The following is a 72,089-nucleotide window of genomic DNA, read 5'->3' on the forward strand; positions in this document are numbered from 1 at the left end:
GGAGGGTGGGTGGAAAAGAGGGCAAAGAGAGTAAAACCTCCTCCATCTCTTTGGCACAATGTCCATACTGAGTAGCTCTTACTGATGGACACAGCACATTAACTGGCTCATTATCAGCCTCCCACCATATGGACTCAGGCCGGGGTGGGTCAGAGCCGCAGCCGCCCCGATCCGCGCCCCTCTAATTAGGACAATCATAGCATCTCCATCATGAGGGCCAGTTACAAAAAATGGTGTCGCGCCCTCAGCGAGATTGGTGTCACCAAGCCCAGACTATGAGAGGCAGGGAGAGGAAACCGCAGTGTGATTCAGCAGGCACCGCCGAACTCACAGAGCAATTACCCCGGATGAGAGTTGGCAGAGTCAGAGGGGAGGAGGGGGAAGAGAGAGAGAGACAAGAGCAAGAGAGGTAGAGGGCAAGTGAATAGCGAGAAGACAACAGAGAGGAAGTGGTAGAGAGATGGAAGGTGGCGAGGGTTAAAATCTGGGCCACAGCGAGAGGTTACAGTATCAATGAAGTTAACATCGGTGACTTTTGGATCAATTGGGTGTGAGGCTGCACAGCTGTATCCTGCTGGACAAGGACAAAGACTTAATTCAGCGCATTTAACTTGTGTTGGTCCCACTGTAGTGAAGAGTCTCTTTCAGTTGAAAATTAGTTAAAGGAGTAGCTCAACATTTTTTTGCAGGAGGATGCAGCTACAAACTTCAAAAAATACACCCACTAACACCTCTAAAGCTCACCAATTAACCATGTAAAATGTAACAACAACTATTTTTGGTTTTAGGAGTTGTATGTTAATTTTCTCTTCAGGTTTGTCCAGCCATATCCAGCTGTTGCATGGATTACCACCACAGACTGTAAATAAAGATGGATGTAGCCTCTGTGATATCACCCATAGGTTCTGAAGCTCAGAGTGAGCTGCTCCACAATCGGCATCTTGGCGGTGCCTGACCCCTAACTCCTGGCTAATCCATAAATGGGCAAAGAGGTGCAACTTTGGTTGCTGGTTTATGGCAAGGATACACTCACCCACCTGTCACTCAAAACAGCACACCCTCAATTATACAGAACTTTAAACCTTAATAAAATGTAAACAGGTGAGTTATATAAACAGTTGTCATGAAGGAAGAAATTAGCATTAAAGACCAAAACTCTTTTTTGTATCAGGCTGTAAACTGACTGTAAACTTACTGCTGTTAAGTTTGACATTTTAACATGGGAGTCTATGGGGATTGACTCACTGTGGGAGCCAAACTCTAGTGGTCATTTGAGGAACTGTAGTCTTTAGCACTTCCGTGTGGGCTTCATTTTTCAGAGTTTACCACTTGGTTACCACATATTTTTAGTGAGCCGCTTTTAGTATAGTGCACAGGCACAATGACACCAAACCCATGTCCAATGTAAACTGCACTTTTGTGTACACCCTTACTCACCTAATGAGCACTGTGGAATGGCATATACATAGAGTTTCCATGTTGTGTTGTTCGGCACTTACATACAACAAAAGTGCCATAATTTTTAAACAGTCCAAGCTAACATTTATAGAACATGTCCTTATGACTCCCTGACGTTCATCCAGTGATGTTTTATTTTCTTCCTTTCACAGCAGAATCCTTGAGTCTTAAATTAGGCCCTAAGGGTGCCTGTAGATCGACAGGCAGGTGCACGCCGGCAGGAGCAACAAGAGGATACATTTTCCCTCTCCTTTCATTGGAATAAGACAAGCTTGATTGGGAGCGATGAGTGGAGAGAAATGTGTGGGTTTGTGTCCACCACCGGTTACAGCCTGAGTTCATTAGCCAGGCATGGTATTGACCATGTTGTAGAGCAAAGCGGAGATCAAACTGGGTTACAACAGGGAAGCCTGAATTCCTGAAAACAAACTGTTATTGATTGTGTGAGTAAGTTGAATAAAATGCATACAAGAGGATACTTTGAAGTCTGATTCCCATGTCAGAGTCCAGCACCACCTCTGGCTCCATTTTACTGCACATTGCTGCTAACACTGGCTGCCTCAGGTACTATTTGGAGTACTTATGCAGGCACTTTACTAAGTAGTAACAAGGGTGTACCAGGCTCTCTGTGAAACTGGCATTTATGGATGACACCCTCAGAACCCATAATACGTGATATTTACAATACATATATTGAATTTCCTTACATGAAATATATGTAGGCTACATATAAAATAAAAGCATGTACAAATTATATATGAAGCCTATTAGAAGTTGGAAGATCAATACCATATAATGATAAATTAATACATAACATATAAGCACATAGAATTTTTATATGTAGATATATGTTGTTTTAATAAACTTGCATATATGAATTAAATATATATTGTTAACATATGTGGTTGCAACATTTTATACCATTAAAAATATTTTTGATATACAATGGGTATTTTAGTTATATTGTAAATGTATATCTTCATGTATCCAGAGGATATACTGTACATTGAGGACATATATTGCAACATCACTCTTTATATGACACATATGGAGGCTGACGGATTTTTACACAGGAGGATATCTTCTCTAACTGAACTTACCTATAACCTCAATATCAACACAACTGAACCACTTTCATGCCAAAACATGAGAATTTTACCCTCATAAGGGTGGAAAGTCCTCTTAAATTTCATTTTAGGTACAACATTAGATGCTTAAACTTAGACTAATGAATTTATTTTATGGGAATCATCTGCACTGTAAAGCAGGGCGACCCACAGCTATTCAGTGGCAGGGAAGTCTCTGCCATAATTAGGACTTCGGATGAAGAATTAATTTTGTATCTTACTAAATAATTAGATAAATTAATAAAATGTTTCACAGACTCTTCTTGTGAAGGGGTAAACTTGCATCATATTGAAAACGAAGGGCACAGCCTTGCTATGAACTGTATTTATTGTATTCAGAAAATAACGTGACACTGATTTGGTAAGATGATATGTAAATGGATTCATACGATATGTTTGAATGATTTTTTATAATTGGTTGATATCTATTTAAAATTTAATTTATTTCATTGTAATAGGTTAAATGAGTGCAACTTCTTTTCAGAGCTGCCTTTATGCTTTATAAAGATGGCATCTCTTCTCATACACTGTGACAACTTAAAAAAGACAATATACTGTATATATGAAAATAATGTTTTATTTATTTATTTAATTGTGTATATACATTTAATAGTTAGGGATACATCAACATAAGCAAAAAATACAGAAGTTTAAAAACACATATGAAAACATTAATCTTATTCGGACGTATAATCATCTAAACAGTGCTTACTAGGTGGGGTTAATGCTGCTTATTCATAGATTATCTAGTCTGTAAAATAAGAGTGTTCTACCACTCAAGACTTTCTGTCTAATCTGGGGATAACGTCCTAAAACGATAAATTACACAAACAGCATGTTGATTTGTCAGTATGGGTGCTTATTACTGCAAACGGTCGCCTCTCCCTTCTCTCTATTGGCCATTGGTTATTAAGAAACTTTTTCTTGCAGCCCATTGGCTGTCCGGTGTAGCGGGAGGGACGACTTCCAGGAAGTGATTGGATTTTGTTTCTCTTTCATACCGAGCCATGGAGGAACTGGTTGTAGAACAAGTAAACATTTCAGGAAGACATTTACTTTAAAGTATTTATTCCGACAGCTTACCGACACGTTTCTGCTCAGAAAGCCCAACTGACGACTCCCTCGGAGGTCGGTTTGAGTGTGTGAGTTATATTTAAATGCTTATTACTAGCAAAGTGAGCTGCCGGTTAGGTGCTACTTGACGTTAGTTTTGAAAAAATATTTAGCCCAACCGTTAATTGTTGTATGCCAGGTAACGTTATTGTGTTCAACGGTTTTCAGTTGATTTAACCGTTGCAGTCAACAGTCGTCAACTGTCGTTCTTTTCCGACTTGTTGAAATATCAGCATTTAAGATTACAACAGTGTTATGGGTTTGAACTCACTAAAAAGCAATAGTGTCTTTCAAAATGCTCAGGAACCAGACTGTAATTCCTTAAATTAACTACCAGCTCAAGCTTCAGTAGGTACTGTTAGTTTGCTAACAGGAAGTATTAAGCCAGAATTTCCATGATGCCAAAGTGTAAATTAAGTTTATGGACATTGTTCTTTAACTTGTATAATGGGGAACTGACAGTATAATGGCACATGGAAGCCAGGCCAGATTTCATAGTGTTGTTTCACTTTTGTTTTCATAGTTTGTATCATAATAATTATCTCCTTTCAATTTTATCTCCGAAGTTCATATCGAAGATTTTTTCTGAAACTTGTTCAGTTTCCATGGCACCACCAAGAAAGAACGCCTTACCGAAAGAGCTCCCAGAAGGATTCATACTGACAGACACTGAGAAAAAGAATTGGAGGCTGGGGAGAAAGATTGGTGAAGGTGGCTTTGGACTGATCTATCTTGGTACTGTAATGAGCACACTGTGTCTGATGACACACCTACACAATGCACGCACCCGCTACATCCACACTCTGTCACATAAGTATGTATATGCAGATTTGTAGAATAACTCCTTTTCTGCCAGATACTTACATTGTTTCAAGGGAGACATTCCTCTGATTGATCTCTTTTTCTCTTGGTTGTGAAAGCTGTTTGAACAAATCAGATTGCTACAAGAATTCCAATACATGTCATGTGCTCTGAAAGACTTCTCTACTCCGCTAAAGTGTGAGGACCCTTGTTTTCCAATCAGCTACACAGCACAGCATTTTGTAAAATTCCCCTGGTCTTGGATAAGTTTTGAAAATCCCAAGGATTTGATCCGATGCAAGAGTTTAGACTTAACATAATGTATCATAACATTTTAGTCCTCATTATGTCTGATCTTTCCTCACTGTCTCCTGTTGTCTTCAAGCCTCCCGGGATGTGGACAGACGTGTTGCAGAAGACGCTGATTTTGTTATAAAGCTGGTGAGTACGTTTGTGCAGAACAAAGACAGCCTATCCATCTTTAGGGACACCTTAATGCTTTTTGACATTATAGTATATACTTCAAGACGCCCTTACTGGAAGAAGAAAAGAGACATTGCCATAACTTCATCAAACATCATGTGATTTAGTTTGGAGCCATTGTGAGAAAGCATATGAGAAAGTTGCAACAAATGATGGCCAAAAATAATATTTGACTGTCTAGCAAAATTAAACTTTAGTCAGTTTGATGATTTTTCCAACAACTTGCACATGCACTGCTGTTTAGGGGTAGTAGAGTATCCTGAGGTGGCACACATGCATTGCAAAGTTACTTGCTGCTGTTCCACTTCCAATTCCCATTAACTGGTTTGGGATAGCCTTCAGTATGTGAAGCTTTCATGCAAATTGGAAAATGGTTGCTGAGTGAATAGAGTAAGACTGCAGATGCAGGTTTTAGTTCAGATTTTGAACTGTATTCAATATCAAACTGGTAAATTGACATACCCCTTCTTGTTTAAGGGCCTGAACTAGAGAAGGCACTGGCAGAACTGTCAGGACAGCATCTCCTCCGTTTATCGTAGTAACTAAGGTCACAAAAACAGCGTGCAGACCACAGTCCACATCTCTTTGTTCTTTGATTGTTTACTTGTAAACAATAATCGTTTTTGCTTTAAACAATGTCACAAAGATGCTTTCAAAATGGACTATAAATTTCAGCTGAATTCAACCAAAAACCAAAGTGTAAAAATGACATATTTTAGTTTTACAAAGGCTGTAGCCGTTTCTCAGTACAGACTTTGCCAAATTTGCACTCCTGTATTTGGGAGTTTGAACTAGATAATTTCAACTCAGAAGTCCAGATTCCAGAGGAGGGGAGGACTATTCGCAATTGGAACAGCCGTGTTCTTCTTAAAATCAGCAGCTCAGCTCTGCATTGGTGATTACACTTCAAAACAACTGTGCCTGACTGCACTGTGACCGAATACACTGAAACAAAAGGTCCACAAGCAGACTTTTTCAGGGAAAAAATGGAAATGGGCAGAATGAGAATATATTCGGGTATTTAGACTGTACTTGTGGATAAATGCTGTACAGTTAAATGTAGACTTTGAATTATAACAGTGTTTGGGCTGTGAATGCTGACGTTTCACAAGTCCTTAAGAACACATGTACAGAGAAGAACGTTGAAGGAGCAGGAGTATCCACTACCTCACGGTGACTTAGATTTTAGGAAATTACTGGCTTCAGCCGGGAAATATTCGGAAATATGATTATGTAAAACCACAAATGATAGCTTTTACCCTTTTTTTTTTTATATTACTCATTTTGTAAGAATCAAAGAAAAAAGTAAAAGGTGTTAATAATGAGATTTAAAGGTTTTAAAACTTTGGACTGAGACAGGCCAGCTGTCTCCCCCTGTTCCCACCCTTTAGCCTAGATGAAGTGGCTGCTTCCTGTAGCTCTACATTTTATTTTTAGCTTTACATTACATTTAAGAGACCAACATGAGAGTAGTTACCCCTGTAGTATTAACACCCTTGGTTGTAGGGTGGAATAAACAAGGGAATGAGAGAAGACAGATTTTACTTATTGAAATGGAAATTCTCTTTGTTTGGATGCTGTGTTCCATCCAGGTATTTTTGAGATTGCTCTTTCGGTAGAGAGGAAGAAAGAGCAGGAAGAGAGCTATAAAAAGGAACCGCATGCAAAGGCAGTTTTTATTTGGGCGAGAGGAATAAGCATCATTCCTGGGTTGGGTGGGACACTAACCTTTATCACAACTCTACTTTGTGATTTAGTCACAGACAATTAGCCTAGTGTAGCTTTTACCAGTAATAATGAAATAGTTAATACCGTTTGCTTGTATGTGCAGGAATACCAGGAGAATGGTCCCCTGTTCTCGGAGCTCAAGTTCTACCAAAGGGCAGCCAAACCAGAGAACAGTGAGTAACACCACCTGTCCAGCGTCCCAGCAGCTCGCTGGAGCACGAGTGTGTTTGACTGATGAAGTGGTCGCAGACAGAGGCTTTGCTGCGTGCCGCACAGTAATTAATAATAAGCCAAAGCAAACATGCACCTCAGTGGTAGTTAGCCCCCCTCTCCATGCTTGTCTGGGCTCTCCAGTGCCTTCTTTTGGAGAGGAGCAAGAGAGAGGAAGCCACTCACACGTAATGATGCCCGGGCCTCCGCTGAGCCCCTGACCACCTGCCAGCCTGGTTGAGTGCCAGTCAGGCCAGTCGCCATCAAGCCCTGAGCCAGACCCACTGCTTTGTCTGGGGCCTCTGTGTGTATGTGTGTTTGCAGTTGTGTGTTTGTACTCTCAACACTGTAAGATTGATATTTGCATGCATGCATTATTACACTTACAAGGACAAATCTGAATTCTGGACAAAACATTTGCTTTTCATAGAGTTTGGAGGCTTTTGTTCAGACTCCTCTGTGAGAAAGAGAGCAGTTGGACTGGGGTTCAGGTCAGGGTTAGGAAATCATAAGAATCTGAAATTGTTGGAATAAGTACTAGCAAGTTTTCCTAGCTGCCAACCTCCACAGATTCATTAGTACAGCTAGGTGGTCCAAAGCACCAGGAGTGTAAAAATAGTAATTTGTTTCCGCACATTACATATTTATTCCTCTTCTAATATTTCCAGGACAAAAATGGCTGACAAGAAAGAAACTGGACTTCCTGGGCATCCCGACCTACTGGGGATCAGGACTCGCTGAATGTAATGGCCTCAGGTATTGACAAAGGCGGCATGTGGTGGACAACATGTTATTAGATGGTTAGATGATGACTGTGTAACATGTCTGAGTATAAAATCATCATCAGTATTTTCTGTGCATATCACAGTATTGCTGTAGGTTTGCCTAAATATAACCAGCCTTTTATAATATGTTGCACCGTAAGATGACAGAACTGTTCAAATGAAGGATATTATTCTGACCATAGCATTTTATTTCTAAATTGTTTTATCACAGATGAGAGAAATAAGAGCTACTTCACACAGTGTAAAGTATTTGGAAGGTAAAGTAAATTACCTGCCGGGCTTTTATAACACGGCAAAGCTGTCTGTGTTTTACACTTGACCTAGTGGGCATCAGTATTTATGTTTGTTGTGTTGTACATTAGGTAAATTCTGGGTACTGTGGTGAACTGTATCCATCTTGCAACTGAAAAAAATGTTCTGAGTTGTTTGCTTGTGTTCTCCTTCAGAGTGGATTTATCTGCTTTAACGTTTAAAGGCAGTTGCCTTCCAGCCACAGCTGAGCCAAAGAGCAAACTTTCAAGGCTACTTTTCAGTGGCTTGTCTTTGAGTGTTTCTTTTGACAGAATTTAAACCAAAGACCTTTCTTATCCATTGACTCATTCAGTTTCACATGAACTATGTCTTTGCCTTGAAAGGAAGACTTCAGAATGTGTTGAAATGCCAGTGTTAACTTCCAGTATAAAGTATATTTTTAGACATGAAATGTGTTTCCCCTTTTCAATTTTTCGTCATGGACATTTTTCCACATTCTGTTGATAGGAGATATTTTCCCAATTGTCTTAGTTAATGCTAAACTCTTATAACTTTTGTTAAACCTTTGTTTCATTACCCAAGACTTGGTAAATAAACCATCAGCATATTAAAGTCACCATAATATTTATTACAAGGTTGTTTAAAATCTGCAATTTTTGGTTGCAAGGTGTCTGATTCAGATTTTCTAATTTGGTTTATTTGGTTTTTTTAGTACTCCCAGGCTAAAAACCCCAAGGCATATCAGGAATAAGGTTTTGACTGCTGGCCTTTCCCTCTCCCACTCAGTTATCGTTTTATGGTCATGGACCGACTGGGCAGTGACCTTCAGAAAGTCTGGAAGAAAGGTCATCCGAAAAAGACCACTGTGCTCCAGCTTGGTCAAGAACTGGTCAGATCATAATCATGGAATTCTTTTTATGACTTGATTATCGTATAAAAAGGCTGGGTGCAGCTCTCGCAGTTCAGATAGAAAAATTCAAAGTCAAAAGCTACTTTAACAGATAATGACCTCTGTTATTCTTATTTTTGTGTCTACATGCTCTGTCATTGGCTGCTGTGCCAGGTGGATGTACTGGAGTATATTCATGAGAACGAATATGTCCATGCAGACATTAAAGCTGCCAACCTCATGCAGGGACACAGAGACCCTAAAAAGGTTGGTCCACTGTAAATCTCCACTAACTATCATGCATGTGCACATTAGTGAGGATTGTTCTATTGTACAAACTGTACACTTTATGTAGCACAGTTGAGGGCTATGCGTCTGTGTGCAAATTATTTTGATAATGCAAATGGTCAGTTATTAGCTATCTGCTTTAATGAAGATTACACCTCTAAAAAGAAAGGATAGATTTGTTTTTTGTTTTTTATTGGTTGAATGGCTTTGTATTTAGTGATGTGTGTGCACTCTGTTATGTTCTAGGTCTACCTAGTAGACTACGGGCTGTCCTACAGATACTGTCCTGATGGAGTCCACAAAGAATACAAGGAAGACCCTAAGAAGGGCCACAATGGAACCATCGAGTACACCAGCCTTGATGCCCACAAAGGACTTAGTAAGTCTTTCATTTTATAAAAAGATAAACTCTAGAGGAAAAAGCCCTGACTGTGTGCAGTCTAGTTGATCAACAGATGTGCTGTAGCGGTCACAATGTGCAGCAAGCTTCGTAGGCTGTTGAATGAATTCTCCCCACACTGGAGCAGCGGATGCATAACTGCTTCTCTGTGGTAAAATACACTGTCCTCTTACAGATATGTCCAGTGGAAAATACCACCCAGTACAAGTTGTTACTGTGGTTACCTTTACATTTAATTTCACCCTAAACGACAATGCCTGCTGGGTCAGGTCCTGCTTTCCTCCTGGCTGTGAGGTGGGTCAGTATACAGGCTGACAATTGATGAAATGTTTTAAGTTATAGTTGGGGTTATTTGACATGGGGTTGTGTGAAGTACTTACCTATAGTCAGTGTATTACCTGCAGTAGACACAAATACTGGCACAGAAGCTGGGCGATATGCTGCCATGGACGGGGTCAGCAGAAAATACATTTTTTTTTTACGATACAAATTTTTAAAAAATGGCCACTGAAAAAGGCCAATATCAGTTGAAGTGTAAGTTATATTTTGAAAATTTTCACAACTTTATCTTACCGTCAAACAGCCCTTTCCTTTGGGACTACACTCTCTCAACTGTTGAACTTCCGTATTCCTACACACAAGTCTTTTTGACTGAACAGCTGATCTGCGGTGTAATAAAGTGCATGGCATAGGTGACCTTGTGTGCAGAATAAAGTGGGCAACTTTTAAGTGGCTAAAACATGTTCTTTCTGCCGATCCTGTCCACAGCGGTACTCTCACCTTCTGTTCTGGTACTTGTGCCTACTTCTCCAAACTGACAACGTGTCTATCCTAATATAGCGCAGGTAAACCACTGACTGTGTAAAACTGCCTTACATAACCCCATGTGAAATAACCCAAACTATCCCTTTAAGCATATTGGCAACTTTCATGAGTATTTCAGAGTATTTCAAGTGTTACCAAGACAAGCACCTGCAGCTAAAGTCAGATACTGTTGAATGTGTTTCAGTAAAGCAGGACTCAAGATGAGCAAGACATGAAAAGATGTGACATTCTTTTTCTTTATACAGACAATAAGTTTGAGCTGAACATTATATCCTTATGATATCTATCTAGGTGTGAACATAGGCAATATTAATATTGCAAAAGGCAACGATATGGACAATATTACATTTCTCACACTCACTTCACCCCCCTGTCATGGCCACCCTGCATGCACAGGTAAAGCCAGCCCCTTGAGCAGTGCTGGGGAGTAACAGAATACATGTATGCTCACTGACGAAGTGAGCACAATGTCCTGAAGTAAACCTTCACATTTTTGTGAGTGATCGCACTGTACAACAAGACTTATAGTGAATTGATTTGAACTGCAATTTTCTCATCCTCCCACAACCATCTGACAATGTAACAACGTTTGGCTGCTTACCAAAATGTTTGTTCCGTTGCATGTCTGTAAACAACTCACCTGTGGCCACTAGTCAGCTGACTGAGTTACTGCAGTCAGTCAATTCTCTCTCTCTCTCTCTCTCACTTCTCTTGTATAATTTTATTTTCTGACATTAACATTTTTCTGACTTCACTCTGTTTGAGCTCAGCATCTGTGAAAGACGTAATTCTTGGCTGTTTGACAGATTTTCTCTTGTTTTCACTCGTCATGAATTTATTTCCTCTGTGGCAGCCAAACATGTTCAACTCTCACTACAGACTGGTTTGAAATACTCACTAGTGTAGCAACATTAAGGCTGCAAACAACTCAAAATGCAACTCTGTTTTCAGACAGTTGATACAGTAGAAGAAAACAACTTCAAGGTCAATTAAATAGCTTTCAACCATATAACTTGATCTTCATTAGCATAATGTGCTTGCCAGTTTGTAATTCATATTATTGAGGTTAAAATTTCAATTTTTTTAGCACTTTAAGGAATTCTTGTCCATCTTGACTTAGAAGTTGAGCATCATGAATCAGTCTTGACCTTTGAAACAGCAGTTAACTTAAACTTGGGTTATTCTAAGTTAATCAGTTCCTTTTATTATTGTTATTAATGATTTTTTTCTCACATGCAAAAGTTTTAACATTGACATTTTGTTTATAAAGGAATCATAGTAAGAACATATTATGTAAACAACAGTGAATATTAAGAATCAGCAGTTTCAAACACGAGCAGCTCATTGATTAAAAAACAGAACAACCAACCAAGACAAAGGAGAGATTCCTCGAGGGAGAGTTAGTGTGATTTACCTGCAGTACGTGCCAAAAAAGGGGAGGCTTGGATTTTGTAATTTTTGTCTCAAAACAATACACACAAGCCATATTTAAGTTGAAAGAGTCACTGGTCACTGTAAACATTCCTCCTCTCCCCAGTGACTATGAAACGATTGCTTTACAGTGTGACCACCCTGGAAGATATGGGGGGCAAAATCCATAGCGCTTGCTCTGTGCAATAATGCATTCTAAGGTTCAGCTAAAACAAATCTGAAACTTCAGCAGTCTGTGTTAACCCAGTAGAGCGTTTAACTTCCAAAATTTGTATTTTTTATCTACAAATTTCCTCTTTTGTGTTTCCTTGGTGAGCCCTGGTTGATGCATTAGTGGAACAAAACACTGGCACCAAACATACACACAACTAACAGTGCAAAGGTACCCCCTTGATTTCGACTGCTGATGTTACTACTTAGTGTGGGAGGAATGACAGGTATTCACAGTCGCTAGCATTTTGTTATTTTCACAGCATTTATATTAACCCTTCTCTAAGCTTTGTCCTTTGGGTTTGCCGTCTTTGTTTGTCAATACATGTAAAATGGCCTCTCCGCCCTGCCACCCTCCACCTTCCTCAGCTGATATTGGGAACACATTAACTGGCAAATTGCCTACATGCTCTCTCTCTTCATTGACCATCGATTCTCCATCTGCAGCCCCTGCTGAATTCCCCAGCACCGTCCTGTCTCTATTTAACAATTCCCTAATTAGCTGAAGTCATAACCTGCATCATGTATTCATCTCCCATTAATTAAGGGCTTTGGTGTTTGGTTAGAGCGCAGCCCTCGCCACAGGTTACCTCTGTGAGCACCATGCCAACCCCTAAACCCCCCCCCCCCCCCCCCCCCGACACTGTACATCAGCATGGCTCACACTGCCTAATCGCCATGGCAGTGTTTCCTGTCAACGTAATCAATAAATAAAAGAAGAGAGGAAAATGTTCTGTCAGCAATTATCAAATGGAACTCATGTTAATTTTAATATGATTTTGAAAGTGGGAGGGAGGGAGCAGCAGAAAATGGTGATATGTATTTCTACATGAAGCAGCATAATGTAAATGTTGTAAGTGTGCATCCATCTTTCCACCAAGTGCTCTCACTGGAAACACGAGTTTGCTGGAAGCCTGACAGAGATGATGATAATCATTGTTTTAAACATAAGTTTATTGTACTAGTTCCCCAAAGAACCGAACAAACCTCCAGCAATGAAGAAAACATTAAAATATACAGTATATCTCTCTGGATGTTGTGTTAAAGTATTTTCTACTGTGGTGTGGAGATAATGACCGAGGACCAGACCCTTGTCTGCCCCTCTCTGACCTCATGGCACCAGTACCCACAAAGATGTTGACAGGTTGCCATGGTGAGGTTTGGCAAACACAGCTCGCGAGTGGCAGGTCTTTGAACACAGAGCTAAACGGTGTAATTATCGCCATTCGGTGGGCGTTCATCGGACAGAAGACCATCTCCCAAAGACAAGACTGTGAAGCAAAAGGGTTAAGAGTGTGACACTGCAGCACGCTTTAGGGAATCTGAATAACAATAGGAGGTAATTAACAACATCGTTGCTGCCTCACCTCCTTGTCTAAAGCATGTAGAGAATCCGTGTGTATTTATGTGGGTGTTTTGTATTTATGTACTGTGCATGTGTGTTTCAAGCATGTCCAGGATTCCTTTGAGAGCTGTTTAAGTGTATGTGTTTGCACATGCATATCTCTTCACTGTTCTCTGCCATTACTTATATGAGGGCAAAACATGTTAAATACAGAAGAGCAGGCACACAAAACACTAATATGAGTTGTGATAATGTGCCTAGAGCATGCACGGAGGGCAGCAATGCTTAATATACTTGTTGATCTTTTAATTGTTAATCTATTAGGGCGCTCAGGGAGTTGCTGTACTTTTCCAATGTCCGTATCATATGTATTTTTTATCTTTATTGTCCTTCAACAGGCTCTCAGTAGCAATGGAGTACTGTAATTATTTACAACAATAGGAAGCCAAAGAGTAATGCTGACTTAATGCGAAGGCAAACAAACCTAACTTGTGTTGTCAGAGTTGTTGAGATGAAGTGTAACAGACAATGAGCGTTTCATATTTGAATTAAATTAAAGGTGTCAGTCAACACCAGTTTTACTGCTGAAATATCTGTGCTTTGCTCTCTCATCTCATCCAGATGTTCAGTCAAGTTTTATTTATTTACACCCTCTATGTGTCTTTTGAAATAATCACTGGACACGAGTCAGATTAGGCAATCATAACGTGCATTTAAGGTCAATTAATGAGCATTTTCAATTAGTGTATAAAAAAACCTAAGAGGAAGGAAGGAAATGTACAAAACTTTTTGCCCCCAATTCCTAATATTTGCATTACAGTTGTTGGGTGGGCCCAACAATGTTAAATTATTCTATATTTCACACAATTAGAACAAAGATTAGAGAAAAGCTCGAAACTGATTTTATTTTCTTCGTTCCACCTCTGCTAATCATCTCACAAATCCTCACACTTATCTTGTGGCTCACGAGGCCCCGACTGTATTTGAACTAAATTAAATTACTTGAATTGCTACAACAGTGAAATACTGCTTACACACTGATGCGTCAGTATTAACAATCTAAGCATTTACTATACATATTTAATATTGTATCAGTCACAGCGGCCATTTTTGAGAAGATGTAGTACTTTTCCGTCTGATAATTAAAATTGAAATGAGGATTTTGAATGCAGAACTTATACTTGTAATTGAGTACTTCTTCTTAAGTATAATACTTATAGTATTTTCCTTAAATACTTATTGAAGTACTTCTGAGTACTTAGTCCACCACTGAAATAAAATCAAACATAATTCTCTTTTTGCTTTGTGACCTTTAAAGTTCTGTGTTCAAACTTTTCCGGCTGGTTAGGACCTCTCTGTGTGGAGTTTGCATGTTCTCCCCGTTCCTCCCACAGTCCAAAGACTTGCAGGTTAGGTTGACTGGCAACTATAAATGGCATCGGTGTGAATGTGAGTTTGAATTGTTGTTTGTCTCTACATGTCAGCCCTGTGATAGACTGACAACCTGTCCAAAGTGTACACCGCCTCTTGCCCTATGTCAGCTGGGATTGGCTGAAGCTGCCAGCGACTCTCAAGGCGAAGCGGTATAGCTAATGGATAGATGGATCTCTACACTTGTGCACAGAAGAGTGGTCTGAGCTCTAATGATCTCATCATCATATTAGAGAGAGAGAAGACATCAGTTGTCTTCCACTTTGACACACTGCTCAGGATAAAACGTGTTATATTATGTCATCTGATTCTGGCATTAGACCTTAAACACAGAAAGTGTAAAGTCGCTAAAAACGTTAAACGTGGTTAAAAAAAAAAAAAAAAGGTAGGAACCTTTAGAAGGAGCACCAGACAGACATGCAATAGAGATAGATAGTAGACAGAGGTAACGGCAGCAAAGACCTTGATTTACCTGTGTCTGCCAAAATGAATGTAATGTATCAACTAAACCAGCATTTCTCAACCTCTCTTCACCTGTTGCATGTTAAGGTCCAAAAAAAATCTCTTGAAAATTACCCTCAAAGTTGCTGTAGGGTTTTATTAGCAAACATCACTCTTCTCAAGGCCCTTTATATACAGTGATTGTCAACATCCAGTCGTTAATTGGGCTGTTCCCTAAAAGTCCATGAGTCAAATCAGTGCATCACACGTGATGCACTGATTTGCATTTTGTGAGTCGATTGACCACCCTTTTTTTTTGTTGTGTTACTAAATGAAGGAGCAGCATTGTGGCTGGTTGTAAACTTTACAAACTGAGTCTTAAAATGACCAAACCACAACAAACGAACTGTGATGGAGCTAGAGACAGGTGACGGAGGGCAATATACACTGGACAACACCATGCAGGCCATCACGACTTGTTTCTGTTGGCTGTAGTAGGATTTCATAACTGAGCTCAAACCAAGACGAGTTTCTAGGTACAGCTTTAGTCAGTATGGTGTGGCGCCTCTGGAGAAAGCGGCTGAGAAAGATGAAGTGACCCTGCATGAGGGGAGTGAGTGATATATCACCCTAGCTGTAGATGAGGTGTAATTGTGAAAAGACATCAGAGTGTTTATAAAAATTAAAACTATAGATAAGAAAAAGCATGAGCAAAGCATGCATGTTCACATGTAATCAGATTACCACCCTCACACTCCATGTAATCTGGTCCTGTGTGCCATTGACCACGCTTCCTCTTTAGACAAGACGGTTGGCTGGGGAGGATCAATGCTGGCTGTGGCTCAGGGAGGAGATTTCTCCCCTCTGATGGAGCCAGTCAATAGGTAATTTCTCCGGAGACGTGTGGCGGCCGTTACAGTATTGAGCTGCTAAAACTCCCCGGGCTCGACCCCTCTAGATGGACTTGGTTCCCATGTATTGATAGATCTCACACACTAATGTAGCCCCATGCAATCACACACACACACTCACAGTAAGACACAACATACTCTTGACTTGTTGTTAAGGAAGTCTTAATTCACTGGAAATCACACAGGTATCGTACATACAATTTTTCATGTCTTCAAATACTTTCCCCAATATCAAATTCTGTTGTTCTACCTGTCCCCCTGATCAAATGAACAGTGACAACTGGTGACACTAATCTTGGGTGCCCACCTTGAAACTTTGGTAATTGTATAGATCTTCTGTGATGCTGGGGTAAAGATGGGTGTGAAGCATCCATGGTTTAGAATTTGTAGCTTCTTTCCCACAGGAACATCCATTTTTGAAGTATTGTCTACTGTCATGGCTACACGTTTTTGCTCTATCAGAACCAGATTTTTACAAGGAACAAAGCTTAACAAAGTAAAGTCAAATCAGTTTTATTTCACACTACATCACAAATAAAACAAAATTTTACTAGGCGACTGTGGCTCAGGAGGTAGAACAGGTTGTTCACTAATCAGATGGTTGGTCGTTCGATCCCCGGCTCCTCCAGTGCGTTGAAGTGTCGTTGGCCAAGATACTGAACCTCAATTGCCTCTGATGGCTGTTCCATCAGTGTTTGAGTGTGTGTATGAAGAAAGCGCTGTACTAATGTATGTGAATGGGTGAATGTGGCTTGAAGTGTAAAGCACTTTGAGTGCTATATAAGTGCAGTCCATTTACCATTTACTTAATACCTTTTTATTAAATTCCTTCAAAGTCGTCACTACATACATTATGAAACTAGACAGACATGGATATAAACTGGAACCTGACTAGTGGAGGCTTACAACTGCGAGGTGGTAATTTTAGTTTCAAATATGTGGCAGTCTTCCTCAACACCTGTAGACAGACTTGGATGTGTAAAAAAAGGTGGAGTTCAATGGTTCTAGGGTTAGCAATGCTTTTCAATCAATTGTCGATTGTTCCACCTCTATGGTCCAGACTGGAATGTCTCGAACATACAGAACAGACATTCAGACATTCACTTCCTCTAGCGCCACCATGAGGTTAACATTTCTGGATCAGATTGCAGAAATTTGGTGCAGACATTCATGTCTCTCTCAGGATAAGAGCTTTAATGATAAGAGCTTGTATAGCCATCATCAGGTCAAAATTTCATCTGCAATATTGTGTTTGTGTTTTATGCTAATTATGGTGTGAACATGAAAACCATTGTACCTGCTAAACATTAGCATGTTACATTGTCATTGTGAGCATGCTACAATACCAACCACTACTACCTTTATGTTGAGTTTACTACAGCTGATAAAGATCAGAAGTAAACCTTGTATTTCAAATTTAATTTATCTTATCATTTGATTTTTTGTTAATATACATATGGGACTTGTTCTGACTCACACACACAGTGTGTTCCTATGACAGGTGATACAGTGTAAGAGGTGAATTAGCACCTGTGCTGCAGAATTTTAGATTTATTCTTCTTTGTGAATCTTGCATCAGCTCTATCTTGATGATTCTGCAAATGGTACCTGTTTCCAACCTTGACTGTTCTTCTAAAAGAAAATCTAATATCTAATGTTAAAAATGCTAAAAAGGACTCTTTGTGATCACAATAATCCAACTACTGATTTTTGCACTTTTTATTTTTTTTTTACCAACAAATGTAAAAGCTTTCACAAACTGAAACTTGAAATTGAATTATGGATAATTTAATATTTGTTTTATTGTAATTTTTGACCACCTCAAATTTCTGTCTCACTCTAGACCCATCTAGACGCAGTGACCTCCAGATTTTGGGTTTTTGTCTTCTTCACTGGTTGTGTCGGTCTCTGCCTTGGGACGGTGTTCTCAGGAACCCAGCTCAGGTCCAGGAGGCCAAGACCAGGTAGGTAATCCCTTGTACTGTTTCTGCAGCAGAGATGTAACAACCTGTGATGAAACATCTAGGCAGGTGCCCTTGGAATAGAGGTTATAGACAACTAAAAGCCAGTATACAAACAGTACAGCAGAGCATTTCAAATGAAAGCAGGAAACACCTGAAACTTATCTAAACACCTTGAAGAGAGGCGTCCTGGTCTGTAGACAGAATTGAGGCTGAATGAGTTTCAGTTGTTAACTTTATATTAACATCATGTCGTCAACATCTTCATGTCCTGAAATGTTACTGTTGCTGTTTGTGAACTGCGAAAGCCACACACAATGTTGACAAAGGCAAACTAGTTTGTTTATGCTAACTGTCATGTTCTATATACAAAATGTTGTGTTTCTCCCTCTGGTGGGCATTTTGAGCTCCAGCTTCAAGGCTATTGGTTAAGTTTGTCATGTGATGCAGCCAGGTCAGCCAGTTTTTTCCTCTTCTCTTCGGAAAGTGCTAGTTTTGCCATGAGGTCTGCTTTGAGTTTTCAATGTTGAATGTTGTATGTTGAAGCTGTGTCCATCCTTTGGAGTTTATTGCTTGTGAGTATCATTTGTTCATGTAAGAATCACATTCTACAACATTGTGTTTATGTATTTTAAGCTCTGTGTTACACTCAGCTAAAAAGTTCTGTTTAATCTGCTGCTTACTGCTGCTACTCATTTGTTAGCTTCTTTATATTGCTGAGTCATGCTAATCTGTATCAAAGTGTAACATACCATATTTCCGTTTATTTCAGTTTTACAAGTTGTAAATTGAAGAGCTGCAGACAACAGTAAAGAATATAAACTTTACTCCACCTTTGGGATTTCTTTAAGTCTTGTTCGCTACCTGTCGATTTGTGTACAGACACACACTGAGGGCAGGATACTAACATAGCGAGTCTTCACATATTAGCGGGCTACCGTCATTACAGTTCCATCTGTCTAAGAACACTGACTTTTTAAATATTGAATTTAATTTTTGCACACTCCCTATATGGAGGTGTGTGCATGTGCATGATATAGAAATGATAGAGCTTTTGCTATAGATATACCTTTAAGATCCATCAACAAAGTAAGGAAAAGTTCTCCATTTCATATAATACTAGTCTAATCTGACCATCAAAGTAATGGATACAGGGTATCATATGCAGCCACTCTATTATCCAGGATAGGCCAATCTGTAAGCAATGGGACATGCACTGACTTTCACTGTTGCACCAGCGATCTCCTGCCGAGCATATTAGCCATCTGTCTGTCAGAGTGGACGGATCCCCTAGCATGAGTAATGACGGGCAGTAGGGAACATCCTGGTCAGCAATTAGCTGAATTAAATATGTATACTTCATGACCCTTTTGTTAACTGGAGAAAATGAATCTGTTTTCTGTGTAATTGAATCATTTTTGAAGATTGATTTTAACATAGTGTGGGTGTGCACATGGTGCCAGTATTACTGTTTACAGATGAGCTTCTACCTGCAATTTTCTGAAAGACTTTATATCTAGATCACTATTGGAGTCATCCAAGACCAGTAGTTTGTTGTCCAAGCAAGGTCATATATCAGCAAGTTTCTCCTCATTTGATGAGTTTGACAGTTTAATCTGAGCTAAGGCAGTTTTCTGTTCAGCCACCATCTGCTTCAGTATCTGATGAATACTTCGGAGGTGAGACCGTCTGCATCGGAGTTGCCATTGTTATTTCCATCGGCATGTTCCATACTTCTTGTCTTGTTTTTGTTCATTGTTATATATTTTTAAGGATGCACATTTTGGTAGACCATGATTGTCAAATATTTTTAGGTGATTAATAATTAATGGCAATGAGAAGTTCATGTTTGTGGCTAGTGGTAGCCACTTGCAAGGTTTTTATATTTCTCTGTTATCTTCCTAGATACTTGCTGTATGTCTCAGGTTTTCCTCCAGTCTAAATACATTTTATAATGTCATGAAATATAAAATATATAAATATAAAATGAAATCCACAGCTGGATATCATATCCAATATATATACAATCTAATATAGTTATGCAATAAAACACTTTGTGAAGCATATTATTTTAAATGTTAGACTGAATTGCATTGCAGTGCTTGCTGTGTAAGCTGTGAAATAGTACTTTGCTCTGTATATTTTGTATGAACATCCTGTAGGACAGTTTGCCTGGGCTTGGATTCAGCTTGTTCTCCTGCTGTGTTGTTCTAACTCTACTATCCACCTCTGAGTTCCATCGCTCGTAATGCTGATGTTCCCACTTCCTCACTGTCGTACCTTCCTTTACTCCTCCCTCAGACTGATGGAGAATCTGCCAGACTCAGTCCAGCAGCTGTCAGTGAGCACAGCCAGCACAGGTAAGCCAGGGCCGCAGGGCATCTTCTAATTCAGACTAATTCAGGTTGTGGGCTGACAAGCACAGAGCATATGGGTAATGCTGTTGTACAGCAATATTCCTGTATGCATAAGCAAGATGGTTTTTCATTCATAAGAAAACATGTAAAGCATGAAAAATGATCAGATGTGTCCTTGAGAATTATGTTCAGTTTCTTACTTGTCTCATTGTCTCACAACAACTGGCAACTGAAATTAAGAAAATGGACAAAGTTCAATTGCTCCAAAGTGTAGAGAGTTTTTGATAACAAACTAAGTCACAGGCGGTTTGTAGAAAGTTACACTGTGGCCACAACTTCTGCTGTGTGAATGGATGAAATGACTCTGGACTTTTGTTTTGAAATCACATGGAGCTGGGATGATTTTTTCACTGTTTGGTCCTTTAACAAAAGCAGGAAATGCGTCTTCAACACATCACATTTCAGTTCTCAGGGCAGAGTAGTAAAGTGGCAGTCTGCTCTTTTTGGAGTGTTAGTGCACTTTACTGATTCTACCTGAGATTAAATGCTGTTGTTCTGTCCTGCCAAACAAAATGAGGCAGTGAACTCAGGGTTAAAAGTTTTCCTGGAATCTTAAAATGATGACTTATTGGGAATCTGTCAATATTTCTTAGACTTCTCACCATAAAATAATTCAGATTTTAAAATCATAACTGCAAATAATTGATCAGGATATCGCATTTATTCTGACTTTCTGTTTTTTCTCTGTTTTTATATTCATTAGATTATTTTTTAGTACTTCCTCTATCCTATCTATTTGGTCGAAAAAAACACAATGCTTCACATAAAGAATAATTTCATGCGCTGTTTTTCAGTTGTACTTCTGAGTGGTTTTACAGGAGCAATGACCAGAGGTGGACAAAGTACACTGCTCCATTACCTGACTCAAAGTATAGATCCTCTGGTCAAATATGACTCCAATACAAGTGAAATTTGTTTAGTTTTTTTTTTTTTTTTTTAAATTTGAGTTAAAGTACTGGAGTACTTGAATTAAAAGTACTGAAGTATTCAAAAGTACATTTTTTATGTCAACACATTGTTGTATTGTTCCACATTTACAGAACCTAATGATGATCTTTATCTAACATCTCCATGGTTAGGACACTGACAGGTTCACACATGACTGACAGTGGCGGAGCTGGCTGTGATTGGTTTTTCTCCTGTAATGACTACAGTGTATGGTCTATCACATTTTTCAAAATAAAATAAAAATTAATTCACTGACTAAACAATGCTTCAAAGTAAGAGTTCTTCATAGAAATATAGTGGAGTCAAAAGTACAATATTTGTCTTTTAAATCGACTAGTACTCAAGTAAATGTACTCCATTACTGTGCACCTTTGCATATTGCCATCTTCATAGGGTTGTCCTGAGGTTATTACTGCATGTAATGGCAGGGAAACAAAATCAACTGATCATATGGAGCCATTTCAGCTTGTCACTTCTGTCATTTCATTGTACTTGTTAGGGTGGTGATGATGTTTAGCAGAAAGGTATCTTTGTTTCAGTACATACTATATTCTTCATTGTGTGAACACATGGCTGTGCACAGATTCCCACAGGTTGTTTTTTTTCAATGTCAGATTTTGGTAAAAATTCCATGGATTTCAATCACTTGTACTTGAGCCTGTTTTATCCAAGTAACCTAACCATGCCTGATGTGAAGAGAGCCTTTAAAATGCGCAGTCTGTGGAGATGATGATAATGACAATGATATTGGTCTGGACTACAACAGATCCTCATTGTGTCCAAGGTCACAGAAACAAAACTTTTCACCCAGAATGAATCTCTCTGTCTTCCAGTCAGCTGAGGCTCCAGTTAAACAGCCGTCCCACTGACATGCCTTTCAAAGTCTGTCGTGTGTTATCTCCTCTTTATGAGTAGAGGTCACACCTGTGAGAGGGCTCAGTGTGTGTGATGTATGGCTGGGACCAGCTGCTTGCTGTCCGCCACAGATAAGAGCCAGTTTATGCATCAACTAAGTGTGTGTGTGTGTGTGTGTGTGTGTGTGTGTGTGTTTGTATGTGTCATATACGTACGTCGTCAGTGTGTGATGTATGGAGGCTGACTGTGTACGCCACTTCCACACATAGATCCATGGCTGTGCACATGTCTAGTCTGCTCTCTGTGGGGAGATACATTTCCAGGCTGATACACATCTGGTCTGTGACACCTTCAGGTTCATCTTGAATTTGCTTCTGCATGTCTCAACACTTCCAGAGACGATTTCATACCTAGTGCCTCACAGCTAGTAAAACCAAACTATAATGCTTGTGCAATGAATCACAAATTATACCAAAGGGTTTGACTGATCCGGATTTATCCAGAATCTTCTACAAGATATTTGAGTTGAAATATTTGAACGTGCTGTAAATCTTTGACATGCTGTTTGACTACTCTCTGTACCTGTCCGTAGACGAGGTGGCTGCGTTCCTCCTTTATGTGAAAACTTTGGGCTACCAAGAGAAGCCAGACTACAAGCATCTCAAAAAGCTGTTGGCCTGTAGTGGCAGGGGAGGACTTGACCTCTCCGCGCCTCAAGGATCTGCAGCAGAGTCATCCACCAGGGCGGCAGATCTTCACACCAGGGAAAAGGTGAGGGGGGCTGAGACCTTGTGTCTAAACTTGTAACTGAATGAGTGTATGGTGTGAGATCCTGTCAGTCTAACAGTGGCAGTACATAATGTATATGTATTGAAACATGAGATTGTGTCAGTAACTACTTAAATTATTCTGTGATTGATGCCAACAAAAGGTTTTTGCACCTGACAGAAATGTAACAGATACAGCTTCCTGTGTTTTCCAGAAAAGATCAAAGATTGGTTAAAAATAAACCCAAGTGTATTTCCCTGGTTAGTACAGTTCACTTGGTGAGCTCAAAACAACTGGACTAAGACAAATGGGCCTTTTCAAAATACTATGGTCGATATGATCAATGTCCATCAGACAACTGTATGTTGGGCTATTAGAAGAGCGTCCTTCACTCTCTAGTGCTGCTGTAGGTGTTATATGCACCTACCAACCCAGGAAGAAGCAGCAAAGAAATCAGGAATATATTGACAGTACTCATGATCCTCTATTGCTGCAAACAACTCTATAAGTTGTCTTATTTCTTTATCAGTAAAATAAATAAAAAAAAAATTCAAATCACAGAGTCGGACGTAGCCGCAGAAGTCCTTTGCCAATAGTGCAGCCATCTCCACAGCACCCCATCAATTAGGCCTTAATGGTAGAGTGGCTAGATGGAAGACATTTTGAGTGAAAGATGTATGACATCTTTCTTTTTTAACAGTGGCTGAGATTTTTAGTCATTTGCAACTTGATAACGTCAGCTCTTGTCAATTCAACTGGAATTGAAGTGAGGAATCACGTCAAATTAGAACATTCTGCACTGTGTGTACGGCAGCCCCAACAACAGCAGGTTGTAAAATGAAGACATGGCTGTGATGCTCATGTGGCAGTATGTATATGTATAGTGTTTTTCTGACCTGCGGAAAACACTGAATGCTCACTTGTCATTTGGGTGTGGGTTCAAATAGAGAAAGAGACGTCACACCGTCACGACAACGTGCAGGAGTTTTGAAGAGGCATGTGAACCTTCCAACAGACGCCTCCTTGTAATGGACTACTTCGTATCGTAAACTCATCTTCCAGTGATTCTGCTGCACTGGTGCAAAGACGACAGTTAGTGCCTGACAAGCAGGTATAAAGTTCTGATTTGTCAGGAATAACCAGCTGTTAAAACAAATAAAACATAGTTTTGCTGTTGTCTCGTGAAGTCCCTGCTCAGATAAGAGGTGAAGCAGCTGACTGCGTGCTGGTCAACTGAAGTATTCCTTCAGGGTTTTTAAAATGCAACTGTCACTGATACAATGAGTTTTACTAACATTTCTATATCCTGTGGAAATGTTACTCTGAGTATGGTGCACATACAGTAGACTGTAAAGTAACATCACAGTTATGACAGATTCAGTATGGAAGTGCGAGTGTGTAATGCATATAGTCTTTTATAGGGACAGTGTGTTTTACGGTGTGTGTGTGCTTGTGCTACAGAAAGTTAATAGTAGCACTGAATAGTTTGAGCCATTTGATCCCGGCTGTTTGTTTAAAACATAAAACAATGTTTTTGCATGCAGAGAACATTCAACAACTTCAATGTCGGTTACAAATAGTTCTGTTTCCTTCATTGAGTCTCTTAACCTGAGAGTGTGGAAACGTGACAGCAGTGAAGCGGGAGGGTTAACCTCCTCCTGATCCCCCCCCATCCCTCACTGACAATGTCACCCAGAGGTGTCCAGGTCTAAAGCTGGAGGAGAAGCGCGATTCTCCTCAAATTCACCAGAATCACTTCTTGACCCCTCGGGCCCACGGAGCGCCCTCTCAATGGCCCAATTTGAAGAAGTTGATGACACACACTTTACGCAGCACAGGATGTCTCCAATTATGCTCCTGATTTCCTCTCCTCTCCTTGTGTCATTTAATTTCCATGCTAAAGTGCTGGCCAGTTTGATCCCTAGTTAAACAGAAGTGGCCATTTACAGGCGGTTTAGTGAGGAGAGTAAATGTCAGCCGAGATAAAGGCCATTCAACGGGCATGTTCACTGAATCATTTGCCACTAGTGTCGTATAAATAAATTATTTTATATCTGATAATGGCTATGAGGAGTCAAAGTTTTATTTAAGAGAATCTGCTCTAAGATTGTTTTTTTTTTTTTTTTTAACATCATGAAAATAGCTGGGAAAGTTCTCTCTATTTTTTTAATTTTTTTATTTTTTATTTTTTTTTTATAGAAGATATTTCATGACGGGGTTTAAAGACCCTGGTAACAAAGTAGGGGCGTATAGAACAGATAGGGGTGTTTTCTTAAACTGGTTCCAGCAATAAATAATCTCACATGTATTTATCAGCAGAAAGCAGGACGAGCCAGAGGAGCCCCCAAAGCCAAGCCTACAGCCACAGTGATGGATGAAGAAGTTCAGGAGGGAGCCAAGTCTAAACCAGTGCCCGCTCAATACATTAGAGCCCCACCCCTCACTAAACCTCAGGCGCAGGTAAGATCTGAAACAACCCATAATAAAGTTCAGTGTATGTGTGTTCAGACTATTTTACAACAAAATACACTCAGAGGCCATTTTATTAGTGTAGACCTTTCTACCTGATGAAGTCCTCTGAACAGTCCCAACTCTTCAGGGTTTGTACACTTCCTGGAGATCCTGCTCCATGTCCACACAATAGCACTTGCTGCAGATTTGTCACCTGCACTTTCCACATCCCAAAGATGATCTGAGATCTGGTGGACTGTGGAGGTCACTGGAGTTCACTGAACTCACTGTCATGTCGGTGGATCAGTTTGTGGTGACATGTCTTACCGTACTGCCAGTAGTAGCCATTAGAAGACGGGCAGACTGTGATCATAACTAGATGCTCAGTGGGGAGTCCTGGTGACTCACCTGATAGAGCACCTACCACTCAGGCTCAGTCCTTACTGCAGTGGCCTGGGTTTGAATCCAGCCAAACAGACCTCCCTCTGCTGCCCCTCATCCCCTCTCTCTCCCCCAAGTTTCCTGTCACTCACTGTCCACATCCCAATGAATAACTTCAAAAGAAGAGATGCATATGTTTTCACAATATGTTAGGATGCACCAGTGTGGAGACATGTTAAGGCTTATGGGACACGCTTGTTATATGAAAACACCAGTCATCACAATTTTCATTTCAGCCATTAAAGATATCAGGCCACAGTCAGGGTGTAAACACACGTTCATCATATAACTTCACTTACACTGAATAACATTGTTAAAAATATTCTGAAATCAACAGTAAACTTTTTTCTACTTGCTCACAGAAGGAAAAAGCTTTTCCTGCTCCCAGAAGATCACAGCGACCAAGACCTGATCCTGTACAGACTTATCAAGAAGATAGTGAAGATGATAGTGAAGATGAGGATGAAGATAAGACAAGACCCAGACCCATCCCTGAATGTTACCTCAGAGGCCCTCCGATAGCCCCCAGAACTCAGTCTAAACAGGTGTGAGGCAAACGTGTAAGAGCAGCCACGTTCTTTATTTATAACTGACATTTGAAAAAAATCAGTTTGAATGTTATTGATGAATGTAAAAAAACAAGTGTTTGATTGTAGTTAAGTCTTTGTAAATGTCTGAAACATTACGATTCCTGCTGTGACTCAAGTTCTGAAGAAGGTTGAAAAGAAACACTAAAGTGTTCAGTTGGAAATCAATCGTTCACAAGTTTATTTGTAGTTATTCACATGTTCACGTTATTGTCAGCTCTAAAACAGCAAACACTTGAATCTCTTTGATAGAAAACTAAATCCAAACAGACCTTCAGGAAAAGAGACGACCTCACTGTGACCTCAGCGAGGCAGGAACGAGGAACCCGCCTGCAAAGGAGGAAACACTCCGTCCCGGGGTGTGACGGTCAGAAGCATGATGATGAAAGGCTGATACACAACCACAGAGCAGGCTACAGCCACCAACAGTGGTGGGACAGAAACCTCCGTCATGAACACAGAGACAGCTCTGGGGATTGGGATAACTCTGTTCTCAAAGGTCCAGGACTGGAAGCTGGTCCCACACAGAGGACAGGACTGCTGCACTGGCTTGTCTTTGCAGGTGTCTTCCTTTCCCTGGGTGCCTGCGTTCTGGGCTTCTTGGAGTTTGACAAAGTGCATTTAAACCCTTTTAATCTAGAAAATTAAGTGTTTTTGAGCAGGTAAGCTTCTTCCTGAGCCATTCCCCATGGGCAAGATGGAGCTGATATGAACCCAGAGCCACTCCTCAGGACTTCTGGGCTGACATTTTCACTGTGATAGGCTGCAATTGAAAGAGAAGCCTCTGTTTATTCTTAATAATTATAATATGGTTAATAATTATGGTTACATGTATATGAAGGATTGCTTCAGAAAAAAATAAAATGCGCTGTCCTGTCTGGAGTGTGGGTGAACAACTGCCAAACACACTCCAAATCATGTGCACAAATAAACCTGGCTGTGACTTGGACTCAGTGATGATGCTGCATTCACAAACATCCAGTATTACATGTTTTATATGCTGTATCACAGAAGTAGCTTCATTAGAACCGAGTGAATGTCACACACTGTTGTGAGCGCACTCAGGAAAGAGAAGGCTGCGTGATGTATAGCGCCGTGCTAATTAAGTGTGCTGAACATGTATTGACGGTGCGGCGGAGACCTTTATTAAACGCTGTGAGGTGCAGACGTACCTTGCTGCAGTAAGGACACTCTCCAAAAACAATGCTGAAGCTCTGCCTGCTGGAGGGCAGCGCTCGCAGCCACTGAGGGAAAAGGAAGAAAAGGAACTACTTCATCACATCATTACCTTGAATCTGGTGTGTCAGTGTCAAGTGATAATAACGCTTGTTTCAATGTACACTTATTACTGCACACTTTAATGGTATATTCAAGATTATCTGACACATTGAAGCATTTGAAGCTTTTACACACAACCTTTCATGTCTTCAACTTTCTCAGCTCTAAAAAGAGCTCATTGAATATCTATAGTCGTATATATTTTTTATTCATTTGAATCTTATTGAAATTGTTCCCTTTTCTATGTGGTATTTTAAGATTACTGTTTCATGTAGCTAGGTGTCAGAATGAAGAAGGTTTGAATCTCTTTGTCTTTGCGTTCCCCTCCTTTAGACTCTTTGGTGGCTCATTCATGTTCATTCAAGTTTAGTTAGTTTTCTTCTGTCAAAGCGCAATCAAAACTTCCATCCATCCATTATCTATACCGCTCATCGTTATAGGGTTGCGGGCGGGGGGGGGGGGCTGACATTGGGTGAGGGCGGGGTACACCCTGGAGAGGTCGCCAGTCTATCACAGGGCTGACACATAGAGACAAACAACCAGTTATGCACACATTCACACCTGTGGGCACTTTACAGTCAGCAATTAAGCTAATGTGCATGTGTCTGGACTGTGGGAGGAAGCCGGAGCACCCAGAGAGAACCCGCACAGGGAGAACCTGCTGACTTCACAGCCCAGAACCTTCTCACTGTGAGGCGACAGTGCTGACCACTGTCGACCGTGCCGCCCGCCAGCAAAAGATGTACCTTTCAATATTATAATACACCAAATAATGGAAGGATTTTTTTATGTAATTTGTGTTAGATCACAGTTTATGTTAGAGTTAGGGGGAGTTAGGGTTAGGGGGGGCGCCAAGTCTGAAGTCACCCAGATGAGTGGTTGTAAAGAAAACTGAAGTCTCCATTTTGCAGTATGATGCTACAACTACATCCACATCAGTCATTTTTTAGAACATGGTTGCTTGATTAAAAACACAGCATCTGACTCTTTTTTCATGCCAGTTGGATCAAATAAATCAGCTCTGGATGCATCCAGTCTTTGAGTGAAGATCTTTAAGGACTCTTCTGAGCTGCGCTCAAATCCTTCCGAAGTTCTTAGTAATTAATAGTTTAAACTGGTGATTTATTAAATGTGGATGCAGCATTAAAGCTTAAGGAACGTGTAAGCTCACAGAGAGTAATGTGTACATCCATCACTAGGCATCTGTGATGAAGTAATTAACTCTTAAAAGCAGAAAGTCTGTGCACTCTTCTGGGAGGTCAAGTGATTTATTAAATGTAACCTCCAGCCCTTTGTTAACGTAGGTACGACTGTTTTATTTATATCTGCAGAGATGCAGTTCCAGAGTTGACCTGCGAACATCACATGGTCATTTCATTACAGCACTTTGACATATGTTGTGTTAGTTTTACATTCTCATCATATGTATTAAATATATTCCACTTTTACCTTCGCTTCAATATAAACATGTCATTTATTATCAAACTAGTTTAATGAGCTGGTTTGATCAGTTACCTACAGAAGTGAATAAGTATTGAAATGTTTATATGACAAATCAGTAGATTTCAGTAAAATCACAAGTTCTACTTCTACACAGGATTATGAAATTAATGTTAAATAATCATATTGACATTTGATGTTATATACATATCAAACACATATAACATCCAACATCGACCCATTATGTGATTCATTCATTCATTAGCCGTACTGTTTATCCAGTTAGAGCTGCGGGGCGTCTGGAGCCAGAGGTGGGGTTCACCCTGGACAGGTCACCTGTCTATCACAGGGCTCACATTCACACCCACAGGCAATTTACAGTTTCATTAACCTAACCTGCATGTCGGGAACCTTGATGCTGTGAGGTGACGGTGCTAACCGCTGCACCACCATGCCGCCCCCATCATGTGACACATGAATTAAACCCTGGTTAAAGAGAAATGTTCTGCTCATGATACGACAGGTGAAGTTTGTCTGAGGAGCATTGTTACTGACACTTCTGTCTATTCTTATCCTAACTTTTCATTAATCAGTAGTGAAGAGTGTGTGTGTTTGTGTGTGTGTCCATACCTCATACAAACAGGCCTGGTGGAAGGGTTGGCCACAGCGAAGGTCGTTACACACCTGATCAGGGATCGCAGCTTCAAGACGATAGGAGTAACAAATCCCACACTCAATGCTGAAAGCCTACACACACACACACACACACACACACACACACACACACACACACACACACACATAAAATGAATGGAAATATTCAGCACTGAGCCTGCTCACGCACACACGATTCACACACAGACTACAGATGCTGAAGATTTGGGCAGGACCTCTGTAACCACTTAGAGACAAACATACTAGTTAGATGTAGTTCTGACATCACCTTCTAACACCCTGAATCTTCTCTCACACACACACACTCACACACTCACACACTCACACACACACACACACACACACACACACACACACACACACACACACACACACACACACACACACACACACACACACACACACACACACACACACACACACACTTTCTCTCTCTCTTGTTTGCATTTTGGTGTAATGAGAAGCTCCTGTTTTTCTGGAGCTATCCATTAAGACTGAGGATGGCAGGTTTAAAAAAAAAAAAAAAAAAAAAAAAAAAATCAACATCTGGTCAACTCAACTTTTTTGCACTCCTCTGAATGTTAATGAAGCTGAGGCATTAATCACTGCGGTGACAGCGGATAAACACAACGCCCTTTCAACCCATCCACAGAGAGGGGAGGGGAAAAGAACGTGTGTTTAAAAAAAAGAGAGATAAATGGTTTTGCATAATTAAAGCGATTTGATAGTGCAGAGAATTCTGCCATCTTTGTTATTCTAATGATCTTATCTGTTAACAACCCAATTAAAGGAGAATTTGTGCCCACCTCTTGGAAAAACAAAACACAGAGAGAAAGAAAAATATGGAAATAGACAGAAAAATAGGCAGTAGTGTATGTCCGCCCCCTTATAACTTAAAGCTCAAACAGATACACAAACACAAGCTTAGATGTAAAAATGACATAAACACACACAAACACACACACACACACACACACACACACACACACACGCAGCTCCTTGAGGTAATCGTGATGGGAGGGGGCAACTGTGTGACATACAGATTTTTCGTGGGTGGCAGGTGACGGGAATTCGATCTCCAAAACATCCCGGAGGTTGTGCAAGACGCTGGAGTCCGGGTTCCTGCCAGCAGACCACAGACAGCTCCTTCACACACTAATTAACCACATGCAAATAAGCCTGCAAAAACACTGGGGGATGATTAGGAGGCTTTTACCAATGGTATTAAAAAAACAAGAAAAAAAAAAAAAAGAGAGAAAGAAACAGGAGCATTTCTGCTGCTTCAAACTGAACAGTGGTGGAGGAAGATTCTCCTCAGAGTCGTCAAGCGAGGAGGAAAAATAAATAATCACTCTTCATTTTGTCACAAAGTGCAGATTTCCTTTGGACTCTGTGACAAAATGAAGAGTGATTATGTGTTTTCTTCCTGACTGATAATCAGATGCTTCTTTACTCTTCTAGTGGTGGAAGTGTTATGCAGACACTGATGATGCTACTACATGTAAAAGGTACAATGACCTCAGGTCGGGCTGGATGATACGTTCATTAAATCCCATGAAAAAACCAAAACCAACAATGGCTGTCTCCTGTAACAAGTGTTGTGTTTATCCACGTCGTTCCTCTGAGCCACTGAGCTCAGTCGCAGCCCAAAAATGATTCAAAACAGTTGCACTGAGTGACATGTTGCTTCATCACCATGAACCCAGTGTCGTTTATTTTTAATACGACTCAACCATCCTGCTAAACGCTTATGCGTATTCATATCATGTTTTTAAAGCAACACTGTTCAGTGTTTTGGGCACAGAACTCTACAACATCACTGAACATCACTCACACATTCACACATCCAGCAGACACAGAGCGACATCAGCATCCAACTGGAGTTTGTGTTTGTTGGAGCTTGGAGGTTGGTGAGAGAAATGAGACTGAACCAAAATGAAAACTTTTACAGGCCTAAAAAAAACAAAACAGGAAGCTGAAAGATGCTAAAACACTGTGGAGCAGAGAGGAACTGTACATGGTGATAATTCTCTCTGGGTCGGTCGCTACAGGCGATTACACTTAATCATTTGGCTCGTTATTAATATAAAAATAGTCTCAGAAAAAAAGTCCAGTTTTAAAGTAGTACTTCTTTCACAGGAGCCAGTGGGCTGAGATCTGAATGTGAAGAGGTCAGAGAGTTAGAAGACGAACTAAGGCAGTTTTCACACCTGATGCGAACCGTACCTGAACCGTACCTGAACCGTACCTGAACCGTACCTGAACCGTACTCGAGACCAGCTTGTCAAGTGGACCCCTGGGAACAGCAGACGAACTGGACTTTGGGGTCAAGTGTACTTTGGCCCTGATGTGAGAGCCCCTTAACACATTGTCAGTTTTGGTCTTTTCATGGGTACAACAATGCAGAATCACATAAAATAATTAAACTGACTTACACTGATGGGAACCTGCCAAACTTTTCATATGTAAAACAAACCTTTAATAAAGAATTTAGAAAAACAGCAACATGATCATCATCTTGATGATGCCACTGAAAACTGAGCAATTATTACACTGAATTTTCATCCATTCATTAATTCAAGCAGAAGCTCAGTCGATGCAGAGGAACTCACCACATGTGCATATTGGCGTTCAGCTTATTCCTCAGCGGCGTCACCACTGCAGCAGCAACAACAAAAGAAAAAGGGCATTTTTCTGTGTTAGATCTAAATTGTACAACTACTAAAAACCTTAAATTTGACGTTTTCTGTCCCCCCACACATTTCAAACAGCTGCAGACACACTGTTGTGTACAGTACAAGCCCTCGGAAAATTAGACTGTCTTCCTCTGCATACCCTCAAACGCTGTCTGTTATTTGACAACAGCCCAGATCAGCACAGACGGCGGCGTCACCACTGTCGGATATGAACCATCGCCGCTTCCTCTGATCCACAGGGGAACTTTGTCTCCGTGCGGTACTCATCACTTTCACTATTTGTTATTCCTACATGCAAAAAGCAATATTTCCGTGTGACCCCTCATATTTGAGGGTCGCCGCCTGCCTCCCATCTTGGCTGAAGTGTGTGTGTGTGTGTGTGTGTGTGTGTTTAATATCTTTTGAGTTGCATTGCTAGGCAACAGGCTAGGAGTTGCATGACCTTGAGTTTACAGAAACAATGGCCAACAATTGACGGGGATTTAAATAGAAATGTGAAGCTCGCCGGTCGGCTCCATGTTGTTGGTGTGGTGAGAATGAAAAATGTGCCATTCTGGAAGCAAGTCCTCTGACATGACGACAGACAATAGTCAACACGACCAGCCTGGTTGAAGTCGAGACGTGTGGGGATCAGTGAGAAAGAAGCGCCGTTTCATTCACGCCTGACGGATTCTCACTGATCTGATCTGAATAATGGCTGCCAGGCAGAATTGCCTGGGCTGATCCTCGGCTGGTGCGTTACTCACTGAAATCAGGCTTTTGATTACGGGTCTTATGAAGAGGCACAGGACGCTGTCGTTCCCATTAACGTGAAAACAATTAGTTAATTAGTTGATCAATAGTAAAATTAAGGGATAGCTATTTTGATTTATCCGAGAAAACCTGTCTGTGTGTTTCAGCTGCTTTCACTTTTCTACTTAACAATGGATTTTTTTATTGTTTTCATTTTATAGACAACATTATTGATCAAAAAACTGTCAAGGCATTAATCAATTAGCTTAAATGACCCTACTTTCACAAAGCAACACATGAGGGCCTGAGTTTTAGGGCTCTGTCACACCAGCAGCAGCATTCCTGATCTAAACCAGTTAAAGTTCAGAGCTCATTTAGCTGAGCTGAATTTGAACTTTTACCAATTTCAAACTGTCTGACAGCAAGAATCCAATCTTATCGTCCTACTTTTATGGTCTCAGTTAGATTTACACAGTAGAATGTCCCGGTGGCTCACCTGGTAGAGCATGTGCCACGAAGGCTCAGTCCTAACCGCAGTGCACCAGGTTCGAATGCGACCTGTGTTGCTTTGCTGCATGCCGATGTCTCTCTCTCTCTCCCTGACTTTCCTGCCTCTCTCTCTCTCACTGCAACTTTCAGAATAAAAGGCAAAAAATGCCCAAATAAATAACTTAAAAGAAAAACAAAAAAACTGTCCTGTGAGTGTCCAGGAGTCCATAAGTCGACTTCAATTATTAGCCCGAGCTCACAGCTGTATTAAAACCTTTTGTGAGTGGTGGCAATTGTTGGTGGACATTTTTTGCCCTGGCCTTTGCCTCTCAGGCCACATATACATTGCCCTGATTCTGATTGGAGGAGCTGTTTGGGACTGTGCAGATAAATTCAGGGCTGATAACGTATCGTCACTTCCTCTGTTTGTTTTTTGGAATTACATTTTATAATACACAACATTTATATTTTTATTTACAGGTGACACTGTGTAATTGTATTATTCTAATAAAAGGGATGCAACAGTTGACAACTTTACTGATGCAAGAATAAATGTTTAACAACTAAAACTATAATTCAGCTTCTCAGTTCTCAGCTAATGTTTCATGGAGAAAAATTCATTTTGTTTTGTTACACCTCTGAGGTGCAAAAAACAGATTCATTCTAACGTGCTACTGGCTCAGTTTGTATACATGTATGTAAATATAGTGCCCGCCTGACAGAGCTGCTAACCTCTGGGGGAGCTGAGATCCTGGAGAGTCCAGAATGACGGACGCTCACCTTAAAAAAACTATTTACTGACAACGCTCATCTGCAGCTGATGACTGTGTTATAATGAGGAGAGGATTATCTATGCTTTCATACAGTGTGTCAGTTCTGGGTGTGTAATAGAGCAGATACGCTTCTAATGCTCTGGTGCTGCCTGACAACACACTTTGAAGCGTTGCCATGTCTCTGGGGTCTACGTACCGTGCTCGGCTCCCAGCAGGCAGCACTCAGGCAGCATCTTAGGGTGTCTGGGATCTACCTCCACTTTGATGGACACGTTGTTTCCTGCACACACAGACAGGATGTACCCGCCCCGACGACAATATGTGACAGTGGATTATACACACAAAGTGTCTGGATGACTGGAATTAGCTGTGCTGAGATCTGCCTTGCGTGTGTTACACCGTACCAATGGTGATCCGCCTCATGGTGTCGGACCGGCTGGGTTTCTCCGGCTCCAGAATCCAGGTCTTGCAGTCGATCTCATCCAGGACGTCCCAGAAATCTGTCAGGGAATCCAAAACCAGCAGGAACTGGTTGTGGAGCTGCTCCAGAGTACTCTACCAAACCAGACGAGAACAAAACCAGAGGTCAGTTTAGTCCTCTAGGGTCCATATTACAGAAACTTCCTAACTGGCAGATCCTATCTTAACTGTTTTGTAACCATGTCAATTAGGGTTAGGACCTGATTTAGAATCTATTTGCTGCTCTTTTATTGCCTTTATACAACCAACAAAATGTCAACAGACGGAAGTTATTCATTGAGAGCCTCATGGTAAACCAGAAACGACTTGTTGAGATGAGAAAAGTAACGTTGGTTGCTAGGTAAACAGACGTAGACGTTGACGACCAACACTGGATGGAGTATTTAGGATTTCCCTTACTGAGATAAGATTCCTAAAGTTAGTTAGGATTTGCTTCTGTAATATCTGACACCTACCTTATCTTAAGACTCTCTTATGGGTCTCTCTCTCTTTGCTCACCCACTTAGGCTCAGTCCTTACCACAGTGCCCGACCTCATCCCCTCTTTTTCCCTCAACTTCCCTGTCAATCGCACTGTCCCTTCCACATTAAAAAGAAGAAAAGGTTTTCAGCAGTGTTTGCATTTCACTTCTCTTTGTTCAGTGTCATTTTCACTGAAGCACAAATGACAGACACGATATTCTTTTTACGTCTAAGCTGCTCAGGTTGAGGCTCACTTTTTACACTCGTGTCGTCCATGTCACCAGGTTTACTTCATGTGAACACGACCAACTTGGACGGGGTGGAGGCACATCACTGAACATGAGGTAATATTTTTTCACGAACGCACGCACTGGAGGAAGTATTAACCACATTAACCGACATGAGCAAGATTAAGTTGGTGAGAGGTCAGGTTTGATACTTTTTAGTTTAATTGTCCAGCGCCTAAGAAAGGATGTTTGTATAATACGGCCCTTAATTACATCTATAATTAGTTGCTTAGCAGGTAACAGTTACAAAAGTGAACCAACAGTGAAGTATGGCTACAACGATTACTTGATTGGTTGATTCACAAAAATAGCCAACGACTCTGGTAATGGATCAACTCTTTAAGTCATTTATAAAACAATTGCTGGTTCCAGCTTCTCCAGTCTGAGGACTTGCTTTTCTTTGTCATATAAGATAATAATGAATATCTTGTGGTTCTTGCTGTTGTTAGGACGACACGTAATTTGAATGCATAAACTTGTGCCCTGACGGATTGAAATAGGCATATTTCACCATCTTGACAGTTTATGGACCACACTATTAATCAATTGATCTATTAATCAAGACAAGAACCGTCAGATTGATCGATAATGAAAATAATTGTTAGTTGCAGCCCTGCAGTTAAGGGTAAATAAAGCTAAGTGCTGTATAAAAAGCCTCCCACAGTAGCTTGGAAACAGTAAATTGTGATTAGGTTTATTTTTATAGTGCACTGCGCAGAATTATTTAACTTCATTATTACAACAAAACACCAGACTGATACGATGGAACACAGAGGTCTTCCACCGACTCATTTGAGACAGCGGGAGTGAACTCAAAGTGCAGATGGCAATCGCCCAGTTGGTTAAAACTGAAACAACTTAAGGCACACACATGTTCACATACACCCACACGGCGAAGAGAAAGGGAGGCTGATGGAGGTGTGGGAGAGCAATACAGATGGAATGAGAAGGAAAAAATTAGGGGAAAAAATGAACCAAAAATTATGGGTCATTGTGCCAGCACAGTGCACACAATTAAGCATCGTCCAGGTGCCGAGAGCCTCAGCAATTACAGCCCAATTAATGCCAGTGGCATGATTACGGTTACTGCTAAGGATAACTACATTGGGCCCAGTTCAGAAAGAAAAAAAAGAAAAAAGAAAAAAAAAAAAGGAAGAAGAGCTGGTAATTGAATTCCTGCTGTAGCTGAGAGAAGAACATGGGTGAGGGTGGAGGGCTGTAAGAAAGTATGAAAGACATTGAATCTGAGCTGAGATTTGCTCCTTGGCCATCTCAATCAGTCCTTTTTATCTATTTATTATATCTCTGACTGACCTCAATTTAGCTCTTAAAAGCAGCCATGCTGAAAGAACCCACTCCTCTTTACATGATTCTATTAAACCGAACTCTTTTTAACCTATTTTCAATAAATCCTTTTCTCACTGAGCAGCTTCTTATTTACAAAGGAATTAAGAATCATCCTTTTGTTATCGTAAAAAAGAAAAAAAAAAGAGAGACTACCTTCACCATACAGTATATCTTCACTGAATTCTACATAATGTGGCATTGTACTGCTAGGGGTTTTATACGTTGCAACTGTATCCATATGTGAGTTATACGTTACTATAAGCATGTCAACTGTATTCTCTGAAGGAGACATGAAGGTATCCAAGCACAAAACACAATCAGGTAAAGTGACCATTAGTTAGGTCTATACAGTGAGTCAGTGAATGCACCATGGAGCCGTAGACAGTTTGTTTAGATAAACAGATCACAGCTGAGAGAACAAATAATTACATACATCCAACCCATTAGTGTTTTAAATGGTCTATAGCACTACATGAAGAACACTACTTACTATGTGTTGACTGTAGGAGGAAAATATTTGATGATGGACGAGGAATATGAATCTGTATTTTGACTGGATGTGACAAGTGTTTCCACCTCTGACATGACTGAGGTAGCTCCCTGGTGGGGGTTTCTTGTTAAAAATGTATGTGTGTGTATGTGTGTGTGTGTTTTTACTTTTATATCAGGTACGTTGAAAGGAATGATTTGTAACAAATATTTTAAACTCAATGCTAACTTACTAGCTTCCACTGGAGCTTTCGACTGTATCCAATGATCTTCTTCAGCAAACTGTACTTGCTCAGGTGTCATCGTGGGACTTAAGTACGGGAGCAAAAACATAACCATAACTTCCTCATGTCACCTGATGACACCTGAGTTCCATTTGCTGAAGAAGGCTGTGAGAAACAGTTGAAAGCTCTGGTAAGAGTCTTGATTTTAAAATATTTTTAAGGAAAACCAAATGTATTAGTCCATGTCTCGACATGACTAAATGCCTGTGACAAACACTCGCTCATTGCAGGGCTGTATAAAAGCATGTGTGTCACCATAGATACTGTCTTATGGCAAAACTTCTCAAAAATCAAAGCAAAAACTGTTTATGAATAAAATTTGATGCATGTCATTTTTTTTAATGATCTAATAAATAAATAAAGATACATAATCGATGCTCATTGATTTTCTAACGTCGGCCACAATGACCTGATAAAATGAAAAATATTACATGTACAGATACTAAAGTATAACTGATGAGACAAAACCTCTGGGAACAGATACATGTATATTGCCCTATCCTTTCTCCTTATACAAATTACAAAGTTGTCAAATAGTAAAACAAAAATAAAAATCTTTTCAATAAAAAACAAAATTAAATGACAAAATCTTTATCATAAATACAGTATGTCAAATTTTTCATACTTAAATTTAAAAAATGCCAAATATATTTGGTTACAGGCTCTAAAGAGTAATTATTATTTAGAACTAGTATTTTATTTTTTTTTTGTATATTCTGGTTAATAAAGTAAAAATAAAACTTTAGACCCCAAGGCAGAGAGCTGGACACGCCCGAGGAGTTGGAAGATACATTTTATGGTTATGTGATGATTAATTAGATTTTTTTTTTATTTTGATTTATTTTTTTCTCAAATCTGCCTCTGTACTTGTTAAATAGTAAAATATGTGACCTCCTCTTGTTTCTAAAAACTATTTCAAAATTAAACATTATAAAAAGGGAATATCACAAACTGTCTGCTTCACTAAAGGGTCACAACCTACAAGTGCTGGTGGTGTTTTAGTCTGTTGAGCAGACAAGAGGAGAATGTATAGATGAAATTTTATGATGTAATTAATAATAACAAAAAATGATTAACAGATTAATCAGCTTCAATCCTCAATCCTCACACACATTCACACTTTATTTACACTGAAACTTTCTCAGTATCTTAATACATGCAGTTTGGGTGTTAAAAATCCCCTTTGTATAGTCTGCAAGCACAAAGGACACAAACTACACACACACACACACACACACACAGGTTTATTTTTCTTCCCATTCTAGTTCCACACAAATGCACAGAGTGGCACGTCTTGGCCCTGCAACAGAGCAAGCAATAATTACTCATTCAAATGAACATGTCAGGACTGTCGACAGACAAGCCCTTCCCCCCGCCACACACACACACACACTCACTCACACACACACACACACACACACACACACATACATACATACATACAGACACAGACACACACACACACACACACACACACACACACACACACACAAAATCAGACAAAAACACACTTGGCACAGACGCAAGCACATACTCACACACACACACTTCATGTTGCAGTGTGGGAGAGATCCATCAACAGCACAGCAGGCAGACAGGCTCCATACGGTAGCGCTGTTCTAAGCTGGTCCTCACTGTACGCCTGCCATGTATCAGCTCAGCAACACAGACACAGACACACACAGACACGCAGACACACACACACAGACACAGACACACACACACACACAGACACACACACACACACACAGACACACACAGACACACACACACACAGACACACACACACACACACACACAGACACACACAGACACACACAGACACACACACACACACACACACACTATATTTGAAACAGAAATGCAACGCTCAGATATGGAGCAGTAGTTTTTATGATTGACAAAGTGACTGTCTGTGACTGTAAAAAAAACAGCCGTGTGTGTGCATGTGTGTATGTGTGTGTGTGTGCGTACATGTGTGTGTGTGTGTAGGTGACACACGGACTCCGAGGCAGTGGCAGAGATGAAAAGCAGAGTTGGAGTGAAAGAAGCAAGACGGCAAACAACAATAACGAGGAGGCAAAGACATACAAAGAGCCCACAGCTGCTTTTACAATAAAGCACTTTATTGCCAATTATAGAAGACTAAATCTGAGGGGCTGCACGAAAATGTCTTAATGCAGCAGGTGGAGATGTGTTTTGGAAAATTATGCAATAGGTAGCAGTGGATGACTCCAGTGTGTTTGTGTTAGTGCTTAATCACAGTTTGAGCCTCAAATGGCGGCAGAACGTCACGCTGCAGAACAATGAAGGGAAACATCTCTCTCTGAGGATTCACAAACAACAACCGGAAAAATATCAAATACATTTGCCAAACACAGTCATGTGACAGACTTCACACAACAGGCGGATCCCCGTGATATAACAGCTGGAGATTAGTTGTGGTCCTGAAATGTCATGTCTCTCCACTGTGATCGTTTACCAATACGTATATGATAGCAATTTAATCAGTCATTGTTATTTACTGACATGAAACAAACTGTTTATAAAGGACAAGTCACGCTATTATTGAAAAAGAAAACTAGAATTACCAACTCGTGGTTGTATCCCTCCGCCACTCAGACTAGTTTCAAGTTACATCCCTGTGTATCTGAGTCACAGAAAATATCAACCATTTCTGTGAAACTTTGTCGTAATTGCTGCATTAAGTCATGAGGTATGGCTAAAAAGTGTTTTGTGACGTGACACTGACCTTGATCATTAATCAGTTCATCCTTGAGTCCAAGTGGACATTTGTGCAAAATTTGAAGGAATTCTCTCACAGTTTTACTGAAATATTGCGATCACAAGAATGGGACGTACGGACAACCTGAAAACATACTGCCTGTTCAACAATGAGACAGATTCCAGACTGTATTTTATATATACTGTATATATACATATATATATATATATATATATAATACATAATTGCGAATTATTAAAGTTTGATAGAGTGTTTCTATGTTAACCAGTGCAGCTTTTCTAGCCTTTACGGCACTCGTCATGTGACGCTACTCAGCCAATCACTGTGAGTCGAATCAGTGAGTGAGATACACACACAGGAGATGAGACGATAGACAATGCCAGAGAAATAAGCGAGATATAAGAGGGACAAAAAGAGAAAAAGAAGGTGTTAAAGCTGTTCAACTGTAAATATGTTGAGGTTGTTTATTATAATGAAGACTGTTAGATGTGAAATGGAGTTAAAAAAAAAAGAAGAAAAAGGGAGCTACACTGAAGCTACCCTTTGTAGGACTATTTGATTTTTGTAAAATTAATCTTTATTTTCAAAGCTCCGTTATATTCTTATTACAGTTCTTACTCTTATTTTCCTTGAAATGAGACAAGGACATATAATCATTATTATTAGAAGTTATTTATAATCCCTCCACTTCTAGTGTTCTGCCAAAATACAAATGAGAGAAGCTTTGAGCTGATACAAGATTCACACTTGAATCAACCGTCCCTGTGGTTTATAGCAATTCAAATTTAGCAGCAGCAAGTGCAGCGTGGACACGATTGCCCAACGCTCGGCTGGAGGAGGTTTTTGGGGCCTTACTCTGCGTCTGTACAGCTCATGTAGCTAAAGCAGCATGTCAGCAGAAGCTTCACTGCTCTGTCGGAGTCTACACACACAGGACGCCCTCGTGCACGGTGATGAGTGTAGGTCGTCCACTTTTTAACAGCGTCCACAGCTCAACGCAAATCACTGTAGATATGCGTGTAAAACAGAAGGCAATAGACTTGAAGTGTTAACATGGGGTTTAAGTCGCAGTTACACACATATAGCATGGGTATGGTCCTTCATGATACTGCGGGCCTTGTGGGTGCACAGCGGAGGCGAGAGAAACACTGAGGATGGAGATCCGGAGATTCATTTCCAGTCAGAAATGCAGATTTTCAGGAATGCTCTCACAGGTGTAGAACATGGTGAGGACGGGTAAAGGGAGTCAGCACAGGAAGTGCTGTGTGCAGAGTACAGAGTGCTGTCACGTGTGAGGGAACTTTGTGCTGCTGACCCTCTTCACAGCGGTGCAACTAATGGTCAGTGGTGTGTGTGTGGTCAGCGTGCCTCTTTCTGAAGTCGTCAACAGCGTCCTCGGTTTCCTCCAAGTTCAAGGGAAAAGGTTGATGGTCTTATACTGTGCTGCTAGTAGCTCCACCCCTTGAGTCCCACCACTGTGGTGTCATCAGCAAACGTCATGATACAGTTGGAGCTGACAGATGGTACAGACACCCTTAAGGTGGATTTGTTGTTGTGCATTAAGGGTTTACGGTGTAGGCTCAGAGCGAACCCGTGTACATGCACCTCCTCAAAAACATAACTCCGCATGGAGCGACAACAGAGTGTCCACATGGAGTGATTGGTCAGTTTGGACTGCTTGTTTTTGTCCAACAGGTTTTTGATGCTGAAAACAGCCATCAAAGCCATTTTTGATGCAAACAATCTTCTAACCAAAATACCAAAGAACCAATTACTCTTTATTACAACCAATAAATAAACGTGAAACAGCTCAGCTGTAGTCTCCTATTCAGTAATGAGACAAGGTGAAACTTTAGCTCAACTCTATACAACAAAGTCAATGAAGGAATGTGGTCTCAGTTACTGTGGGGAATGTAATTAAAGCATAATAATTTCTGGTGATAACTCATCTGTCTGACACTGAGGTGGAACGATCCACGAGTGAAATCTCACTAAATTATCACTCAAAATGCAGCTGATATCGGGAGAGGGACTCTCGGATGGTCCCTCGTTCCAGCTTCAAGCACCTCGAGAGGTTGAAGAAATACAACCATCTGTCATCATGAAACTAAATTCTAAGTAGGGTTAGTGATATAGATAAATGATATAGGAATTTAATAGAATTTCTAATTTGTTTTTTGTTGAACGGAAAGCACAAGAGCAAGTTTCATCATAATTTATCTACCAGATTGATCTAGAAGTCAAAAGAAAAAAATAGCATCACACGTGCTGCTGTTTCTGAGGTCAAGAAAGAACTTTGAACATTTAAGTGCGCAAAAAAAAAGAAAAGAACATAAAAAAAAGACAAATAGTCAAACTCCATCTGCTGACTGTGAAGGTCCAGCTGCTGAACACAGATTGTTTTCTCACCAACGTTCAGTGTCAAGGTTTGTTTTTATATTAATACTGGAGAACTTCATTATGTCAACTCTACTTGTGAAATCAAACCTATGCCCTCGCTGTGACGGGTGTGTGTGTTTTTGTTGTTGCTTTTTTAGATGCAGAGGTCAGTGATGTTTCTTGTTTACACCATGACTGTTGCATTACAGCACTTCACACTGCTACTTAACCAACAAGGTTTTAAAAGCTTCAATATACAACAAGAGCAAGTACAGAGGAGTGTTGCTGAACTTAAATCAAATTAATAAAAGTTAAAAAATGTCACATCCTAAGGATTTTTTTAATTAAATGTTTTTAGTGTATTACTATGCAGCCTTTATAGGGATGTAATCACAGTGAACCTTGACTGAAATGATGAGAAATGTTGCTGCATGAAGTCACAGTTAATAATCATTCAAACAGCACAAAGCAGGTCGACCATCACAAGCTTGCTGACCATTTTCAGGTTACTCCAACTTTAAATTGAATCTACCACAAACCCAAATATCTGACCTTAGAAATAGACCATCATAGGCTGATTACTGGTGTTTAATTTCATTTAAAGATAATTCTAATATTGCCTCTCTCTCAGATGGAAGATACTATTTTTATTTTATTTTTTTTTTTTTAGCAGTTGTAGGAGTTTAGACTTTCTTGTTGTTTGACGTTATGGTAGTAGACCTGCATAAATAGTGGCATAATTCCGATGTGTCAGACGTATATTGTGGTTTATGGTTCAATAGTTATTGCATTTGTCACTTTGCAGCTTAAATAAGTTGTAAAATACTAAGAAAAGACAGTTTCCATTTTTTTACTTCATACGTTTTGTGTGTGTTTTGAACAGTAGTACTACTCTGAAGCAGCCCGTTTAAACTGTTTGCATCAACCTTGTAGAACTGACAGAAGAACAGTTTAAATGCCACTTTGAAAATTCAATTGACAGCTGTAAAAATTACAGTTACACAGAGTTTCTTTCCATACCTGTGGTGTCCATGTTATGGCCAGAGGGACCGGCAGGTCAGCTGAGCATTCGGGAGCCTCTGCAGGGTGCTGTGGGTGCAAAAGACAGGACAGTTATGCACCCTCTTTTCTCTTTCTTCCCTCTCATGTAATGTATTGTAAACCCTGACCTTTGTGTCCATGAGTTTCTTTAACTTAGAGTAGATTGTTCTTGATTGTTTCAGTGAGTGTACGGCACAATATGACCATGTAAGGTGTAAATGTAAACTCAGACAAAATGAACTTTATTTACATCAACTGCAGAGAGAATCAGACATTTATCTGAAACAGGCCTTTCTCTCCACGTTTCCAGTTTATTAAGATTTTATTATTATATTGTAGTAAAAAGCCTCAGTTTTCTGATGTGCTCCCATTTTAACTTAATGTTGATGCTGTTTGCTGTTAATGTAAACAGTGCTTCCTCCAGGTTAAGCCATTTTCTTTCTATATTAACATATTAATATATATTAATTCTGTATAACACATATTCTATCAGTTCAACAAGTTTTTTCCAATCACTAGTTAATGGCTCAAAGGGGATAATCTCTAATGTTCCCCATGGGATTTTAATGTGAAATGTGCAGGAAGCGCTTTTCTGTTAAAAAGAGAAACTCTGAGAAACTGAGTTTAAGTTATTGTGCTATTGGACTTGATGCTGTTGAAATTAACATTATCATGAACTGAGCAGCTCAGCTATTAAAGTCCAGCTAATTTAACCTGTTCTCAAGGGCTTGTTACAGCAACTGCTTTTTATTTGTTTGCGATCATTAGTTGTAACTTGTCTTTTATTTACACATTTTCTGAAAACCGTAGCATCAGTGTCACTCAGTTTCAATATGAAGCCAAAACTTCATCAAGTCTTCAATAAGAAGCTTGTTCGGGACGTACGAGCCAGACTTCCTGTCTCCTTTCACCTTCAACATCACACTCCTCTCTGTCCTTCCCCCAGAGCTCTTCCTCTCTCACTCCCCTGCCAGCCAAGCCTCCATGTGTCCGTGCCAGTGCTGCCTCCTCCCTAGCTGTGCCTGGTGAGGGATGACCTGGCGCTGAATCTGATGGAAGCAGCTGGAACGCAGGGAGGACTCCAAGCTATTTTTACCCGGTGCCAGAGGAGAGAGGAGGGCCAGGTGGGCAGGTGGGCACAGAGTGGGGTCCCACCACCCTTCCTTGTCCCCAGTGGATGTCATCTGGGCTTAGGTAAGCACCACCTCACCATGCAACCCACCCACCATTCCCTAGAATATGTAAGACCACTATGGGATACTGACAATCCTGCCAGTTATTAGTTGCTCTGACTAAGATTTTAAGGAAAGAGTTTCGAAGAGGCAGGAGTGAGAGACATATCATTTATTGTACAATAGTAAAATATGACTTGAAAAATGTGAGTTACTATATCACTGACAATGTCTTTGCATTGAAGTAAATGAACATGATAACACAACAGTGCGGAGATGCAGGTTCATTCTGGTAAAAAGGAAAGTTAAGAACGAATGGCAGGTAGTTAGGCGCTAGCTAACACCCAGTGGATGTACACAGTCATCCAGCAGGTGATATGGGTCACACACAAACTAATACTCTGTACTTTGGTAAATTTAGGGGCAGGGGGGTGCGGGTCTCTCTCTGCTGTCTGTACAATGTTTTGAAATAAGATACACAAAACAGAAACACAATTTCTGGAGATACTAACTTTTTAAGTAGCTTTGCATGTTGCCAAATACAAGATTATTGACTGTATCTCATAATAGACAGGAAAGGTGGTGAGGCAGTGGAGGCCAGAGCAGAGGAAGTGAAGGAGGAGCAGGACAGGAGCACAGAGGAGAGGAGCAAAGTGCAGCTGCAGGAGAAGAAGAGGTAGGTCGACCAGAAAGATCAGGGTCAATAAGAGCATTAAAAGTGTATTTTCCTAAATCTTGAGACATCTCATATGTAAGATAGACAGATATTTCGCCTGCTCACAACTGTGCACAAATATAGTGCATGTACTTTGGCCTCAACAGCCCTTCTGGTGCGTAACCCTACATATAAAACTTCTAAGCTGGGGGTGCTTTCAAACATTTTTTTTTTTTTTTTTGCATGCGTGCAAAAAAGAAAGAAAAAAAAATTCTGGTGCTTCACCTCCTTAGCTACAGCTCCATCCTAGGGGAAACACTGCATGGTGTGAACATGATAAATCCACGGTCAATCCTCTCACAGCGCCGTCCTCTGCCCTGCTCCAAATCCTGAATGTTTCCACACAATCCACAGTTTGCCTGCTCTTTCACAAAACCATGGCTCATACTGTCCACGTGTGACCTGGTGTGACTTTCCCAGGCCTTGCGAAACATAATTTTCAAAATTCCATGACTTTTCCAGGCTTTTCATGACTGTATAAACTGTACGGTCTAAAAACATCTACAATTAAATATTAAAATCAACCAAAATTAACGTGTTTTTCTGGGACAAAACCTCATTAAACAAAATCTGTCATCTCCGATCTGACAATCTGCAGATCTGTGACATACAAACACTTCAAACACCCTGTATTACAGTACTACTCCACCAGACTACATGCACCTTTGCCTCCAGTAGATAAAGGTTCGGTGTGCAGAGACAGCAGCTATGCAGATGAGTGTGGGTGTATTGGTTTTCTCTGTGAATAGAGGAAGCTTTTCCATCACACTCAGGTCTGTGTATAGACATTTTATCTGTGCTACATCTTAGTCACAGCGAGTTATCATGTCTTTGCACACCCTCTCCAGTTTGACCTAGATTTAGGTGTGCAGATGGAAATCACTCATTCGCTATCAGCAAATTGCGTTTGGTAAAGTCGACCTGTTTGGATTTGGATTGGCTGCAGGTCAACATCAAGCTGCGGAGTTTTCCATTTGATGATGAGTAATTGCGAAAATTATTCAGTCCTTACAGTAAACTGTGTGTGTGTGAGTGTGTGTGTGTGTGAGTGTGTGTTACCTTAGACTTGAGTTTAATGGTGAGAATGTGCTGCCTTCCAGAGGAGTCCTGTGCCTTCAGTCTCAGTGTTCGAAACTCCGTGTCTATGGAGAGCAGCCTGAAGATGGACACACACAACACACACACCATAAATCAACATCCATCCGCGGAGAAGGGAACACACACAACACTGTAAACTGACAACTCCCATCATCCATCATTAATCACAGCAGCAGAGAGCAATATTGAGATATCAACTCGGCCGTCAGATTTATGACTTTGGGCACCAACACGGTGACATCAGGCTTCATCTCCACATCCACACCCAGATCCAGCTACATTTTCTTTCCTTTTTTTTTTTTTTTTCTTCTAAATTCTCATTTGCATTCTTCTCCAGCAAGTGATTTTTAATGCTTTCATGGTGGAATATAACAAACCCAATCATGTAGAGGCTGAGAGTATTATTTTCATGCTGAGTCACCAGAAACACAGTGGATTTTATGCTTTCAAATAAAACTGTAAGGAAACACACTGACTGCATGTACACTGCACAACAGCTCGTAATGTGAGGGCTCTTCAGCCGACAGGTCACCTGACTGACGGAAAAGAACTGGAGTCACAGTTCACGAATCATTGAGATGAACAGACGTATATTTAATAATACAAATTATATTCACATGACAATTAAAACTAACTGTAATATTAATTCATTTATATAAATGATAAACACTCCCCTTCAGCTCAAAAGGTTAGTGACAGTCTTCCTGCCCTAAGGATCTGCTTATCCTAAAATAATTCCATTAGTCTGGGCGACATCCACACTAATAACTTCCAGTTTTAAAGCACATCTCTTTTGCTACATTTACGCCTGCCGTCCAAACTACTGCCGTTTTCAAGCCCCTAAAACTGAGACTTTTAAAGACGCTGGTGGATGCATTATAGGTTAAATATGAAACTCTGGGGTTACGTTTTATTTTGGACGAGTGGAAACAGAGACTTTTGGAAACGATGCCGCAGAGACCCGCGGCCGCTCGCTGATTGGGTCTTATTGGTCACGACTACAAGAGAGATGAATGCGAAGTGGATAATGAATTACAGGTGTTACTGACCTTGTCGTCTTTGCTTCCACCTTTAGTGCATTTAAACTTTGCATTTTAAAATGCTACAGCTGCTATTGCTGTTCCTCATTGGTAGTATTTTCTGCAACTGCGGAGTAGACCACTGCTCATTTGATATGCGTTTTCAGGTGGGGTAGTCTGGTCTGAGATTAGGTGTGGGCGATCTGGCCAGAAGATCATATGACAGTCTTTTTGAGTATAATTGCAATCCACAATTTGCATCCTGTTTTCACTCTGATTTTATTCAGTCAGTCAAAGTCTTGATCGGAAGTTGTGATTCGTGTCTTTCCCCCCTTTTCGTTGCATATGGAGTAGACTATTTGTTTGGACAGTGCTGTTATTTATTTATGAAGTGCTAAAGTTAAAAGTTTTGATTAGAAAGTTCAGTCCCTGCCCCAGCTTGTCCTGCTTCCCGTCTTCCTGCCTGCAGGCGGGTCACTCGTCCAGCGGATTGACTGTAACTCCACCGTCTTGACTACAGCTACCGACGGTGGTTCTTGTTCTGCTCAGGTGGAGAACTGGTTCACGTGCCGCTACGACGAGGTCGCCGAGGTTGCAGAACTAGGACGGCTGTCACCAGCAACAGTTAACGAGCTAACTGTTTAAAAGTTAACATGGTCTGGTTAACAGCAATTTAACTTCAAAAATCAAATATCTAAAAAAACTTACTTCTGTAGGATTCATAAGACAAGTAGATCATATGCCAAAGTGAGATCATCCACGATATAAGATCGTAAGCTCGCGCACCGATAACAGAGCTAAAACGCTCGTCTGGAGGGAGATCATTTTCATTTTAAAATGCTGTTTTGAAAACCTATTAGTGTGGACGTCACCTGAGTTTCAAGCAAGTTATGCTTTCAGGTTGAAGTCTCATTAACCCAGCTTTTGCAGCAGCTGTTTTCAGTGAAAAAGCTGCAATGTAATGTTTGCTTAAAGACACCTTCACAGGACAAAACTGCCAACGGCAAGAAACCTCAGTCAACATCACTCTGAAACTGCTAAGGAAAGAAAATAGTAATAACACTGCAATGATTTTAGCAGTTACCAGAGTCTAATTCAAGCTGAAAATTATGCGTCTTCCAATGACCTTAAGGTAGTTTCACGTTTTCAACCTGTAAATCAGACCCACTCCATCCTGAGCTAATTATAACCTATTGAGTCTGAGGACAAAACACTGCTCTGGCCTAAGCATGCATCAACACTGCTGTCAGATTTACTGCCGCTCCAGTCCATCTCTAGTCTGCTGAGACTTGAAGACAAAATACTGATGCGAGACAAAGGATTTGGACAGTCCTCCTGCAGATTTACAGTATATTACGATGGACGCTCTGTGCTGAGGCTGACACGGCTGTATATCTGCTGAGGATTTATGGAGTGTGGTGGAGGGGAGTGATGTGAGCGCTGTGCTCAGGAATGACACACACACTTAGGGAAGTGATGGAATGATGGGAGACGGTGTCCGATTTGCCCGACTCATAAAAGCGTCTGCTCGTTCGCACACTCGCAATCAAACGCCGGCGAAGGGCGACAGTGTTGAAGTGTCATACGCGCTCTAACAACCACACATACAAACACATGATATCATCATCATGCCAATTCGACTCAGTGTAGCTTTCCTGCAAGCTGACCTGAGAGATAAATTCCTGCTACCACACTTACTCAGTGTATCCCCTCCATTACTACTGCATCTCTCCATCTCAAATTATCATATACACTCACACTCACTCACAAACACTCACAGACACACATTTAAAGGACATGTCAATACGATACTGATATCAGTGCTGCCCATCAGGCCGATAACAGGCAAAAATAATCTAGTAGCAGATGAGAACTTCTTGAACGGGCAACAACCAGGTTAGTTTAGGTCCACACACCGAGCACAGACCCCTAAAATAACAATCTGTGCAAACGGCAATAAAAATACAAATCTGTTAAGCAACACCGGTTAGTAGACAGGTGCGAGTGAAGAAAGTGACGAGGATCCGAATCAACGAATCAACAAATAAGAAGTTGAATTGTTGAAATAAAAGTACTGGTGCGTCACAGAAGGCATGAATAAAAGTATGCAGGTTCTCAAAAGGAAAATCTGTCTCACTTTAATCCTATTTCAATGACCCCTGGGTAAGTCACTGCATATCCTTTTTGTATTTCTGCAGTGATCAGTCTAATGGGTCTAATGGGCAAACACACAGTACAAAGGTTTTGCAGGTTCTATTAAATAAATATTATTATTAAGGTGTTATAATAGATTATAGATATATAATAGATACATTATAACACCTTTATAAAATATTTAATATTTCCCGCACATCCAGAACACACTTATGGGATAGTGTGGGTGACATATATATATGAGACATGTGTTTTTGTATCTGGAGCGAACAGGGAAAACGTCTGGAGAGAGTGAAAGAAGTAAGGCGCCAAAGTTAGTTTATACATGTTGAGTTCAGAAAAAGAAGTTGGAGGCGAACAGATTGGTCCTGAAAAGAAACAGCACTGGATCCACGGCAGTGGTTCGGGTTTTGCATGGAAGTTTTTGAACAAACAACAGTTATCTCCAAACTATATACAGCACGACCACAATGGGTACCACAAATTTGTTTCAACACCCTAAAACCACCCACTACAAAACTCTGCATGTCCTCACCCATACTCACACCAAATAAAACCCTGTTGCAGCCAGCCCAGAAGCAAAGGACTTTGGCTTCTTCACTTTTCTGTTATACCCTTTTTCCACCAAAATTATTTTAAACATGAGTAAACCGACTAATAAAAGGCGATTGACCCTTTTCCACCATCAGTCGAGTTTGCCTTTCTGTTCAGACTGAGGACACAAACACCTGCAAGGAGTGACGTCATCACATGCAGTTACAGTACACACACACACAGACACAGTGGAGAGAGAGTGAGGTGCCAGTCCCTGTGCATACTGATAAAACAGATCTGTCACGTCTCATCTCCAGCTTGGTGCTGCTGTAAAAGTGTCGGAGCCTCAGTGTGAGGCGCTTCAATCTGTGATTGTGTGTTTTTAAAACTTATTTTGGGGCTGCAGCTCACTCTCAGTGTTTCTGGTGTAACAGCACCGTGCTGGACAGGTGACAGGTGTGTCTACAGTGTCTGTGCCCTGAAAGACGTCACAGCAGGAAAAGGTTAGAAAATTAGCAGGTTCATCCAGATGTTGTGTTTACATCAGTGTCGGTCGGAGCCAGAGCCAATAAATGCCAGAGTGTACTGCAGAGTAATTCCAATGCTGACAAAAGCCAGGTGTTAGCGGCGTCTTAGCGCATTTTTTGACCAGTGGAAAAGGGGCTTTGTGCCTTTGAGTTCTGGGTCTTTGTTGAGCTTGAGCTTCATAGAACTATACAACAGTATTAGCAGCATGTAATTTTTTCCGTTAAATAGGTGTTAAAAGACTTTGTAAGCAATAGTCTGGTTTGTTAAATACTGTTTTGTTAAGTTGAACCTGGCTGTGGTTTTTCCCTTTTTGTATGCAAGTTTAAAATGGTTCCAATAGAAACCACTAATGAATATAAATTAGACATTTTTTACTGCAGACATATGTTGCTGGGACTAGAATCATCATACTGGTGTGATTTTATGCAAAGGGTTAAATCAAGTGCTTTAGAGGCGATTTAATAATAATCAAGCTACATATCATATATACAGCCTAAAAATATTGCAATGTTATTTATAAGTCAAATGGCCCAGCCTTCTTTTCAAGTGGATATTAAAGTTGTAAAACAATAAATGTGCTGAAAGCAAAAAAGACTAATAAGAGGCAATATTCAGTTGCATTTCATAAAGTTCTTATTTGAATCTGTATTAAGAGAGGACAAATCAGACCACTACTGAGTGATCAACCAACTTTTAAGGTTGAGGTCTGTACAAACAGTATTGACAGTGAAAAAGTCATCGGCGCATCGCTAACACACACATTTCCATCTCCTCTCCTCTGGGGTCTCATGCCAGGATAGCAGGGACTAGCTGCCGCCCCTACTTGGCCATGATGGAAACAGCATGACAGTCAGATGTCCTGCTGGGAAGACTGATGAGAGCTTCCCATTTGCAACTCCACAGCCAAGTGAGCTGCTTCCAGACGGTGCACACCACGCACACTTTTACTTGCATGTGTGTGTATGTGTGTGTGTGTGTGTGTGCATGTCTCTGCATATTTTTTGTTTGTGTTGACAAAGTGATTCGTGACCAGTGTGATCAACAGATCTCACCTGGATTTAACTATAAGTCAATAATTAAAAATAAGGAAGTCATTAAGAGCTATTTGTTAATGTGAAGCTGTGTTGTTGCAACTTCTTCAATCAGTTTAGACAAGAAAAAAAAAGAGACAAGGACAGTAGAGATTTCCAGGAATGTAGTCACCTCAGTGTGTTCATCTTCCTTTTAGATAAAATACACAAAAGTAGAGAAATAAAACACTCATTTTATAAAGCACAGAAACACCTATTTATTCAATAGCCTGGCTCAAAGTCTTACTGGACTAATCAGGACATTATCATTACTTACTGGATGTAATTGTTATTTAAATCACAGGATTATAAGCGTAATTTATGAGATGGCCCAATAATGTAACAAAACCAAAGAAAGGGAAAAAAAATAAAAAAATAAAAAAAATGAAAATCTATGTTGGAAACCTTCTATTCCCTCAGCTCTGGGCCTGGTTTGGCCCAACAGAGCCCTGCTGTCAGAGAGCCTCTATAACTGGCCTCAGAAGAGCAGCAACACAGTGTGACAGAGTGATAACACTGTGATAAGAAGAGGCGACGTTGGGTACGTACACCGAGAGGCTGTGAACATGGAGTGCCAGCTGTGCCCATAATGAGCCCCGGAGCTTCCCGGGCCACGTTTTGGGGCCACCAAGTGATGGCGGCTGACCTACTTGACCTCATTTTCCATTAATTAACACACGGTATGCCATCTCCAGCCAATTAAGATGACCATGCTCTCAAATGCAGAAATGGAGATGGCGAGAGAGAGAGAGAGAGAGAGAGAGAGAGAGAGAGGAGGAGGAGAGGGAAAGACTCACTTTCCTAGCCCAATCAGCAGACAGCATTACAGCTGAAAACCCCTGGTGGCTATTAGCATGGCCCATACAAATTAAGACGCCAAGCGAAACTCGAGTGCTTTGGAGATTGAGGTTCACTGTGTATAATGTCTCCTAACCGTAACATGACACTGAAAATGATGTTGGTCTCATTTCCAGCATAAAGCATACCTTCACCTCCCCTTCTCCTATTAAAACCTGAGACTCTTCAATTAGAGCCATTTGCATTCCGCTAATATCATAATTGTAGCCATGGTCATTAATAGGAGAGTGGAAAATGAGTGTAGTAGTCAAGGCTTAATCCAAGCTGGGGGAGAACAGATATCTTCCCGCTAACCACCACCACCACCCCTCATCCTCCCCCTCCCCCTCCCCCTCCTTCTCTCCTGACGAGTGAGACGACGGTATTAGCTGGGCCTGTCACCGCACGTGGGCTGAGAGTTATTAAATGTGACCTGGATTTAACTTTAACTCAATAACTAAAAATAAGGGAGTCACTAAAAGCCATTTGTTAATGTGGGGCTGCGGTGCTGCAGCCTCCTCAATCAGTTTAGACAGCTGGGAAAAAAAAGACGAGGACTTTTCCACCGCCATTTAAAGCAGTGGACTATTCCAGGAAATACGCAAAAGTAAAACTTCTCTTTGTAGCTGTAGCAGCAGTAGAGCTGCTAGCATCCTCACCACTGTCGCCAGAATGCATGGGTTTAAAAACACTGATATAAAAAAAAAAAAGTAAAGAAAAGAAGGTACAGAAAACACCCAACACCCACAAAGAACTACCCTACTTGAAGGTCTGGGAGCAGTCGAGGTTGGGAGACCTGGTGGTCAGCCTCCTCCCAAAGGTCTGGAGCATGACCACTGTAAAGGGCAGCCCTGTATTTCTGTCTATTAAAAACACAAAACCAAACCAAACAAGTCCCATCTCCCTACCTATATCACAGGACCATAACAAAACAAACACCTTCCACCTCCCCAGTACTGCACGCTTATCCCACTGACGGATGGTCCCGTCTCAACAGCCGCTACCTGTTTTCTGCCTAGACCCTAAATTAAAAATAAATAAATAAATAAAAAGGAGAAGGAAAATTGGAAAAAAAGCAAACATCAATACCTAACATCCAACTTTGATGAAAGGAAGGAAGGAAGGAAGATAACATTTTTTTTTATATACACAAACACACACACACACACACACACATTTTTCTCTCTATTTCACTCCCCCTCTCAATAAGGGTCCTGTTCAGGGGGCGGGACGCTCCACCAAGGCAATGGCAGGGTAAACACTGAGCTTGTACAGAGAAAAGTTAACACACAGTGTTGATGTCTAGATCATCATGAAACGAGCTCCATCAGCAGGTATGTCTGCAGGCGAAGGAATTCTAGTACCATGTACGTGGGGAAGGGAACAGGGAATATCATTTGATTATCACTTGATTCTTGTTATGAGCCAATTTAAACAACTATTTACATTTAATGGTGATTCATTAAGCAGCACTGCAGCAGTAGTTTATTGTTGTAACACTGATCATAGCTACATTTCATCTTTAAGGACTACTTTCAAACCCAGATGAATTATCTCTAAATGTGGTGCAAATGAAAATACAAGCTTGCAGAAGATTTCTTTGCAGGGCTGTAATAAGGGCAGGTTAATGTGCTTGAAATTTGCAGCCAGTTAATCTCTAATGCATGGAACCTGAAATCTGAGTGCTGCTGAGAGTTTGAACATCGCAACTGAAATAAGGAACCAAATTACATTAAAATTCAGTTTGTTAGACCTCTCTCTGTTGTGCTCTCTCGTTATCTCTCACCTCTTGTTTCAACTGAAGAGTGAGGAGGACAACAGATCACATCTGAACCAAAGTATAAAGGATGTATGAATATACATTTACATTCAGCAAACTTACTTGTTCAGTCTGGACATGCACTGATATACTAACCCTTACTGTTAACATCAAGACCACTTACTGTTGGTTGTGGCCAAATACAGCGAAATTAAAATTACTTTTAGCCACAACACTGTTGAGTGGTCATCATCCTATGACCACTGTGTTCACTTATTAGGTATAAGTAAACACAATATTTCCAGGTGTCATCGATACCTAATAACCCATGGACATAGTTTGTCAGACGGACTGCATGTACTGTATGTAGAAGCACGCATGGATGGAAAAGACATGAATGGAAACTGACCACAATATATGTAATGTATTATATGTTTCAGGTATAAGTGATGATGCAACTAACCAGAAGTTTGTCACATGCCAGCATACAATGTACAGTAAGCAAAGCAGTAAAAAAAAAAAAAAAAAAAAAAAAAAAAAAAAACCTGTATATATGTATATGTAATCGATATGATGAAATATATTTTTTTTCCCCAATATTATGAAAAATATTGCATTTCACCCAAGCCTAATAGGGTCATTTGGATTAAACTGATGCAGACACTAACTGAAGTATCAACCTCTCAAACTATCCAAAACAGGAGATGTAGCTAGCGTCTGTGTTTAGCCTCAGCCTGATGATGATGTAGCATCTCAATATAACAGCTCTGCGTTAGTTTAGAAATATTAGATGTTTCATATTTTAAAATCAGAATTTGAGCATTTCCAAATGTTAACTTGGGTGGCACGCCCAGACCCACCCAGGTAGATAAAATCACTCACTGTCAACTTAGGTAAATCTAATCAAAACAATTCATTTTTGGCCACACTGCTGCGCTGCAGTAACAGAAGGGACTAGGGGCTTCTCTGTGCGCAGCCACCTACAGTTGCTAGCCTCTACCAAAAGCTTGCCAGTGAGGTGTTTAGGTAAATTGTAGCTACACAAAATAACCTGGGTTACACTCTCCTACTCTAAACTGCACAAGTCTCAGTCAAACACTGCACCATCCACAAGTAAATTCTCAACCTGTGGGAAACACTGAGCATACCATACCATGTATCCACTGATCAAATAAATTAAACTAAATCATGAAGACTAGTTAGATTCCACTTTCCCAAAACATAACCTCACAGCATTTTGTAAGAGCAGGGAGCAGCTAGTAATGTAAGGCCTGATGATGTAGCGTCGAGATGCAGCAAAACTTGAGCCCGGCGCAACTTTTGCAGATGTTTCTGATTTCTACAAACAATGTTTAAATAGCTTATTGAGAAAATAACCTGCAGATTAAAATTTATTGCACCCCTGTTTCTGAAGACAATGGCTGTTTCAGACGGATAAACATTAGATTTTAGTTCAAATTATAAATCAAATATTTGGGAAATTACTAGCAGATTACCACAGCATTGAGTGGATGCGACTGTTAATCAGCAAAACCAAAGGCACAAACAACACAGGTCAGCTACCTGTCAAAGTGACATGTCGATCTATCAAACACAATGGTCACAGTCAACTGTCCCAACATTTGACAAAGTTAGTTGAGAGTTTGTAGCTACTGCTCGTTTAACAACTGGATCTAGAGCCGATGTAAATGCTCCTATAGAGGCCAACTTACTTGTCCCACCCAAGGGTCTCCATCTCAGAGATGAGCTGCGAGTAATACTGTGGAGGTGGAATGGAGCTGCAATCAGGACGGCTCTTCAGACCCACTTCCTGCAACGACAGAGAGAGAGCGTTACTTAGTTTGAGCCCAGATTACTATGCACATCATTACACAACTTAACCATCATCTTTCTGCTAAAAGCAACAAGATGAATACAGCAAAACCGAATCAGGGTTGATAAGTCCTATGCCATGTTTGGTGTTAAGCATAAAGGCTGTTACACATTTTATTAATCTAACAAAATATATATGTACATATGTGCCTCACAGTCAAGGCCATTGATAGTGCCTGAAGCTTCCTGTGTACTTCCCAGTCTGAAAGCAGCAATGTCAAAGTGAACGTGTTAACCACTGTGACATTATCCTCCTTACCACCACAGTCTTCAGCTCCAGCATGAAACTGACAAGATCGGCCGACTGCTGCAGCCTCTGTGAGAAGTCGAAGAAAGGAGAAAAGACATCCTTGAATGTGAGGATAATGAAGTGACAGTGTCTAATTTTTTTTTTTTTCCTCTAGCCAGCCATTCAAATCAAACACAGTGTTTGTGATTAATGGGGGCTGCCACCGGCTTTAATAATTAATGATAGCTTAAAGGCTGTGAAAATAATGAACTTTGCAGCCCGGGGTGAAATATCAATCTCATCCAAATAACCCTGAGGGGCCACATAACAAATAGGGACATTTTCCAGGCGATGTTAATTAAACAGTGAAAAATATTTTTCTCTGCTTCTGAGTGAGGCACGCCTAATGGGTGACAGAGAGTACAGCAGCGACGCCAGGCATGATGCAGCGAACACAAAGGAGCCAAAATGACATGACTAAAATAAATAAATAATTAAATCAAACACAGCACAATCAACATGATCTCAATCAAAGCTGGCTGACACAACACAACAAAAATATTATGCTGCAACAAGCAGCAATCTCGACACAGGGTTTGGTGCTGTGTGTATTGTGTGGAGTTTACCTGCTTCACTATGTGCTCATAGCCACGCAACAGGTGTTTTAGCTGCCAACTGCAGTGCAACCTACAATGCAATGTTATTAACAGTTACATCAACTCTAAAACAGGACATAACACACATATTCTGTGACTATGCAAGGATTTAAAATCAGGAACACTCCTTATAACACTAATACTGTACTTTCTTGAAATGTTCATTGGTGACATCAACAATATGTCTGGGAAGGATCTCCTGTAAAGAGAAGGTTAGATGATAATATGTACCTGGCCTTTTTAAGCTGACAATCAGGTGGCAGATGAATTCTCAATCTGAGGTCCTGTTCCTGGAAAAACAACATGACAGGAAGTTAAATGACAAATGTGTTATATTTCTATATATTTTGTAGCACCAGCAAGCTGCAACATTTTAAATCTAACTGTACAGATTAGTTATGTAAGTTAGTTATGAATAAAGCTGAAAATGAACTTGCAGAACTCCATTCAGAAATTGGACAATATAACGTTTCTTTATGTACTGGAAGAGCAACGTTCAGGGTTTAACTTAACTTTAGACCACGTCTGAATCAACGACATAAACTATTCAGTTCGGCATTAAACCAGCAGTTAATATCATATCTAAAATAATAATAATATGTCCTGAACATCATACAGTTTTTAGCCGGGCTGTTACAATTAATTTATGCTAACACTGACACACTGCAAGTAGTGTTGGGTGCAAATGTCAAAATAAAAGGCGAATTTACGTGTAGTTCCTGAACATTAGTTAAAGTCTTATGTTATAATTAGTCTAACACACAAGTAGTAGTGTCTAAAACTTTAAATTTATATTTTTTCAATGCACTTTGGAGAGTCGTTCTTGTGGTGAGTTACCTGTACTGTGATAAATCCGTCATAGATAGTTTTCTCCTTGTTGAGAGGTAAAAGTAATGGGTTGTCTTTTACCAATGAACTCTCCATGGAACTTATCAACGTTAAACTTTCAGTCAAACGAGGAGTTCTGCTTCCTTAGCTAACGTTAGCAAACCTGACATGCTAGCAGTAAGTTACGATTTTAAAAAGCTCAGTAACCTGAACCAAACGTGAATTTAAGTGCTTCAACTAATGCTAGTAATATCACTCCTCAAATACGTGACTAGGTTTTAGCTAGGTTTGAAATAGTGCGCTAAAACTCCACATCCCTCCAGGAAAAACATATGTCGACGTCACGCAGCTGCGTTCACTAACTGTCAAGAATATCGGAATTCTGACCGAATCATGGTGGTGTGGTGTTTAAATGTCAGTGTGTTAATTTGAGTAATTTTTACTGTTGTATCATGTGCTCTTGTGTTTGCTAACTGTCAGTTGCGATGATTACAAGGTTTTTTTCAGTCATTATTTGTATTTTTCAAAAGTAGCTTACTTCATCTGATGTAGAACTGAAGACTTTTGTGTGTGTTGCATTAGTGTAACACAGACATAGCTGTAAAAAATAACTTTTTAGAGCAGCTGTCTACTTAAAGCTTCCTTTTCTCCTGCCTTTCTCTAGCCTTACATATTTTTTATTTATCTATTGGTCTTTCATTGTCCCCTGCTCAGGTTATTACTGCTGTTGTTCCAGAAAGGAGAATTTCTGTGATCGAAAGCTAGCAAGATGAATAACCAAGCACAAATTATTCTGCTAAAATAAGCCATAAAATGTGATAACAGGTAAAAGCAGGGTGAGCTAACGCGTGGCCTAAAGCAATGAAACTGCAATAGAATTGAAATAATAATAGGAGAAAGAGCTTTTTTCTCATAACAAATGGATATAGATTTATGCAAATTACAAATACCCCATTATGTTGAGGTCTTTTAGGTGTCATCTTAAGTTTATACATGTCTCTCATTAAATTTCCTTCTCACTTTTGTCCCACTTTCTCTTTTTTGTTTCTGAAATAATGTGATAATGTTGACAATAAAGACAGACATGGAGAATAATTCCTTATGAACAAGTGGTATTTTTAATTTAATAAATTAACATAAAAGATAAGTTCAAAAAATTTTGTTGAACAAACTAGGAGACAGGTAGCCCAGTTTGGTACTGTCTCACTGTCTCATCCTGCTCTTCATCAGTGCTGGAGCTGGTAAACCAATATAAATCTACTACCAACCACTAAGTATAGATAAATGTAGGCTACCTAAATCTGATAAAGTGCAACATACAACCACTACTTTTCAACGGGGAGCATCATCCTGCATGGGGGAAAGGCGTTGGGCAGTGATGGACCAGTATTTTACAGGCTTTAGGTGTTTAATTGCATGTTCACAAAAGTATGTATGGATTAATACTTTTTCAAATTCTCTGGAGTGACCTCTCTGCTGGACTCACCATACAGTGTGTTTGCTGTTGGTCTAGACTTCAAAGGTCCGATATAGTCTACAGGTAGATGTCCATGTGTTGTTTGATTATAAGCAGGTCTAGGCTCTTTATTAATACTGTGAAAGTATCAAAGCGCTCAGAGAAATGCAGCCACAGCCTGTATTCAGAAACTGAGCCTTAAAACCAGCCGTCAGGACTTCTGGAACTTTGTGATGTCACAACGAAACAGTCACAGCCCTCAGCTATGCCCCCAGTCCGACCCACCCACACCCACCATCCCACCTTGCAGGATTTTGTTTGACAATTAAGGCTCAACATTATCATTAATTTTGAGACATGTTTCAGACCACCAGATAAATTTAAGTTCAATATTCAATTTTCTTTTATGTCTGCTTTGGTCTCCACCAACTCCTTTAGCTGCTAAATGCTCCACTTTGTACTGACTAGGACTCTTGTTCAGATTTGCATGACCACAGCCCAGCTACTGAGTATTAACCTGTATATTGTTGTTTGGGCTACAGACAACCTTTAACATAATTAATGCTGTAAGGTGGTTTAAAGAGGGAAAACGATCAAATGGACGCCTCGTGATTCTGGCTCATGGTTATTGTCTGTTAACTTAAATCTATCACCCAGTACCCCCCCGGTTACCCAGTGTGCATAAAATTGCCTCAACATATGGCAAATGGAACTCTGGAGATGTGGCAAATTCCTATTCTAATCCAATCAAAATATGATTACTACAAAAGCACACTCCAACAATGCTTGCTTGTCTTTCAGTTTCCTTTGAGCCCCATATTCATTCGTGGAGCCGTGAGAGAGAGAATAGGAATGTGTGATTATACTGTATAGAGCCGGTGAGGGGAGTGTGTCAAAGCATGCATGCCACACAGTGTGCCTGGAGAGATTGATGTTTTTGTCATCCACCTGCTTCAAAGCTGTAAAAAGCCGGCTGATGCAAATACAGAAACCTAGCCAGGCAGACTCACAAACAAAAGAGAGAGAACCTCACTGCTCCTCTTTGCACATCTGTTTTGGAGGAATATCTGAGTTTCTGTTGTGACGCACACTGGGCTCAAATGAACACTGAATCTGACTCTTGTGTCTGGGAGTGGGTAAGTGTTGAATGCCCTTTTTTGTTCTCTTAGAAAAATGGGAACAATTTAAGGATTTTTTTTTTTTTTTCTTCTGTTGTTTCTTTTGAATACAATGCATTAGCACAGTGGCAGTGGGAGAGAGAGAAAGAGAGAGGCAGCTGCGGCACTCTTCTGTCCCTCTCTTTCTCTCTCTCTCTACATGTCTTTCTCTTTGGCTCGCTCACTCGCTCTTGTCACATAGAGTAAATCTGCAGGCGTGCAGTGCGGCCGGCTTTAATGGCATTCCAGTTGCAAAAAGGGCATCAAAATGTAGCATCAGAGGATAGCAGAGGGGCAGATGCATATAGGCGGTGAGCTCTCTGTCGTTTTCTGTCTCTGTCTGCTTCTCTCCTCTCTCTCTCTCTCTCTCTCTCTCTCTCTCTCTCTGCCTGACCGTTCTCCCTTCCACTGCCTCCAGCGCTGGGCTCCGTTTGAGAGAGGAATGATCTATGGTGCTTTGTTTATCACTGGCCATGGTCACTTCTCTGGAATGCAATTGGCTGGAACTACACCGTGTGGGTCCTGCACCCTGCGTCTCTCTCTCTCTCTCTCTCTCTCCTCTCTCTCTCTCTCTCTCTCTCTCTCTCTCTTTGAAGCAAGACATGAGCGGGGGTACCTCGTCCGACGTGCCTTTTTATCTCTCTCTCGTTCTTTTCTTCTTGTTCTTCTTCTTTCTTTTTTTTTTTTGTACGTGGCATTTTGCATGTATCTGAATGATAATGGGACATATTGTTGCCTGGAATGGGGATTGATTGAATGGCTTGACAGTAAAATATGCTGGAAACATTCAGTAGTTTGTGCATGCCCAGTTGTAAATTATCTTGTGTTTTGTCCTTTTTGAGCACCATTTTGAACAAGCACTTATCTTTTTTTTTTCTTTTTATGTGTGTTTAATCTAAATAATACTTTGCAGGATTTCTGACCACATTGGGAGGGTTTGAAGCTTTTCATCAAATATCTCAGACTTTGGTTTTTTAAAATGTGTTTCAAACATTTTTCTTTCATTCTTTCTTTCTTTCTTTCTTTCTTCTTTCTTTCTTTCTTTCTTTCTTTGCCTGTGACATTTTTATAAAAGATTAACTAATATATTGACACAGCAAAAATTAAACTCCCCTTCCTTTTTTAGCCTTTACTCTACATTTTACCCACATAGGAAGTTTGTATTTTTAGGATGAATTTCAACTCCTTTTTGAACTAGCATAATGTAATGCATTGTGTATGTAATGCATGCATTCACGTGCATACTGTATTTGCTTGAATTTACTGTTAACGCGGCAGCATGCCTAAAACCCGGCCAAACATATTTATGTATATGATGATTCTCCCTTTACATACATTATATCACAAATTGAGTGAAGCAGTCGCCAACTATCACTTTTGTTTTCAAGTGTGTTTGTCTGCGAATATGTGTATGTGTGTGTGTGTCTGTGTGTCTGTGTGTGTGTGTGTGTGTGTTTGTGTCTCCAGATAAGTGGGGAGCGTGGTGTGTGAAGTCTTAGCTATGGATTACAGACCTCACTGATAGGCTTGTATCCAGACTGTCTGACATGAGTTGATGGGATTTTAGGAGCCGGGTGTCGATCTTGCAACCCTGCGGAGGAGACACTAGGTGGAACTGGGGGTCACTGCATGTGCGTGCGTGTGTGCGTGTTTGTGTGTGTGTGCGTGTGTGTCTGTGTTGGTGTGTTTATGTAAGACCACAGCAGTGTGACAAGGCTTTAAGCTGCAAATAACTGATATTTAATGCAACTTATGTGCAAACAGAAAAGAAAAATAATATGTAATAAGTATGTGACAAGTTTATTTCTCAATCTGAATTTTGAGAGGGGGCAAAAAAAAAAAAAAAAAAAAAAACTCTTTAGGGGAAGAAAGTGTTCAGAGGCCTACAGGAAGATACAGGTGTGTTTTACTTCCTCTATCATTACCTCTGACCCTCACTTTGCATTCATCACTTTATTGTATCAATAAACACCACAGGAACCCCCCCCTCCTTACTATATCTCGACATACTCATCCCTCTTGGCTGAATCACTGATAACCTTATCTATTGATACTATCCAGATAATTTCATAATCTAAGCCGGCGCTCGTATCCACGAGGCAGAAACCAAACACAAGGATGTGGATGCAATACATGTCCACTTGAGCTGATTAGTGTGTGAAGTGTGCTTGTTAGGCATACTGTGAAGTGTGCTTGTTATATCTCCAACCCTAACGCTTGATTACCACTGGCGTTTTACTACTGATGGCTGTGTGCGGATGGAGACAGCACTGGGATCTGATGTGTCCGATGACTAATGGAAACTGGGAAATATTAGTGGCTTTTGTTTTGAAAACAGGAAGTTTGATAGAAAACTGGATTAAATTAAAAGAGATGACAGCCAGCTCACAATTTCCTTCATAAACTAAATCATAGTATATTAACATATGCTCCAGTAATACCATATGTTATCCAAAAATCTACTATCTCGTTGAACTTTATTCTTTTATTTCTTCCTTTCTCTTTTTTCTCACCATCTTTAGTACTTGGAAAAGCTTAAGTAGTGCCAATTGAATATGTTATACCATATGTCGTATTATTCGACATGCTCTTCCATAATGCATGCATTCCAACCAGAATCCCTCAGTAATTGTGTGACTGAATCTAATATGGGTTTGAAATACAATGTGAACTTTGGGGGGGGGGGGCCTGCTGTGATTCTCCATCTGGCCTGGGCAGTATTGGAATGGGCCATCTTCCTTTACCATGCCCAGAATAAGCTTCGCTTTAAAGGATCAATTCTTTTATTATTGAAGTCGGTCTCAGTAGTGCAGGCTAATACATTCTGCATTGATCTCCCCCTCCCTCCCTCCCCCCCTTCCTCCCCCCTTCCCCAAAATCTTTATTGCCATTCCTTCCAGCGAGGCTCGCATTTAAAAAAGATATGTTCGGCAGAATAAAGATTTTACAAAGTGACTGGAGGACAAATAAGCCTATAAACTCAGGTATTCACATTTTAGTGGGAAGGAAAGACAGGGGAGAATAAGGAGTCGGAGTTGCCAGCAGGCATTTTGAATATCATTACCAGCTTTGCGGGGAGAAATTGAAATCATAAGCACAAGGAAAGTACCTGGTAATTAAAACTGTATCGCTGCGCCAAGGCTTTGATACCTGCTCAAGAAAGTATATGCAAGTGTGTTTCTGCCTGGGTGTAGATATTGTGCCTGCGCAAATTTCGGTGAGGTTTGACAGAGGATGTGAGAGTGTGTTTTGCACTTTTTTTTCTCCCCTCTGTCAGGAGGATGTCTGTTGATGACAAGCCGTACAGTGTGTGTGTGTGTGTGTGTGTGTGTGTGTGTGTGAAAGCAGCCATGTATTTTAGTGGGTGGTGGCTCATTCGCTTATTACTATGCACGTTCCTCTGACTAGACCTGGTTAGTCTCCAGTTGATGTTTGCCATGATTGCTGAGGCTGAGTAGTCGTAGTAATGTGTGCATTAGCACTGTTTTTTTTAATTGGAATTTATCGTAATAGTCAGAGAGACAGAGAGACGTGTTTTAGCTGTGTCTTCGGTTTGTGGCCTGTGAAACAGCTTGACGTGGCTGTATCAAAATCAAAGCCTGAAGCATGAGTGCCAGACCCTTATTGAACAAATTTGCACCAGTGAAGCCAGCAGTTGAGGACATTAATGATCTGGACCCACTGGGGTCTGGTGCTCCGAGCCCACAGGCTAACCGCTCGATCCCCAATCAATAGCTTTTTATTAAAATTGTTTGCAAGGCAACACAAATCCATATTGTTTTGCCTCGTACGGGGGCGCCCATGTGAAATATGTTGGACATATTTATATATTTTTTTCCAGATGAATGCAGAAAATGATTGGTTGATATGCATGAGAAAAAAACAGAGGGGCAGTGGTTTGGCATTATTGGAATATCCATTTCAATATTGATTTTCATAAGAGATGCATTTGTGATTATCTAATATTCCTTTCCCTCAACAGGGCTGAATTACATATCATATTATCCTTGGTATTAAGGCAAAATTAATAACACAAGTAATTATAATACTTATGTCTAATGATATGCTGCGAGAGCTCTATTGATTCAGTGGAGATGCATCTAGGGGAAATGGCTTGGAGCTTTGCCTGACGACAGGCGCTGCCAGTGTGCTCGGCTCTCAGTGTGTGTGGAGTGGCAATATGAGATCAACAGCAGAAAATAAGTCTCAATCCACGATCCACATTCAGTGTCATTTCATACTTATAATCCAATCTGTGGTCAGCGATCTAGTTTCTCATAGCGTAACACTCGGATGCCACTGAGTGCAGGTGCTGATTGGATCTTTAGATTAATTCAACAGTAAAATACACACATAAAAAAATAAGACATCACAATGAATTCTGGAGGATCTCCTCATTTCACCTTTATCAGATTAATATAATCTGAATGAAAACACCCTAAAAAGGTGTCGCATTACGGCCATGAATGTGCCATGTGCACGGATGAACCAGCTGACAGAGCTGTCCGTGGGCTGGTTTGGATTTCCACATATGTGTAGAAACCAAAACCAACATGTCACCGTGCTGAGACGATGCTCAGCCCTGTCTCACACGACTGCTACAGGCAGCTCAACAATAAAACTTAACCATGGGCCGTAATAAATAAGCTGCTTTGTTGTTGTGTTTTATGGCTTCTTTCACTATTATTTTACAAATGGAAAAAAAAAAAAAAAAAAAAAAAAAGCTTTGAAATATGCAGCTCCTTCTGCCTGAAACAATGTACGATTGATTTCTTTTGGTGAATTTCACTTTCCAAGGATCTGTAAAAAAAAACACTTCTAATTCTTCTTCTTTTTTTTAAACTTAATTTTACATACATTTTGGATGCTCATGTGTACCATGTCCATGCATCTCTACTGGATATCCTTAGCAGCGTGCTGGCAGTTGTCTTTGCCCGCTTATATTCTCTGCATTGTATCTTACAGTGTTCTTATGCTGCTTTCCTATCGTGGTTTGATTGTAAAAGAAATTCTTACCTCAATGAGACTTTTACCAAGGAAAAGAAAGAAAAGCAACTGAATGTAAAACATGGTAATCATTAGGAGAAAACACGTCACATTTAGCTGTGTTTACAGTTTTATTGGCATCGTGACGTGGATGGAGCTTTGACCCACCTCGGCCCTTATTAGGTAAATTCTTGAAGGTGAACTCATCATGAAGAGTGTCTCGTAAAAAAAAGGCACCGATTTCAATAATTTTTCAACACATTGGTTCTTGTTCCATTCGTCAGCCCTTTTTATTCACCTTCTCCACTCGTTTATCACTTGTCCATGTGATCACGTCTCATCGCCTCGGTGCAGCTGGGGAAGACGGGCTGAGAGAGCTCCTGCCTTCAGAGGTGAGAGGACAGAGAGCTGCAGTTGCAAACACCCGCCAAAAGAGGGCAACATGATGTCAGAATTGTCCCCCCACCACCTCCAACACTGCCACCAACCATCACTACCACCATTACCACTACCTTCTTCCCTAGCCCAGTGCAAGCCAGTAAACATAGGCAGGTTGGTGGGGGGGTTTAGGTGCTGGGTTAAATGTGTAAGTAACAATAATTTGCATTTACGCCTGCAACACACACCCCCCCCCACCCACCCCCCCACTCTGTCAGTCTGCAGTTCAAAGCTCTCTTCCGTTCTCCTGGCAACAAAGCCCGCCGCCGTCTTGTCACACAGACGCCAGATAGTGCGCTGGAGTGGATGAAGTTCTTCACAGTCAAGGTGTCATTATGGAAGACCTTGCCTTGGTGCAGCAGCCTGCTTCAAAAAAAAAAAAAAACAACAAAAAAAAAAAACAAAAGGGGGTGGGGGGGGTGGGGAGTGTGGTGGCGGTGATGGTGGGGTAGAGATGGGAAATTAAATATGCCACTCTCCCTTCTCTCAGTCTTCGTCCTCGCTCAGAAGTGGCGCTTCCAGACCCCCTGAACATTGGTTTTTTTTGGGCCTCAGCCAAGGACATTCACATGCAGAACAGCCTCGCGGTGCTGAGCTGATTTTGATTTTTTTATTTTTTTTATTTTGATTTGTCAGATTTCTCTCACTTAGAGACCGTTTTCCCTCCGTTGTCCTCACCCTTTGATGAGGTGGAGCGCAGTGGCCGGCGCTCATTCAAACGGGCACAAAGAGCAGTAATAGATAACATGCCGACCGACACCTTTTGCCCGTCCCTTGTTTTTGGGCGGTAAAAATCCCACAGCCCATTTGTTCTGTGATGTGACAGCATTGATGATAGGATGACAGATGTCTTACCAGCCCACCCCTCTGTGCCAACAACCACCATCCACCCTTCCTCCTCACCCCTCCTACCCACACACACACACACACACACACACACACACTGAAACAGTTTTCCGTTTCGGGTGGGAGTCGACCACTGAGCACAGCTGCATTGCTCAAGTATGGCAGAACCCCCTTAACCCTCAAACCCCCGCCCGCACCCCCCACCACCACCACCAGAAACCTTCCCTCCTCTTCCTCACCCCCCCTTTTATCCTCCCCTCTAGAGGAGAGAGAGAGAGTGATACGCCTCTTTGGCACAGCGCTGCCTCTTTGTTCCCTGCCAGGCCGGCTGCAGGCGGCAGGGTCAGCGCTAATTCATGCTCTGGCCAGTAGAGGACGACGTGCCCCGCATGGCAACAGGGGCACGGGGGCCTGGAGGAGAGGAAGGAGAGTCTCGCCGGTGACATTTATTCTTATTATTAAAAGCAGCTGCTTATACCTAATAGTAATATTTGTTGCCAGTTACTAATAGGCACAAGGCCTAATTGCATCTACTGTAATTGGTTTCACATGGAACAACACTGTAGTGGTAGCAACTGTAAAGCATAATACTGCAGCACTGCCTGCAGAACAATTCAATTACTCTGGACATGCTGTACACTTACACTGGTGGAATTTAGGAGGAAATGACTTGAGATCTAACAGTGAAACAATCTGTCCAATGAGTAATTTGATAGAAAATTAATCCACAACTATTTAGATCGCCGAATGAGTCAAATTTCAAAATAAAATGCCAAAGGTTTTCTGGTTTCGGATTCTCAAAATGGGAAATCTGTGAAGCAAAATTGCAGACGGATCAGCGACAGCATAAAATCTGGGCAGAAAAAAGTCAAAAGGCCCCCTTAACCCCAACTGTTCCAGCAGAGATGCTCAATGGCCAGTAGGTCAGACTGGTTGTACTGGGCAGCTGTGTGACTGCGGTCAAAAGAGAACTTTGAGGGGGCGACTCGATAGCGGATGCTCCATGGGTGCAAACGCTCTGAGCAGCAAGTCCCTGGTTCGACTCCCAGCCGGCGGGACTCTTCACTGCATCTGTCTGTCCCTGTGTTTCCTCCCCTGTCAAATTAAGGCTTAATATGCCTGATAAAACCTTCAAAAAAAAAAAGAAAAAAAGAAAAGGGGGAGTTTAGCTCTCGATGTAACTTCCCTGAATAAATGAGGTTAAAAGAACAGTGACCTTTACTGTTTCATTTAATTATAAATTGAATATCTTCGGGCTTTGGATAAAAGTGTGTCGCCTTCAGCTCTGGGAAACTGTGGCGTGTATTTTTCATGATTCTCTGATATTTTAATGATATTTATGAGCAATTAATTGAGAAAACAACTGTCAGGTTAATCAATAATGAAATAATTGTCAGTTGCAGCCCTACATATATGTGCGCGTCGTCGAGGGCGACGGAGAGCAGGGCTGACATACGTGTTTACTGTTTATTCGTCACAGGGATTTTGTGCTATTTTGATTTGTTGCTCAGAGAAAAAAAAAACAAAAAAACGGAGATTGACTTGCAACACCGTGCCAAGTGTCATCCTGACACTCTGCTGACCTCTGTGACACACACACACACACACACACACACACACACACACACACACACACGTGTTGAAAAGGTGTTGTGTCTGCAGCTCTCTAATCCATCTGCACTATCTGCATCTTCTCCTGTAATATTCCTAATCCCACGCACACTACACAGGCAACAGCAGGTGCGTTTAGGCACATTGTATGTAAAACAAACTCTTTCTTATCGTACAAGCGCTCGAAACAAACAAACTCATTAGAAATACATATCCTGCTCCCTTTTTTTTTTTTTTTTTTTTGCTCTTTGTGATATTTTATCTAGGCTAATGTGGTATGGATATTCAGACTTGTGCTGAAGTCGTCATTTCGCTTTTACCAACATACACTGTGTGTTTGCATATTTATTATTTTTTGCCTTTTTTTCCTTCTTGCCAGGTTTTTGTAGAACATTTAGCTAATTGATTATCACATGCCTTGGCCTCATCAGCAAACCGTTATTTTGTAAATGAATATTCAAGAGAGATTTCTCCTCTCTTTGCCTTTGTAGTACATTATTTGTGGACAAAATATGCAAACATAGAGAAAGGCAGCTTGCTTTTCTGCCTCACTGCCTAATTACATTTTGCGCTTGCACCTATACAGAGACACGGCGTGTATTTATAGCGGAGGAGAATGAATTCACACGCTCCCCCGGCTGCAATCGTATGCCAGGCATCTGCTTATGAAGTGGCTCTTTCTCTGGGATGGTTCTGCAACTGCTCCCCCCCCCACCACCACCACCACCACCACCACCTCCTCCTTCCACAAGAGGAAAAGAGCGATCGAGCTTGGGAAAAAAAGAGAGAAAGAAGAGAGAGAAAGGAGCTTAATTGCACCTGCCCGCCGCCCCCATAGCCCCTCCTCTCCTGCCCTCCACCACCACAAAAAAAAACAACAACAAAAAAAAAAACCCACCGCCGGGCTCATCTTCAGTGTGATCAATTTGACTTGTTTACGTTTATGCCCCATCGTTCTTCTCGCCATTGCCATCTTTGTGAGGAGCCTTGTCAGGGGAGAGGAAATGGATGGCAGCGGTGGGTGAGGAAGAGAGACAAATAAAAGACGAGAAGGAGGGAAAGATGGACTGACGTGTGGGGAAGGTGGTGGGGGGTGGTTGGAAGAGGGGAGGGGGGGGGTCAGAGAGTGAGGGATGACAGGGGGTATTTGACAGACAGAAAGCAAGACAGAGGATAGAAGGGAAAGGAGGGGAGGGGGGAGGAGGGGGGGGTTTATCTGCGACATCCCTTGTCATCATATATGTAGATGCCTTTTGAAGTTTGCAGTGTATTCCTGTGGCTGGTAATGCACCGTGCATCTACGCACTAATTGACTAAAAAAAAAAAAAAAAACCCCAAGCACCTAGCTGCACCCAGTTAGGCTGCAGCAGCTAATCGTGCTTGGCAGAACATACTCTGCTTTAATTTTAGCCATAATGATGATGAGAGGGGCGAAATGATACTTTAAAGAGCAGAGGAGAGTGGAGGCAAAAAAAAAAAAAAAAAAAGACGAAGAAGAGGGGAATGAAAAGAGTGAAAAAAGGACAGAGAAAAGAGAGGAGAGAGGGAGAGAGAGAGCGAGTGAGAGAAGCTGTGAAGGTGATTAGTTGTACTGGCGGATCTTGGCGGTGGAGGAGGTTGGAACACTAATCCTTGCTTTGGTTGGAGACATTTTCGCGCAGTAGGTCCCTTCTTTCCGCCCCCTCTCAATTTTAAGCCCCGTGTCAAGCTCAAGCCCTTCTTTTCCAGCGCTCACTTGCTCTCATTTCCTCTGCCTTCTGGCAAGCCATGCTATTTATAAGAAAAATCATTTTTCTTTTTCTCTCCCGCTCTCTCCCTCTCTTTCTCCTTTAATTCTTTCCTGGCGTGTTTGATTTTCTGCCCTGCTTAGAGAAGGTGCCCAGATGAGTGGCAGCCAGCCAGGGCTCGTCTCTTCTCCTCTCTTCCTCCCGCTCCCTCTCCTCTCTTTTCTCCTCTTCCTCATCCTCCCTCACATGTGACTTTTAAAGGGCTGCCATAAGCACAAAAAAAAAAAAAAAAAACACATTCAAATTTACATCGAAAAACAGCGGCGGGCTGTTGCTGTTGTATATTGATGACTAGCTCACGTTCAAAGCCTTCCTACTGTTTTGCATAACCAGTGTAGCGATGTAAATTGGCCCTGTGCCCAGACAATAAGCCATAGATTTTATAGTATGACATCATTTATCCAGTGCATTATTTGATTGTTTTGGCTGGTTTCTAATTTGATGGATCTCACTGTTGTCTCTTAAAATAATCAGCATCACTTCTTCTGCTTATTCTGCGAGGCTCAAAAGAGGAGGAGGAAAATATATGTATTTAGCACGCCGCAGCTGCTGGGAGCTTTACTACTTCTACAACTGCTTGCAATTGCCTGTATTGAGCAATGTTAATCAGGACAAAATAGCACATATTGTAGCTTTGGCCTGCCTCGATGCATATAAAGAAAACTGCACTTTACAACACATATACATTCATTTGAATGCTCCACGGCCTGTTAATGCTCGGGGGCCAGATATCATCCAAACTGCCATTGATTTGTTTGTCGCTTTGGCGCTTTTCCACGGTTTGGGAAGTGAATCATAGCAGGTTTTTTTTGCTCTTGTTGTTCTTCTTGGCATCAGCTGTTTAATCCATACGTTCCTCGTTTTCCATAAATAACAGAAGCAGGACTCAGCTCGGACCGGCTGAGTGGTTTTGTTCTCAGAAGGGTGCCAGCAGCGACACACACACACACACACACACACACACACGGCACCAACTCATCAGCTGTTGAATGATGCGGTTTTGATGTTCAGGTTACACAGGATGTCTTATTGTATTCATAACCTTTCCACCCTCCTCTTTTTCTTACTGCTTTTCTCCAGCTCTCCCCTGCAACAGTGGGCAAAATTAATTTTCCTGACCTTTGCATGGCCCGAACAGCATGGGGTCAAATTCCAACGTTCATTACACTGCCGTTTTATTTCAC

At 40.8% G+C, this 72,089-nt stretch overlaps 2 protein-coding genes across 11 annotated transcripts; one reads left to right on the plus strand and one right to left on the minus strand.

Annotated features, from left to right (window-relative positions):
- The first annotated feature begins 3,557 nt into the window (after positions 1–3,557).
- Positions 3,558–27,505, plus strand: vrk2 (VRK serine/threonine kinase 2). 9 transcript variants are annotated; one of them, XM_056395891.1, is made up of 14 exons: positions 3,558–3,713; positions 4,265–4,433; positions 4,885–4,940; positions 6,814–6,883; positions 7,589–7,676; positions 8,744–8,846; positions 9,021–9,113; positions 9,381–9,513; positions 17,972–18,092; positions 20,391–20,449; positions 22,902–23,080; positions 25,394–25,537; positions 26,332–26,514; positions 26,809–27,505. In XM_056395891.1, the coding sequence occupies exons 2-14, from the start codon at positions 4,304–4,306 to the stop codon at positions 27,202–27,204; spliced, it is 1,755 nt and encodes a 584-aa protein (XP_056251866.1). In that variant the 5' UTR covers positions 3,558–3,713; positions 4,265–4,303; the 3' UTR covers positions 27,205–27,505. The 9 variants fall into 9 exon arrangements, with proteins under 9 accessions (XP_056251866.1, XP_056251874.1, XP_056251865.1 ...); XM_056395899.1 differs by having other exon boundaries at positions 3,559–3,727; positions 26,332–26,529; positions 26,809–26,949; XM_056395890.1 differs by having other exon boundaries at positions 3,561–3,727.
- Positions 27,185–58,962, minus strand: fancl (FA complementation group L). 2 transcript variants are annotated; one of them, XM_056395900.1, is made up of 14 exons: positions 58,634–58,962; positions 58,028–58,086; positions 57,767–57,827; positions 57,171–57,227; positions 56,752–56,849; positions 47,100–47,196; positions 44,133–44,201; positions 35,044–35,194; positions 34,836–34,919; positions 32,562–32,607; positions 30,990–31,071; positions 29,905–30,021; positions 27,729–27,800; positions 27,185–27,319 (listed from the first exon to the last, which is right to left on the minus strand). In XM_056395900.1, exons 1-14 carry the CDS (start codon positions 58,718–58,720, stop codon positions 27,284–27,286), a joined length of 1,116 nt encoding a protein of 371 aa, XP_056251875.1. In that variant the 5' UTR covers positions 58,721–58,962; the 3' UTR covers positions 27,185–27,283. The 2 variants fall into 2 exon arrangements, 1 of the variants encoding a protein (XP_056251875.1); XR_008829603.1 differs by having other exon boundaries at positions 27,246–27,319; positions 27,729–29,760.
- Between the last annotated feature and the right edge of the window lie 13,127 nt (positions 58,963–72,089).

The sequence above is a fragment of the Seriola aureovittata genome, chromosome 14 (assembly GCF_021018895.1).
Source record: "Seriola aureovittata isolate HTS-2021-v1 ecotype China chromosome 14, ASM2101889v1, whole genome shotgun sequence".
Taxonomy (NCBI): domain Eukaryota; kingdom Metazoa; phylum Chordata; class Actinopteri; order Carangiformes; family Carangidae; genus Seriola; species Seriola aureovittata.

Bases quoted from the DNA above. Each gene is read 5' to 3' on its own strand.
- vrk2 (XM_056395891.1), top strand. From the start codon at position 4,304: ATGGCACCACCAAGAAAGAACGCCTTACCGAAAGAGCTCCCAGAAGGA. The intron at 4,941-6,813 runs GTGAGTACGTTT...TTGTATGTGCAG, and splicing joins CTGATTTTGTTATAAAGCTG to GAATACCAGGAGAATGGTCC. The intron at 7,677-8,743 runs GTATTGACAAAG...TCTCCCACTCAG, and splicing joins GCTGAATGTAATGGCCTCAG to TTATCGTTTTATGGTCATGG.
- fancl (XM_056395900.1), bottom strand. From the start codon at position 58,720: ATGGAGAGTTCATTGGTAAAAGACAACCCATTACTTTTACCTCTCAAC. The intron at 57,228-57,766 runs GTAAACTCCACA...GACTTCTCACAG, and splicing joins ATGAGCACATAGTGAAGCAG to AGGCTGCAGCAGTCGGCCGA. The intron at 44,202-47,099 runs GTAACACACACT...TTGCACCCACAG, and splicing joins CCATTAAACTCAAGTCTAAG to CACCCTGCAGAGGCTCCCGA.